The sequence below is a fragment of the Eumetopias jubatus genome, unplaced genomic scaffold (assembly GCF_037043125.1).
Source record: "Eumetopias jubatus isolate StellerSeaLion01/CBP00866 unplaced genomic scaffold, mEumJub1_p1.0 scaffold_8, whole genome shotgun sequence".
Taxonomy (NCBI): Eukaryota; Metazoa; Chordata; class Mammalia; order Carnivora; family Otariidae; genus Eumetopias; species Eumetopias jubatus.
In genome coordinates, this window is record NW_028274814.1 from 42,286,083 (window position 1) to 42,348,315 (window position 62,233).

The window sequence follows — 62,233 nt, forward strand, 5'->3', positions numbered from 1 at the left end:
ACCCCAGCTGAAGTCAGACGCTTAACAACTGAGCCACCCAGGCATCCCGGCTCCAATCTATTTGTATAACAACCTTAATTTCTCCCATGATTACAAAAGAAGAAAATGCTCCTGTCTAGAGTTTAGAAGATTCAGGAAAAAATAGAGAGCAAAATCATTGATAATCTCATACTCCAGAGATTATGACAAATGTTAACATTATGGAATGCTTCCTTCCTACAGTTTTCCACACATATACAAATGCTATTATATTATATATTTAGTATTGTGCCATGCTTTTTCTTTAATAGTATATTGTGTTTCCCCATGTCATTAAAAGTTTTTCAAGATCATAGTTATTTTTATCTGTATTATTTTTATGATCACCAAAGTAACACATGTTTGTAAAACATTCATGTTTATGAGTATTCCCACCTCAAAACCACCACAAACAGCCAGCAGCTTTATCAGAATTTACTTAAGTATTCCCATTTTGTTGGACATTCAGGTTGTTTCCATTATTAAAGATAACATTTTGATGACTATCCTTGCACATAGACTCCATGCACATTTCTGATCATTTCCTTTGTGTAGATTCCTACTGGATTAAAGGGTATAAACACTTTCAAAGCTCCTGATGCATATTGCCAAATCGCTCTCTGGAAAGGCCGCACCATTTATACAGGGCATTTTATGAGCATGACCAACTTGCTCTAAACTCACCAGGATTTCTCAACCTCTTACTGCCCTATTACAAGAAAGCAACATGGCTTAGCAGAAAGCATCACATTCAGAGGTCCGGCTAATTCTGACTCGTGGTCAGAAGTCCTGGTTTTATGTTTGGACTCTAGCAGAACTAGTGTATGACCTTGGGGGAGCCATTGGTCTTGTCAGTTTAGTTCAAAAATCTTGTGTGCTGTAGTGGATACTGTTGGTTACCTGCCGAGCAATTATTTCCCCCTTACTTCTTTCTGAATTTGTTCCAATTTGCACCCTTCTTTGTGTAGCCCTGGAGCTTCAGGGAACACTGACCCCATTCCAGCCTCAGTGAATGCTGGTTCTTAAACTTTTTGGTCTCAGGACTCCTTTCTGCTCTTAAAAAGTTACTGAGGAACCCAGGAAGTTTTTATCTATGTGGGTTTATTTATTGATATTTATTGTTTTTGACACTAAAACTGAGGAATTTAAAAACCATTTTGAATTAAAGATAATAATAAGCCCATTATATGTTAACATGATTAGCATATTTTAATGAAAATAACTATATTTTCCAAAACTAAAAAAAAATTTCATAAATTGAGCGGCATTATTTCACATTTTTGCAACTCTCTTTTTAATGTCTGACTTAATAAAAGACAGCTGGATATCTGCTTCTGTATTCAGTCCATCAAGTTATCCTATAGCACAGAGTCTAAAACTCCACTGTGAGGGACTGAGACAGAAAAAGGCAATGCTGTTGTGAAAACAGTTTTGGCCTCATGGACCCCCCCCAGAAGGATCTGAGGGACCCTTGGAGACCCCAGCCACACTCTGAAAGCTGCCATCGTGATCCTAATTGTCCTTACCAGTAACAGAGCCCAGTTTGACCAATGAAGCATTAGAATTCAGGAAAATTCTTGATCCCAAAGAAAAGGAGAGGAAAGATGTAATCCTGTCTGCATGTGGCATTAGGAAATGCTACAACTGTTTTTCTTTTTTTTAAGATTGTATTTATTTGTCAGAGAGAGAGCGAGCGTGCACACAAGCAGGGGGAGCAGCAGGGAGAGGGAGAAACAGGCTCCCACTGAGCAAGGAACCCAATGTGGGACTCGATCCCAGGACCCTGGGATCATGACCTGAGCCGAAGGCAGACACTTAACCGGCTGAGCCACCCAGGTGTCCTATTATAATTGCTTTTCTACCAGCCTGAGGAGGACGCTGGTACATGTTAGATGGTGTAGCCAAGGGACACCATGCAGACAAAGCTGGTGTCTCATGGGCCAAGAGCCAAGTTTGCCCTCATTGTGGGAGATAAGCATTGAGTTAGAGATGGCGTATCAACAGAATTTGGCATGAGGAAGTGGTGAGTTGAGGAGGTGTGGCCACAGGCAGTGAGAATCCATTCTTGCTGTTTCATCCTGGGAAGCTGGAGACCCTATGTGGCTGGGAATTAACTGACACTCTTTTCAGTAAGTAAATGCCCCCTGAGGGTATAGTTATGGGGAAAATTCAGAATACTGGTGTATCAGCTATTTTTTTGTGGCCTTTAGTAAATCCTATAAGAAAGAGACAAGTTTACTGCTTATTCCCATCTGAAAGCAGAGGAGGCAAGGACCTTATCTTCAGGAGATAATGAGGCCCAGAAAAACCTTCCTGGCTGGTCCTCTCCCAAGCACCTTCCTCTGAGCCATCTAACACTCTGGACAGGGGATGGGCAAGTTCAGCTTTGTGGTAAGACATCCTGCCTGAGACTATGAATTAGATTGCTTTCAGGCAGAGTTCTCTACACTAGGTGCAGGGTGATGGGCAGAGCACAGAGGCCCTTGATCAGGAGTCTCAAAGACCAGAGAAATTCTTTGACCCATATTTAATAAGGCATGGAACTGACCAGAAGCAAATTGATGGGAGTCTACTAAATGTTAAGGGAACTGTATTGCCAGAGAAATCCTAGTCTTGGCCAAGAAGAGCCATGGATATTTTTAATCCCTAGGGCAATGCCCACCCCTCTGAACCTGTGGTTGCTGAAAGCTGGGCACCTGCTCCGGTGGCCATCTTAGATGTGGCCTTTGAAAATTCATTTTTTTCATACCAAGGATCCATCTCCAGAAGACCTCTATGGACATGCAAATACCTGCCCACATATAGCAATAATACTACTAGTTACTTCCTATGTACCAGATATTTTGCTTTTATTATCACATTGAATTCTTACAATAACTATACAAAATTGAGATCATGATTCCTGCCTTGCTGGTGAGGAAACTGAAGCTTAGTTAGTTTAAGAAACTTCCTGAATTATTTCTGACTTTAGAACCTCCACCAAGCCGCTAACTGCTAGCTAGTTCCAGTGAGCAGACAGGACTGCCGATGACTCTGGGGGCAATAGGGGTAAAAATGAGGTCCTCTGATCCCACAGAACCTGGACATGAGCTTATTAAGAGGTAAGTTAAATCCAATACATAGTGACACAAAACCTTGATTCAGATTTTCTTAAACACAAATGCAATTATTGTCTTGTAACAGGAGGTCCACAGGGAGTGTGGTTTTCAAGAAGGTTGGCAAGAGGGGTACCTTTTTATCGGAGGAGGGGAGCCCAGAATAATTTCCAACCCACCCTGGGTCACATCACGTAAGTTGCTGCATATGCTGGTTATTCCTAGGAGGTGCTGGTACTCATTGGCTTCAGCCAGTGACCTGAATGACTGTTGGGCACATGTTACTAGTCTGAATTTTCATCACCTGGCTCACCTTCCAAAAGTCAGAGAGGATTCATCCCAAAGATGACCCCCCCCGAGCCTCCCCCCTCCCCTGATCAACCTGGGTCCCTCCGACCACTCACAAACTCCATAATCTCTCAGGGCTTGTATATGTAAAAACAATTATGAGCGAGCATACAGAAACCCAAACAGAGATAACAGATAAAAGCTGAATTTGTTAAAAAGGAATTTACCATAGGTGTCTTTTCAGTATGCCAGAATTACCCTGTTGCAGCCGACCCATGGGCATTCAGTCCTGTGTCCTGTTTTCTTCAGCAGCTCCAAAAGACGGTTTCTCAGAATAGTGGAGAAGGAAGGGACTTGGAGAACATCCAGAACATCCATCATTTTTCAGGTGGGCACAGAGGGGAAATGACTTCAGAGCTGATTAGTGTCACAGCAAAGAAGTGGAACCCAGGCCGGGATATATTATTCCTTTGGGTGTTAGCCTCAAATGTCAGGAACCTCAAATATGCCCGTATGGTAATTCATGAATTAATTTATCTAAATTTCTTTCCCAACCTTAACCAGAATATCAGTCTATATTAACATTTTGCAATAATAAGTTCTATAACTTTATCATCTGCATAAAACATGATGGCACTTTTTTATTTTACAATTTTCTAGAATTTTTGTAACTTTTGAGAATGGAGTTCACATTTTTAATATTTTGAGGTTTGCTGTATAGAGTCTGTATTTGCCCCAATGACACGGAATTATTTTGCAGGCTTTGATCTTATCATAGCCCTCCCTTTTTCTTCATGTTCATTTTTTTTTAAGTCTTTAAACTTAGGGCAAGATTTCAAGTGACTTCAAAGAATCATGGAATTTTAAAGCCTGAAAAGACTTTCAGAATTTGAAACATGTCCTTCCTCATAAACTTTAAAAAATAAAGTTTACTTAGTGTGCTTATAACACATCTTTTTGTACAAAAATTATTTTGGATGCACTTTTCATGAAGATAGCTACTACATAGGGTGACACTGGTTTGCACTAAGTCGTCTTCTGGAAATGGTCCCCTTATATCTCCCCATTTGTGTTGTCTTCCTGGCTGAGGCTGATCACCATTAGAGGATGGGTCATATTTCTGTTAATTCTCAATCTATGGTAACTATATCCCCTCCACAGTATGACACTGGTCTGAGCAGACAGAAGGCATGTAATGAATGTTTACTAAATGAATGGATGCAGTCTAATGAGTGAGACTTGCCCTTCTTTATGGTAAGGAGAGGACAAGTCATCAACAACATGTGACTTCCAGAAACAGCAACAAGGATACCATTCCAGTAAAGAATAGAAAAGACTCATTTCCGGCTAGCATCTGCCAAAGTTGGTCCAGGAAGGAGGACAGCAGTGATGATCATTTCTCAGAAAATGTTTTTGTCCAGGCAGAGATACAATTTTCCTGGGAAGTGGAACCATGCAAAGGTACAGAGGCCAGGTGGCCTGCTGAATACCCTTGCTTTCCCTTACCCCAGATTTCTCCTTCTCATCCCACCCCTACTTGTCAGCAGTGTACCTCAGGGTATGGCTCAGATTCCAAGAATGTTTGGAACTCCGGAGGGGCCTAAATCATGAGGATAGAAGCAAAGAGAGACAATATCTGGAGGCCTTGAGTGTCACACTGAGAGGCTTGACTAGTTATAAATTCTCTATTTCTGTGCTAATGAGGAGAGGCTAATATGGGTCATATGGAAAAGTAGAAACTTGAAGAATCTTGTGTGAAAAATTTGGGAATGCTTTAAGAAAATCCTAGCAGGTACTCTTTGGAGCACACATCTACTGATGTGAAGAGGTTTTCTACAGAAATGAACATGATGGAGGCTGAATACATGAGGCCAACAAAGAGAACCAGTTTATTTAATTTAGTGAGGTCTGAATGAGAGAGAATCATGTTGTTAGAGTTTGGTTAACATGGGCTGTTGGGTTTAGTTTTGATTGTTCAAGAAGTTGTCTTCTGTGCATAAGCCATCCATTTAACCATTTTCTGAGAGATTTGGTCATCCTGGTCATCTTAAGGAGAATAGTCAAGTGTAAATATCAGATAACCATCTGGACTGACTCTTAAGAAAGCCTCAAATGTTGAACTAAACTATGGTAGACCACACTTCGCTGCAACCTTTGGCACTTGGGATGGAATTTATTGTACCAGTTAAGATGGAAAATGTTGAAGGCTTGCAATTTATTTGCATTTATAAAATTATGACTGGTACTAATTCTTTCCTCCCCTCCACTTGTAGAGGGCTTGAGAAAATTAAGGGTAGTATTTAGCCTGAGGCTGCATGGAGGGGAAAATAGTGGAAGGGAAGGAGGGTGCCAGCACTGCTTTAAGTTCAAAGAGGAAATTTAAGCTCATTATGAGAATTATAGGGAATATTGGGGGCAGCACCAGGACACTGCCTCAGACGGAAACCAGATGTATTTTTTTATGAGGTCTAAAAAACAGTGCTGTCCCCATAGAGTTAGTTAGAAGTGACCACAAATTATATATCCCCTCTGGGCCTCAGTTTTGTCATCTGTAAAAGGAGGGGGCCGGCAGAGATTGTTTATCTTCTGCCCAGGTGTACATATATCCCCCGGCAGTTGTAGACTAGAACCGCTCGGCCTGTACCCCAGACAAATGATTCAGAAGGGATTCTGGATGCAGAATCCAGAAATGACTCATGTGGAACCTAAGCATCTTGTAAAAGCCCCACATGATCTCAAGGGCTGCCCCGTTGATAACCACAGACCCAGATGACCTCTGTGGTCTCATAGAGCAATACCTTTCAGATTTTAGTGCCCTGACCAATGGATAGCTGACTATGTTTGCAATTATGCCTTCTAGTTTGTAAGGAACTCTGAAGGGATAGTGTAGAAATGTTTTAGAACTGAGGATGGACAAGGATGCTCTTTTTAAAAGATTTGGAGGGCCTCAATTTAAACTTGGGCCATCTGGTACATAAGTTCTTTTTATACATGGGGGATGTACACATGAATATGCTTCTTGTGAGTTTGGGGAGTGGCATGGGCAGAAAAGTATACTCAGTTTAAAAAAGGTTTGGTAATTCACTTGTTAGCCAAGCAAACAGGGAACCTTCAGGAATAATTCTCTAGTCCATCCAATCATGTATCCACCCAACAATCTTTACTGGATGCCTGCTTTTTACAAAAGTACTGTGCCAGGTCACAGGTTTTTTTTTTTTAAGATTTTACTTATTTATTGAGAGAGAGAGACATGCAGAAAGAGCATGAGCGGGATGGAAGAGCAGAGGGAGAGGGAGAGGTAGACTCTCCGCTGAGCAAGGAGACTGATGCGGGGTTTGATCCCAGGATCCTGAGATCATGACCTGAGCTGAAGGCAGACGAACCACCAACTGAACCACTCGGGCAGCCCGCCACTGTTTTAGTTTTTTTTTTTTTTTTTTTAATTTCAAGTTTTTATTTAAATTCTAGTTAACACATATAGTAAAATTGGTTTCAGATGTAGAATTTAGTGATTCATCACTTACATATAACACCAGTGCTCATCACAAGTGCCCTCCTTAATACCCATCACCCATTAAGCCCATCCCCCACCCACCTCCCTCCATCAATCCTCAGTTTGTTCTCTACAGTTAAGAGTCTCCCTTAAAAAAAAAAAAAAAAGGATGCCTGGGATCGAGCCCCACATCAGGCTCCCTGCTCAGTGAGGAGCCTGCTTCTCTCTCTGCCTGCTGCTTCCCCTGCTTGTCTCTCACTTCTCTCTGACAAATAAATAAATAAATAAAATCTTTAAAAAACAAATTATACTTTGTTTTCTCTTATACTTTGCTTCTTTCCTCTCTTTTTTTTCCATCCCTTATGTTAATCTGTTTTGTTTCTTAAATTCCACATATGAATGAAATCATAATGCCCATGTCAGTACAGAAGGTGGACCCATGCTCTCTTCACTGGGACAACAATGACAATATCAGAGCAGGAGAAAAGCTACCCTGGCAGTCCTTGAGGGTTTGGATTCAACTTTGTACTTCCCCCTACTGTGCCCAGCTCAGAGCTAGACCCTTTAAAAAAAAAGATTTATTTATTTATTTGGGGGGGAGGGGAGGAGGGAGAGTGAGAAAGAGTCCTAAGCAGACTCATGCCGAGCTCTGAGCTTGGAGTCTGACATGGGGCTTGACCTCACAACATGGAGATTATGACCGTGAGATCACTACCTGAGCCGAAACCAAGAGTTGGACACTTAACTTGCCGTACCACCCAAGGTGCCCCAGAGCTAGACCTTTGTGAAGACACAACATATGAGCTTTGACTGATGAAAAAGTGAGTAGATTGATAAATATTCTAGGCTCCTGATTCCAGAGAAAGAATCAATCATGGGGCACCTGGCTGGCTCTGTCAGTGGAGCATGTGACTCTGATCTTGGAGTTGTGAGTTCAGGCCCCACATTGAGTGTAGATATTGTTTAAAAAACCCTCCTACACTGCTGGTGGGAATGCAAGCTGGTGCAGCCACCCTGAAAAACAGTATGGAGGTTCCTCAAAAAGTTGAAAATAGAGCTACCCTACGATCCAGCAATTGCACTACTGGGTATTTAACCCAAGGATACAAATGTAGTGATCCGAAGGGGTAGGTGCACCCCAATGTTTATAGCAGCAATGTCCACAATAGCCAAACTATGGAAAGAGCCCAGATGTCCATCAACAGATGAATGGATAAAGATGTGTATACACACACACACACACACACACACACACACACACACAGGAATATTATGCAACCTTCAAAAGGAACGAAATCTTGCCATTTACAATGACGCAGATGGAACTAGAGTGTATTATGCTGAGCGAAATAAGTCAATCAGAGAAAGATATGTATCATATGACCTCACTGATATGAGGAATTCTTAATCTCAGGAAACAAACTGAGGGTTGCTGGAGTGGTGGGGGGTGGGAGGGATGGTGTGGCTGGGTGATAGACACTGGGGAGGGTATGTGCTATGGTGAACGCTGTGAACTGTGTGAGACTGTTGAATCACAGACCTGTACCTCTGAAACAAATAATACATCATATGTTAAAAAAAAAAAGAAGAAGAAGAAGATAGTAGGAAGGGAAAAATGAAGGGGGGGAAATCGGAGGGGGAGACGAACCATGAGAGACTATGGACTCTGAAACAAACTGAAGGTTCTAAAGGAGAGGGGGTGGGGGGATGGGTTAGCCTGGTGATGGGTATTAAAGAGGGCATGTACTGAATGGAGAACTGGGTGTTATACGCAAACAATCATGGAACACTATATCAAAAACTAATGATGTAATGTATGGTGATTAACATAACATAATAAAATAAAATTAAAAAAAGAAAAAATCTTAAAAAAGAAAAGAAAAGAAAAGAAAGAATCAACCACAACACTGAATAGTCCCTCCTGGTTAATTAATTTTTCAAGTTCATTGAACACTTACACCCAGATGAGAACTCTCCAAGCACTCTCTCTAAGCATTTCAGCCTTGACTTTTTTTTTAATTTTAAGAATTAATTTCAGCAAAAATCAATTCGAATAGAGCAGTACCAAAACCAGACTTGTGAACTTTGCTGGTTTTCCACCTGACTTACCTTGTCTCCCCAGCCCTGGACCACCTCATCCTGTGTTTCTACCCCCACCAAGGAAAGAACAAGCAGACAGATTTCTCCCAATGGAATTTCCTCATCTTTTCATCTCTGCTGTGGTTGAGTATATATGCTAATGATGTAGGAGAATGGACATTACATGGGGAAGTTAGGAGACCAAGGATCTAGTTCCATCTTTTGCTCCTTGCTGAGAGGTATAGTGTGGGCAAGTTACTTCAACATCTTTTTTCTTCTCTGCAAAACTGTGCATCTGTATTAGATTGATTCTAAGGTTACTCTCAGCTCCAAGCACTTAATTCTAGCAGCAAATAATTGCCTCGATCACCTCTTATTCTATTTGTTGTTTTAGTGAATGAGGTAAAGTGTAAAAAGCATGCCATAATATAGAACATATCTGAAAGGAAATCATTATGCTGCTTCTATTAGTAATGACTTGTGGTGCATGTCTGAGTCCTTCAAAGTGCTGTAAATGTAGCTGACATGTATGGACTCGTTACTCCATACCAGGCTGTGGTAAGCACTTGGGGTGTATTTACTAGTTTAATTCATAGAACAGACCTATGAGGAAGGTACTAATGATCACATTCATTTTACAGATAGGGAAACTGAGCCTCAGAGCGGTTAAGTGAGTTGCCCAAGATCCTGTAGGTAGGGAAGTGGTGAAGCCAGAATTTGGCTCCAGGTGGACCATTTCTGGAGGCTATGTCTTAACCCCTGCACTCCCCACTTCTCCTAGGGGCAGGGGGCAGTGCATTACCTGTCCTGGTGACCTCTCTTGGGGCCTGAGCACCACGTTGAGTACAGAGTAACACACAGTCAGAAAATGACCTGGTGGAGATGGAGCTGAATGTGAAAAGATACTGGCTGTGGGTAAAGTCCCTCACTTGGGAAACTTCCAGAACAGGTGTCCTTAGGCAGCTATGAGTAATGTCCTGAAGACATTTAAGAACCGAGCAAGTACTTGGGGCATGCTCAGTCTCAAGGGAAGATATAGGCTTGTTGGCCTCTGTAGGTTCCTTTCAGCCTGAGGATTCAGTGTTCGCCTGATTCCTAGAACTGTTGGCTGAAAGAGAAATGCTTACGATAAGTCACAGCATGGGACTAAAGGTGACAGGAAACATGCACTTGGCCTGATGTTCATCTTGTGGGCTGTCTTGCCATATGCGGCCATTTACTAGCATTTCATTGGCTGTGTAGGGCTTTCCCCATAAGCTTCCTTTCCAATTACTCACAGCCCCTGTGAGAGAGGGAGGAAATGGGGGAAGGGATCTCTCTGCTGAGTGCCATCACGGCAGGAAGCCAAAGGGACCTCAGAACTATGGGCTGCTTGCTGGCTGGACTAGAAAACCTGGTGGCCCTCTTACCCATGGTCCAGAACCCAGAGCTTGGTTAATAACACATGCCATTCATCTGCCTCGTACATGATTGTTTTACTCTCTCAACAATGAAGAAAAGGCTCGCTCTGGGCACTTGACAATACCACTGATTTTCTAATGACTTTTCTAGCCTGGATGCGGTTGGAGTATACTAGGGTATACTCAAAGCACACTCATGTGTTCATTTATTCTTTCAATGCAACTTTTTTAGTGAACACTGAGACCCCCAGCAGGGACAGGTTGGGGTTGGGATACAGAGATGACTCATGAGTCTCTCTCTGCCATCAAGGAGCAACCAGCAAGTGGGGAAGTTGGCAAGGTCTGACATAAGAATGGTGCAGCACGAGAAATGTGTGCAAGGAACGAAGGGAGTGAACTAGGGTCTTTGAGGAGAGAAGGCTTCCACTGGGGATGATGCTTGAACTGGGTCATGAAAATTGCATTGGATGGGAAAAGGCATTCTAGGAGGAGGATCAGCTCTTGCAATAGGTAGAGACTCAGAAGGAGCAGGCATGGGAGACAGTGAGTTCCTTGTGACACTGGAAGAGGTGAATGGGGGAGGGTATGGAAAGTCTGCGAAGGTTAGAGAGTGAAGGGCTTGCAAAGGGAGTCTAGATCCTTGTCTACAGATATGAGCCAAGAAATCATTCTAGTGGCAACATGAAGGTGAATTGGAGAGGGAGAACAGAGATGGCTGAAAGACAAGCTGGATAATAATTGCCACCATCCCCAACACCCCAATTTACCAGTTTAGACAAAGCAGTAGGGCACACTAAGTAAGAGCCTGGGCTCTGAGTCAGACATTCCTGGGTTTGCATCCTGGTTCTGCTCCTTTACCTGTGTGAACATAGGCCAGTTCCCCCACATCTGTCCCCTTGAACACTCATCAGTCGATGGGGAATGATCTTAGTGCCCACCTTAAAGAGATGTTATAAGAATTAAATATGCACAATGCCCGACACACAGTGGGTGCTCTGCCATGATGACTCTTATTACAATGAGAGGAATGAGAGGAATCACAGATTACTGGCTTCAGCAACCAGGGGGCAGTGCTATCACTAGCCAGAAGAGACCATATTCAAGAGGAGGGGCAGGTTTAAGGGAAGGATATAAAGAAGGGGAGAGATATTGGGTTGGGTATAGGACTTGAGGGGACTGGCTCTTTATATCTAAAAAGGCCAAAATTAAGCACATCACCTTGTGTTATTCCCACTGTAGTCACTTTCCTGCCACAGGACCTTTGTATTTGTTGTTCCCACTTATTCTAGTAACTACTGCTGCACAAAGAAAAAAAAAAATCATCCTCAAACTTAATGGCTTAAAAAGCACAGTCATTTTATTAATACATCTCACAGTTCTGGGGTTGACTGGATCCCGCTAGGTGGCTCTTGTTCTAGGTGTCTCATGTGGTTGCAGTCAGACAATGATGGCATGGGAGACATCTCAAACACATCCTTGCTTCCTTGCAGATAACCCCACAGTTAGAGCAAAGAAATAAATAACACGTGTAAGGAAATTCACATATGCTGTATTCTTAAACCCACACTGTGCAGCTGGGGTTGCTGTCTTCATTTCAGACGAGGCAAATCAACTCAGTAAGACCAACTGATTTCGTACCAGCTGGGTGTGGACCTGAGATTCAGATGAGGTCTTCCAAGTACAAATGTCATGTTCCTTTCACTTAGATTCATACTGCTTGCATCTGTAAGTATAGATGACTGATACGGGGAAGGAAGAGTAGGAAGGCAAGGGGTTTCCCACGGACATGGAGGGGTGTGAGGACTGGGTTGCCAGGTAAGATACAAGATGCTCAGTTAAATTTGAATTGCAGATAAAGAACAAATTAATTTTAAGTATAACTATGACCCAAATATTGCATGGTGGCATGCTTATACTATAACATTATTGTTTATCTGAAAGTCAATGTCAGTGTTAACTGACATCTGTGCTTCTATTTGCCAAATATGGGAATTTTACATTCAGAGTAGGGTGAAAAGATGCACAGTGATGGAAACTGGGTATCTGAAAATAAACCTTATACAACTTAAAGTACGGTGTCAAGCTAAGTCTGCATCCTCAGCCCCAATGGGAGTGTGAGAAGAGGCATTGGTCCTGGATGTGGATAAGTTGCGGGAAGAGGAAGCTTGGAGGGAGAGAGGGAGAAGCTTAAGAATGCAGTCTGGTGCCACAACACAGATGAACCTTGATGACATTATGACGAATGAAATATGCCAGACGCAAAGGACAAGTATTATGACTCCACTTATGTGAGGTGTACTGGAAGAGATAAGTTCATGGAGACATAAAGTATAGACTAGTGGCTACCAGGGGCTGGTGGGGAGGGAGGGATGAGGAGTTAGTGTTCAGTGGGTACAAAGGTTCCATTTGAGAAGACGCAGAAGATGACAATCTGGGGATGGTTGGTGGTGGCGGCTGCACAACATGAGTGTACTTCATGCAACTAAAATGTAGAGTTAAAACTGGTTAAAATAGTAAATTCTATGTTATGTCTATTTTACCACAATTAAAGAAATAATCCAGCCAGAGATCCTGCCGTGTCCAGAAAAGAGCTCTGGAGGGCATACTTATACTATAACATTATTCATTGTTTATCTGAAATCCAATTTTAACTGGCATCTGTGCTTCTGTTTCAGCTCGCTCATGTCAGGGTTGCTTGGGACATGAAAAATCAAGGAGAAGCTCCAGCTTCTTGCTGCTCAACATCCAGGCCACAGGGGCCGGGAGAGCGGTGCTGGCCACCAGGGGGAGGTTTACTTGACCCAGTTAAGGTCTCAGTGGACAGGGGCTCAGGGAGCCTGTAAAGTGGGGCTCATTCCTCTGCCTTAACGGGAGAGAAGAACACAGCGTCCAGCTCTCTCTCTCCTCCCTCTACCCCTGCTGCAATGAGCTAACGTCCCAAAAGAGGCTGGAGCTCTTCTGAGAAGGATGCTCTATAAATACGGCATCTTTCTGCTACTTGGAACTCTCAGGGTGAAGGACAGATCCCCAGAGGGATCCAGATGGGGGAGGGTCCCTGAGGGACTTAAATTTAGCCCAGACGACTCAGCTCAAGTCACTGACTGCAACAGCCCTATGCTGGTAATGCCATCAGAAGGGCACTGTTCGTTCTTTGTAATTTGGGGGCTTTTCCTGCCCCCAATCACATCCTAGGAGCATAATGGCTTAGTGTGGGGTTTTGGACACTGTGAATTCTTATGGGCAACTCTGAGGACATCCCCACCCTGGTCCTTGCTGTAGGGTGCTCAAGCCTGCTAAAATCAGACCAGACAGAGTAGCTGTCCCTACAGACCTTACAAGGAAGCCACAAGGCCAGGGAGGCAAGGGGTAAATAGAGAGAGTTCTCAATCTGCCCTAGTGACAGGTCACCAGGAGATTCCAGGAGCTTTATCTTTACCTGCTCTTGTTAAATGAGCCAACACAGCAGCTCTTTACCCTGTCACACAAAGCAGCACATTTCATAGCAAATATTTTATAACACCATGTTTACTATCTTATTTGAAAAAATTGTTTTTAGATTTTATTTATTTGTCAGAGAGAGAGCAAGAGCACAAGCAGGGGGAGCGGCAGGCAAAGGGAGAAGCAGGCTCCCCACTGAGCAGGGAGCCCGGACGGACGCGGGACTCAACCAGGACCAGCTGAGCCGCCTAGGCATCCCGCCTGTTTACTATCTTGAAGTGAAATTCATAGTTAATATAATTTATACACACCACTTTAAGAACACCACTAGAATGCCTTAACTGCAGGAGAAATGAAAGGAAAGTAACTTAAAATACTCTGTATTTCAATATTTAAGTGTTCAAGCACAGCTACATTAACAGGCCACATAAAGAATTCAGTTGCTCATACGTAGTTACAGTGGATAGATTGGACTTCAGAGCAGCAAAAATTGTTTAATTAAAAATGATGTGCGTTTTTGACATTTGAAGTAAGGGTTAAATAAGTATATCTGTGTAAATACAGAGAGAGAGAGAGAGAGAGAGAACGACTGTGAATGTGGGAGCCACACACGTACTGATAACTCAGTACCGCCAACAGCACCAATCATGAGAAGATTTTCCAAAATGGTGAACTGCTCTTGGAAATTTCCCAGCAAAACAAAATGCCATCTTTCCTGGACTCACACCTTTGCTGGAGAGTTCGTTGTGTATGAAACTGATGGGAAAACACTTTCTGCTTTATGTAAAATAGAGTTTGATTCCAGGCTCAGATTTATAAACAGGTGTTTCTCTTGTATGACATTTTACAGTTGAGCAGAGTGCAGGACAATTCTTTACAATGGGGGACTGTCCCCCATGAATGCCAGGAGCATCCCCAATCATTGGGACAACCAAACACCCTCCCAGGTTGTCCAGGTGCTCCCATTGGTAACCACTGATATAACAGGTCTGGCACTTAGCAGGAATATTTCCTCCCTCCCATCCTTCCTTTCCTCCCCTTGCCTGCCTTTGTCTCTCCATATGGTCCTAAGAAGCAGGAGCAAGGACACGGGAGAGGAGAACCAGACCTATCTTGCGTGTGGAATGGCTAAAGAGGAATAACCGCAGGGGACCCTGGGGCGTAGGTCTCAAAGATCTCACCAAGAACCTGTCATCAGCAGGGTAAGAACTAGCACATCGTCTTTCTGAGTGATTTATACTTCATGAAACTCCCTCCAGCCCATCACCTCATGTGAATCTATACGGACTGCACAGTAGGCAGAGCATTGTTATTGATGACATTTAAGGGATGAAGAAACTGAGGCACGGAACACTTAGGAGACCCAGGTCCCCGAGGTTCTTCTCCATTTTAGCCCCGCGTGTGTTTCCTTGCCAGCCCCCCCTCCCCACGATGTGTAATATTGCTGTGCTGATTTAGCAGATGGTCTAGTCTCCCCTGAAAAGAAAGCTCCCAGGAGATAGGAGCCCACCGTCTCCATCTTACTGATCTTCACAAGTACCAGCATGGTTATTTAAAGTGAGTAGGTTTTAAATAAATATTTGTTTAATAAATGAATTAGTACCTTCCTTGCTTCCAATCTTTTATTCTTGTCCCAGAAATCTCCTCTTAAAATAGTATCTCATCACACCACTTCCCTTATAAAAACCTGCAGCGGGACAACCACTGTCTACAAAATAATTTTGAGCTCCTTGGCTTGGCAATCAAGATCTGGTTCCAGCTTACATTCCCCTCTACGCCCATCCATGCCACCCACACTCCAAAGCACCCTAACTACTTGCCTCTAGCAGCTAACATTTACTGAACCCTGACAGAGGCCAAGCACTGTACAAAGTGCTATACGTACATGATTCTATTTAATTTTGACAAGGACTGTATGAGATAGGCACTGTTATTGTCCCCATTGCCATAGAGGAGGAAACTGAGGCTTCAATAACTCACCTAAGATCATGCAGCTCTTGAATGGCACGTCCAAGATCTGACCCCTCCGCCCCGCCATCTGCCTCCCAACTCCATATTCTAACCGCATACTAAGCTGAACTTAGCTTGTGTTTTATATCTTGACAGTGGCCTGTGCCCAGGGTCTTCTTAGCCTAGAATATCCCTTCCTTTTCTCCACGTGCCTTTCATCCATGCAGCCCCAGCCCCAGTGGCCCCTCCTCCATGCAGCTTCCCACGCTGTCCGCTCTGGTGAGTCACTTATGCCTCTGCGACATCACCTAAGTATTCTGACTTAGAACAGCATTAACTGGGCAGGTGATTGTCCTCCACTCAGCACTATGAGCTCTTTCTAGGCAAAACTATGATCCATTCATTTCTAAAATTAGCATCCAAGTCTCATATCGCAACTGGCATTCAGAGGATCTTTCTTGAACATCTAAGGGATGATGAGATCTAGGGATGAAATAATAATTATTAAGAAAGCAACCACAAGGGGGCAGTACCAAGGGGTCTAATAATGGTTGCCCTGACTTCCTTCCGGGAGACAGGTGTTCTGCCTGAGAGACCCCGAGGGACAAAGGAACCAAAGTATGTGATAATTGAAATGTGCTTAGCCAAAAAAGTAAACAACAATGTGAACTGTGGGAGGAAAACCAGAAAAAGTTAGAAAACACATTTTTGGAAGTTTTAACTTTTCAAGTTTTTCAGCAATTTGGAAAACAAAGAAATGGCTTTTTCTGCTGAATATTTTTTGTTCTTCTTTATAAAATAATTACATCTTTAGTTTCCCAAAGTTTTATTAACATGTCAAGAAACACATAACACAGTCTATAAAGGGAAACATACATTTAGATCGGTAAAGAGGTAAAACATGATTAGTGTTATTTCCTATTATTCTCTTCCAAATTTTGCTACCTCTCTCCCTCCACCCTCCTAATTTTTGTCTATGGATTTAAAATATTTTTAATCAAGAGTTATGCGTTACTTATTTTTAAATTTACTTATAATTGTTGTTTTGCTGGTTGTTCCCAATTACAAATGAATAGAAAACCGTAAAAACTTTGAGATGTGGTATTTTCCTGTTGGAGATCAGCAGGAACCCACAGCTGACCCTGGAGAAGGATGAGGCAGAGTTGGATGAAGAAGAATGGAGAAGGGCCAAAGAATATTGGGGGACCATAAGCTCAAGAATTCGTGGGATTCATCCATATCAAGGGTCAGAAAATAAGGTTTTGAGAAGTGGATTTTTAGGAGGAGACTTTTTAGAGGACTCTTTAGGAGGGCCTGGAGAGCCTTAGCCAGTTGGTGAGATCCCACAGAAGGCTGGACATGTGTCCCCAAAGTTGAGGGACACAATGGATGCTGTATGATTCTGCCTGGAAAATCTCCAAGGCAGGAGAAAGGAGGGTTCAGTGCTGCTCTTGTGGTAAGGGTGAAGGGCAGGTTGCCTCTGCTCTGGAGTTTATAAGGGCCAGGATTGTCTCTGTATTTCCCAAGGACTGGGTGTGGGTCACATATGGGAGGGGGGTTGACTCAGAGATTGTTTAATACAGCCTCCTAGATAGGTAATGGATTATAGCAGAAAGAAGCTGCAGGTGGATTGCTTGCCTTCTAAGGGGATGAAAACGAAGTAGGCAAATTCCCCACTCCTCCCCGCAAAAGATGAACTCCCTGAGTCGTGAATGTTATAGGCAAGAATTTCCAGAGATGGATGGTCCCTGAAAAATCTAAAGCAGTCCCTAATGAGAGAAAGAGATAGGTATTGAGAGCGAATGATCTTGAGAAAGAGTTTGAGAGAGAGAGAGAGAGTTTTAGGTATTTACCAGGCCCACAGAACACAAAGCCAATTTATAATAGGGCCACTCAGGTGAGAATGTTGCTGCTCACCTTGCCGTTCCTCCTCCTGGCCTCCCTTCTGCACCCCAAAAGTGTCATTCACAACGCTAGTAAGTCTCTGAGGAGGTGCCTAAGGAAGTGAGAAGAAACTGGGCATGACCATACCTTCTTGCATACCTGCAGCAGCCCCAGCTGGGGTTAGGGGAAGAAGTCTTACCTTTGAATGAAGACCAAAGTGCAGATTATTCTGGTATTATAATTTCTGAATTGTGGTTCTGTTTTGCAACTTAAATGAAAAAGAAAACTCGAAAAAAAAAGTTGCTTTTGCAACTTGAAATGCCTATGGCTTTGTATTAGCCCCGAGTGGTCAGAAAAGCCTTGCGAGTACCTGAGTTTTCCTCCAAGGATGCTAGCTCCATGGAACAAACTTAAAGAGCCAGGGAGAGACAGAAATAAAATTGTTTGCAGCAGCATCCCATAATGTGTGTGTCCCACATACTACATTTGTTTTACATACGAAAGCCTGAAGGGGAATACAACAAAATCTTAACAGCAGTGGTCTTTGGGGAGTGAGATTATGACTGATGAAGTAATTTTTTAATTTCCTGAGTTTTCTACATTTTTTTTTACCATGAATGTGGTTTTAATTGTATAACCTTGAGGAAATGAAAATCAGCTGTGATCTTTGAAAAAAAAATGAAGAAATTAAGATCACATACATAAAAACAATTTATGGCTAAATTTCTGAAGAAAAGTTCTGCTTGGCCGTCATGAGGCTGGGGCCTGGAGGTAGAGCCCTGGTCCAGGTGTGAGAGGATGCAGGACAATGGTGAGAAAGAAGAGTAAGGGCCTGTTGAGTTCCTTCCCCTTGATCCTAGTGACCTGTCCCTCATGCCACTCTGCTGACCCAGAAATGCAAACCTGTCCCTAAGTGTAAGCTTTCTCACTGTCTATCTGCCAACCCTACTCTCTGGACAAGTAGTGAAAAATCACATTCTCCTTCTCCTCCTCCTCCTTCTAAAGATTTTATTTGTTTATTTGAGAGAGATAGAGAGACAGAGAGAGAGAACACATGTGCTGGGGGAGGGGACAGATGAAGAAGGAGAGAATCTCAAGCAGACTCCACGCTGAGCATGGAGCCCGACATGGGACTCAATCCCATGACCCTGTGATCATGACCTGAACCAAAATCAAAAGTCAGACATTTAACCGACTGAGCCACCTAGATACTCCCCTGATTACATCCTTACAAGGACCTCCTGGAGATTGGGTCTGGGTGTAAGGGTTGATAATGGCATCCAAAGCTTTCCTTCCTAACCTGGGTCTTTGATGAGGGTTAATTTAAGAATATCAGGACAAATGAGAGGTGTGCTACACTTCAGAGCACGTTTCTCAACCTCAGCACTATTGATATTTGGGACTGGATCATTCTTTGTGTTAGGAGGCTGTCCTGTATATTGCCCGATGTTCAGCAGCATCCCTGGCCACTACCCATGAAATGTCAGTAGTTCTACACACTCCGCACCCCCCATTGTGACAATCAACACTGTCTCCTCATAGTGTCAAGTGTCCCCTACATGTCCCCCCCTACATGTCAAAATTATCCCCAGTTGTGAATCATTACCTTAGAGGTAACTGCCTAGTTCACCTACTCAAAAGAATAGGGCCCCCACAAGAAGGCTACTTGTGATTATAACAGACCCCCTGGGAGTCTGGTAAATGGACTGACTGACAATTTCCTTCCTGGAATGCTGTTAGAATGACATCATGTCTGAGGCCAGACTTCCCCAGATGGCAGTGGGGCACTGTTATGGACTGAATGTCTGCATACCCCCCAAATTCACGTGTGTGAGCCCTAATCCCTAATGTGAGTGTAATTGGAGATAGAGCCTTTTAGGGAGGTGATTCGAGTTAAATGAGGTGATAAGGGCAGACCATAATCCTATAGGGGTGGTGTCCTTATAAAGAGAGGGAGAGACACCAGAGTGCTCTCTCTCTCCATGTCCACACACAGAGGAAGGGCCACATGAGGACACAAAAAGAAGGTGGCTGTCTACAGACTAGAAAGAGAGGCCTCAGCAGAACTGACTTTGCTGATCCTTAATCTTGGACTTCCAGACTCCAGAACGGTGAGAAGGTAAGTATCTGTTGTTTAATCCCCCAGTCTGTGGTATCTGTGAAGGCAGCCTGAACTGACTGAGATAAGCATTCTGTGCACTTCTCCAAGAGGGAGAACACCCCTGTGGTCCCCTGGAACCACAAGTAGCCTTGTCTCATGGCAACATATACTGGCCTGCTAGATGGAGAGTGGTCCACCAAGCCAGATGGGAGGGCTCTAGTGCTCCTTATAGAAATAAGTAATGATTAATCACTGATATTTATAATAAACACTACAACTGGCCAGTCAAGTGACTCTTCAGCTTTCCAAAGGGCCACAGTGAATAGGCTCCCTTCTCCCTCTCAGGGCAACCTTAGAAAGAATGCTCAAGGAGTGGAATATTTTGGTTGGCTGATTTTTTAAAACTGAACTTTAAACTCTTTCAGAGGAGTACCCTCAGTTTTATGTTGAAATCTTTTAAAAATATGCATTTATTTCTTAATAAATACATTTGTCAACTGAGGATTTTGCAGATCTAGAAGTTTTCACTCTGAGCATCATTTCTTGTTGTATGAAACAGGAGGAGATTATGGTATAGAAGTTTTGACTGGGTGTGGAAAATTCCAGAGTACTCCCGGGATATTGTTTTCACAACAAAAGTTCAGTAGTTGGCAATTAGCTTTTCTTGCATTTTTGGCACTCTCTCTTAAAACCTGAGGAAAGGAGAGGAAACAGCCATCTTGGTCAAGCATTATTTGTAAAATGAGGTTGTAACATCCCTTTGCCTATGTTCAGAATCATTGCTCTGGACCTCAAGGCCTTGATGATGGACACAGATACCAGCAGAGGAACTTCTTGGCTGGTCCATCTAGGAATGAGAGTGCTCACCAAACAGACAATATTAAATCTCTTGAGATTCACCTCGGAAAATGGTGGAGGCTGGTTCCCATTTTTTAGAAGAATGAGGTTCAGCCTATGAGGAGCTCCCTGGGGTCAGGACTGCTGTGTGAAATGACCAGCCTTCTTTTCATCTGCTGTCACCACTCTATTCTGTCACCATGTCCTCAGCCTGAAGCACTCCAACAGCCTCCAGTTGCCCTCCCTGCAGAGGGCTTGCCTCCTCCATGCCACTCTACACGTGACAGTTGCAGCTATCTTTCTAACCCCTGTCTGGTCCTGTTACTTCTTAAAATCAGCAAGGGTGGACCTCACATTTTTTTAAATGAAAATTCAAGCTCCTTAGTGAAAGAAGCCAAATACAAGAAGCCACATATTGTGTGATTTCTTTATATGAAATACCCAGAAAAGGCAAAATTATGGAGACAGAAAGTAGATTAATGGTTGCCTGCAGTGGAAATGGTGAAGTGGAGATTAAGAGTAAATGTGCACAGAGAATCTCATTGGAGTAATGAAAATGTTCTAAAGCTGATGTATGGTGATGGTTGCACAAGTTGGTAACTTAAAAATCATTGAATTGTACATTTGAAAAGGGTGAATTATATACAAAAAATTAAAAAATATTCAAGCACCTTATTATACTTGCCAGGTGCTCCATGATACAGTTCCTAATGAATGTCCTGGGTTGAGCCCCATCTCCCTCCCTCCCTCTCTCTGTATATCTGACACACTGGTCCTGGTTCAGTTCCTCCAAGGTGTCTTGTTCTTCCTCTGGGCTCCCATCTGCACCTCCAAACACCTGCTGTGCCCTCCCTCCCCTCTACCTGCCCCAAATCTGGCTGATACCCCTCAAAGCTCACCTTTCTCTGGGATGGATGCCCTTGTCCACCCAGATGAGCTCAGGATGCTGTTCTGTGCCCCCATAGTACACCTGGACTTTGTCTCTCATGCCACTCATCACATTTTGCTGTGATTATTTGTTTAATGTCTGTCTTCCTTGCCAGTATATAAGCCCACATATAATTTGTCTCAGTGATATTCCAAGGCACATAGTAGGATTTTAGAAATAGTAATTGTGTGAATAAATATAAGAATGATGCGCAGAGGCCACAGGACCAGGCAGCTCTTCCAAGAGTACATGGATTTATTCAGAACCCAGCATTGCTCGACTGAAGGCACATTTTAGTCTCTTCCAGAGACTACATGAGGAATAGAAGAGGTATATGGGAGGGAGTGGCATGATGAGGAACATGGTCAGGAGATTACAGGTGTGATGTTGGAGGGGTGCAGGAAGGGGTACCTGGAACATGAGAGAATAAGCTTGGGAGTCATGGGTTCTCGTCTGGCTTTGTGATCTTGGGTGAGAAACTTAAGCTTCTGGTCTTTTTCTTTTAACCTATGAAAAGATTTTTTATAATATATACAGTCTCTCTTAACTCAAATATTCTATAATTCCAGTCATTCTACTAGACTAGGGCTTCTCAATGTCAGAATCACCTGGGGTGTGTTTTACAAAGATAGACTCCTAAGCCCCATCCAGGCCTCTGGATCAGTATCTCTGCAAGTGTGGCTAGGGAATCTACCTTTTAACATACTCTTGGGTGATTTTTTTTTTTAATGCAAATTTGTAAAATGCAAGTTTAACGCATGTTGTGTGCGTCTATCTCATTCACTCACATATCCCAAAACTCCACCTAATGCAGCACAGAGGGTGCTCAATAACTATTTCTTGATGGGTGAATAAGTAAATAGTATAGTCACGGAAATGTGGATATCTTGCTTTAACTAAGGCAGAAGAAGAGGGTTGCTGCCTCACTATGGTCTATGGTAGCTTCCTTCCTCTTTGGGGCTGAATTCTCCATTTATAAAATATGGTGTTTGGACTAAGTGACTCACATGATTTCTCCCTGCCTTAATAATCCACAGCACCATGAATCTATAATATGGACAGCACCATGAATCAATGCTTTCTCTTTCCCTTCGCCTTCCTCCTTGACATAGGAGAAAGAATCAGCCACAACCCAGAGATTCATTGTGAGTTTTAATAGGAGGGGTGGAGTCAAACAGTTTAGAGGAACGTATAAAAAGACCTTTTACTTTTTGCTGGAACACGATATGGTTTGTGCATAGCACATACATATTAAAAAATAGAAGCATCACATTTTATAAGCACATGACTGAACAAATTCTGAGTTTTTCTACTCACTTGACCCAAACTTGAGGACAGCTCTGAACTGGGACCCAGCCTGAGGTACTTATTGATTTATAGAAAGGGGAAACCACATGAGGACACAGCTGTCTGAGTGCTGGAATTTCGGTAGTTCAATGAGGTATACAAACACGGTTCTGTGTTGGCTCTCGGCATGATGGACTAGATTCAGGATCTGTTTGGGGCATAATCACTCTCTCCTCCCATTCTGGGAAGAGGAAACATCAACTCAGGTGTAAGCACAGAATGGAGTATTTCTATCTACCCTTCTGGCTTTGTCTCAAACATTCTGGGAGGTAGCAGAATGAGTAGCCATTCCTGGCCTAGTGGAGGGGTGGGAGGCAGCTTTGAGAGACCCACTTCCTAGACGCGAAAGTGGCAAGGGGACTTTCTAGTCCCTCCTCAGTGACATCTGACCCAGAGCCTTTGGGGACAGAAAGTTATAGGAGCTTTCTAGCTTCTTTCCACATGAAAAGCAGCAGAAGTGGATAGACAGGAGAGAGAATATCCCCAAGTCTTAGGGGCCAGCAGCCACTTTTGGCAGATATGTTTGCACCAGTGGCTGTGGCACATAATGGGCAAGGGCAGTAGACCTACAATGTTGGGAGGAAGGAGAACTACAGCTTGTGGACTTTTACACATCTTTCTCTCTTAAAATTCTACAGAATGATAACTTGGAGGCTCTGACGTCTAGGACAAGAAAGGGGCCCAGAGCCATCATGAGGGGAATTCCAAGCTTCCCAGCATAGGACTAGGTCAGGAGAGAATTTCGGCCTGGGCCACTGGCCTGGGAAGATCTTATATGTCTGAAAAGGAGAGAGGTTTGTAGCCTGGATCAGAAGACAGGAGAAAATATTCTCTCTCCTGAGCCATAGAATGGCCCTAGCCAGGGGCTTGGAGTGCGTCCGCTGGACGTGTTGTGGGACATGGCGGCAGAGGGGGAAGGCTGTGAAGAATAATGATAGGGTATTAATTACAACATTATACTCTGCCTTCCAAAGGAGGTTCAAAAGTGCAGGCAAGTAGGAAGGGAAGGGGTGTCAGAAGGCAGCAAATGATGGAGTGAACACAATCAAAAGCTTCAATGGGGCAGTTGGGGTTTTCTGATTTCCTCTGAGGTCCACGCATTGTCCTTAGGAGAGTGCAGGTTTTACAGGGGGCCTGGAGTTTCCCTATGGTTTCTGAGCTCACCTCTCCCCAGCTGAGACGTTCATCTCCAAGGATGTGCTCATATGTTGCTCTCATTTTTATCGTTTGCTCTTGAAGAAGGAATAAGGCAGCATCTGGGTTCTTGAGCCCCAAGTTGACATGGCTACAGAGAAGGTTCAGGATAGGAGAGAAGCAAATGACTGCAAAAATCTATAAACCAGGGTCACAGCTCAGGATCTGCAGGAGAGAGGACCCAAGTTGTTCGTAGTACATGGCAGCCTATGCAATGTCTGCTGCAGCCTTTTGGATCCAACGGGGCTGAGAACTCAGTCCAGAACTCAGTAGACATGGTGATCAGACAGGAGACAACTCTGAACACCTGTGCACAGACACAGTAGCAGCAGAAGTAGCTGACTGTCTTCTGTTCCTGTCCCTGAACCCACTTCTGTGGTTGGAGAGTGACTTGTCATAAGCCTAAGCCACTTACAGGTCAAAGAGAAAGCTCTTGGGAGAGAACTCCTCTGGGTAGGAGGCATTTTAAAGAGTCAACAGTGCATCACCACATCCAGGAATATATTCAGAATGTTCAACAACTGGTAGCATAGGTCCTGGTACCAGTTAGAAAAGATGCCCTGGTGCTAGGAACTGATTCCAGTCATAAGCAATGGGTGTGCTGGTGCCTCGGCATAGTGACTGCATAGCAAGTCTGCCTGCCCTAGGCATGTCATAGCTTCTCCTTCTCACTCTTAGCATGATATATGGAAGTAGACATTTGGAGGGACCCCTTGTCAGCATTTGAGCACTTTTATGAGCCTCCAGAGAGATGCAGGAAAGGTCTAGCAGTCTGAGGCCTTGAGACTCTCTTTAGAAATGTGTCCCCTCTCGTGCCAAGTTGGCACAGATTGAGGAAGAAAGGAACTAATGCTTTGGGACCTAAAACTTTTCTCCCCACCAGATCACTGTCCATCCATCCTCCCAGGCTTTCTGCACCCCTGGCACATTCCACTGGGTACGGATACGTGCCTCAGGTTTTGAGTGCATCAGTTTCTGATGTACCCTGTCAAAGAGACCAGTAAATTGTTCTGGACAAGATAATCAGCCTTGTCCTCTGCCTCTAAGCAGACCTGCACTTCAAATATTCCAAATGGTCAAGATGGACCAATTTTCTCCCCCTTCCACTTGACCCAAGACCCCAGCTCCTTCCAGTTTCTTCCAAGGCTTGGTCATGTCCACTCTTGCTCCTGAGTTCTTACTGTCTGCCCAATCTTTGCTCACATTGGTGTGGCCTTTCCCTCCTCATCCAGCACATGTCCTCCCTGATGTGTGCCTGACAGAGAGGTAGCCAGGATGATGCCTCAGTTGGGTGGCCATAGCCAGTATGATGCCTCCATTGAGTAGCCAACCCCCATGTCCAGCTCACAGTAGCTCAGCTCAGATCTATCTATAGATGGCTGCATCTGCAAATAGAGAGGTATGTTGAAGATGAAGGTATTTGCAGCAGATGAGGGGTTGTCTTGCAGGCATGGGCCCCTGAGAGTAGCAGAGGGTGTCAGGTCATTTTGTAACTTGATGGTTCACGTATGCCGAAAATATTTGCACTCTGATATGGCTCTCTCTGGTTTCAGATTTAGGAACATTCCAATGGTTCAGGAATCTGAAGGCTCCAGGCAGACAACATTTATAGTCACTTGGGGGAACCTCTGCTTTAAATACTCTCAAAGGACAGGAGGCAAGAAGGCATTGTACAGCAAGGAGCTGTTTCAGCTTGGCTGCTTGATTTCACAGGATTATCACTCTTCTCTTACTGTAGGGGGGCCAGAGGGGCAAAGTCTGGAGGTCATGGTGCCCATTCTACTGCATCCAGGCACCAGTGTGTATGTGAGATGAAGATGACCAAGAAGGAAATGAGAGTATCAGATGAGGACTTGGGTGAGTTTCCCGGATGTAGCTGGAGAGGAATTATCATCTGCAGTCCAAAGCCTCTCTACTTCCTTCATGCCCTATTTTGCATCCCCTCACCCCTCGCCAAAGAGGTTGCCATTATTAGGATCCTTGTCATCTGAGGTTAAAATAAGACCCAGTTCAAAGTGAGGAAAAGTTATGGGCAGGGAGCCTGGCCCGGCTTGTTCTTGGAGTCGCACACAGCACTGAATCCTCCAGGCCGAATGGCACTCCATAGAACATCCAGTCCCTTCCGCTGCTTCCAGCAGGCCTTCCCCAACTGCCCGAGACACAGCTCTACCCCATTTCTTCAAGAAGAGGATCCCTTCTCCCCCAACTCCCCCAACTCCACTGGCAGCCCAGTGTCCCCAGAGCCCCCATAGGCAGGAAGTTTGGAGCCTGCTCACTTTCTTTCTGGTTTGCAGATAAACCCTACTGCCTCCCACCCTGCCCTCTATGCTTAGAAGACAGCTGCTCCCACTGCCTGTGCAAGCCATGCATGCACTCAAGTAGCCTCTGAACGGAAGGATGATTGGAAAGAGGCAGAATGGGAGTACACATCAATCCTGCTGGTCTGACAAATGATACTCTTGCAGGCAGATTCCTGCTGCAGTGATACCCGAGAAAGAAACCTGATGCTCTGCAATGCCTTCGCTCAGACCACCTACACAAGGATGTATAAGTATACATCAGCACACACACACACCGCCACCCTGACCTTTCCCTGTGCACATGGTCATATGCCACGTGTACCTTCTTTTCTCAGTTGAGGCCAGAGCATGTATCCATTGCCATTCTAGGATGTTGGTTGCAACACCTCTCTTGGGTTGGTTACATACCATAGGGTCTGGTGTGCCTTCTCCCCAAGCACAGGAGAAGCCTGACTCAGGAGTCATGGGGGGCAAGAGGAATTGTTCATTTGTGCAAAATTCCAATACAAAAGATGTTGCTTTCAATCTGCAAGCCTCCTTTCAGGGTCCTTATATCCTGGGAAGGAAGTGAGTGACAGTCATGATTGGGGACACCTTGCTGCCCCGCTTTACCCGTCCGTATTTGCTCAGTGCGATGTAGGTCCCTCGGTACAGGTCTGACTCGTAGGCATTGTAATTGTTGGGCAGAAGGGTTTCTCTGAACTTGCATTCCTCTTGGAAGCTGGGCTGTCAAAGAAATGGACAAACAACAGAGGCTTAATTATAAATGAATCGTAGCAGGCCCCCTGAGGGGTGCACCTCCCCTGCCCTCTGTAAGACAACCAGCAGGGAATCTGAGCCATCCTAGGTGAAGCGAGTCACAGAAGGTAAGAAAGGAAGAGACTTCTAGCTCTGTTGGACCCCTCTCATGTTCCCTCCTTTAGGATGAGGAAATCAAGGTTCAGGGACATGGGTAGATGGTCTGTGTCACATGGCGTGGGTCTCCTGACTTTCAGTTCAGGGCGCTCTCCACTAAGCACCTAGCTGATAATTTATTCTCTTCAGAAAAGGATACAATAGGCTGTTTGCTCAAGTCCACTGTGAGAGGTGGTCTAGCGGAGCAGGATTGGGAGCCCAGCTCCACTCAGTGGCTTCTCTGCGTCCTAGTTATGTGACCTTGGGCAGTCTCCTCCCTTTCAGCCTTTGTTCCCTTTCATGCAAGCTGTGTGCTGGGGGAGCAGATGAGGAGCAATTAGCAGAAGGTTGGAGACAGATGACTTTCTAAGTCCTTTCCAAAGCTGTCTGTTGACTAATGTGAACCCTTTCTTCTTTTCGTGGGTGTCCCCTCACTCTGTCTTTCCCCGTTTACGCCCTAGGTTTTCTACCCCTTAAAGAGGTTCATTCTTCGTTTTGACTTTGAGCTCAGTAGATGCCCGGTGCCTCCTAGACATTCATAGCTCTCCAGGGAAGTTCGGGAACAGAGATGGTGAGGAGCAGCCATTTTTATGGGGAAGAGAACCTGGTTCTCTCCGTGGTAGGTGGTGCCGTGGAGTCTGGGGCCAGTGGTAAATCAGCCCCTTCAGTGCTAATTTGGTAGAGAAGCGCGTGTGGACCATCTGTTCAGAAAATGAATACTGAACTTCCTGTCGCACATGAACAAGTTCATTCCTGCTACCTCACCCATGTCCTCCTTTATTCCTAGAAAAGAGGGCCCTTCCTACCCAGGCTTTTGGGGCCACTGCTGAGGGAGGCTGGGGAGGTTTCTGTGCTTTGGACAGGGAACGGCTCTGTGGGGTCTAGAGGAAGAGAGAGCAAGGTGAGAGCCAGGGTATCTGGGATTCAGTCTCAAAAGAAATACAGAATGAAACAAAAAGAGAGAGGTGGGATGTAATTTCTGACTCCTTCCTGCTGACTGAGGCCATTGGCTATAAAAAGTCCAGTCAGTGGCTGGCTGGCTGTGCCAGAGGTGTCGTCTGACCTTCTCTGAAGGAATCATACTATGAGCACCCTGGGCTGGCCAGACGCGGGGGATGTACCAGAGCCTCTTCCTGTTAGGAATGGAGGGTGATGAGCTAGCTCACTGGGCTTCCAGACTCCCACAGCATGTACAAGAGTGTGTGATCCCCAGGGACACCTTCTTCTTTCCCAGTAGACTCCAAGTTGCCCAAGACAAGGGTTGTGTCTTGTCAGGTACGTGATGCTGAACGGTTGATGACTTAACAGGAACAACAGCAGGAGAGGTGGACAGCCCCCCTCCCCCCTTAACTTGCCCTTTCGATGCAGCATGAGAGGGAGCAAGGGGCAGTGCAGTGTAAGGAGGGAACAGCACACTCTCTTCTTGCCCTTTGTCCCTTCCTCCTTTCCCCACTCAGCCCTACCCCCCCCCATTTATTGCTTATAAGACACTTGCACAAGTGTTAATTTACCTGAGATGAATGTGAAAGCTTTAGCCAGCCACACCAGCTGGCTTCCTAGCACCACACTAGGGAGCTTGCATTTTCACAAGCTAGCCTTGTTATGAATGCTCAGTAAGTATTTGTGGAAGGAATATCCCAAAGATAGAATAAACTAATCAAAGTAGGTACAGAGCATATGTGGGCAGGAGCTTTGAGGTTACATCGATGATGATTCACCTCTTACTTAGCTCTGTGAACTTGGGCAAGTGATTTAACCTTCCCTCCTCTGATTTAACCTCAGTTATCTCTTCTGTAAAGTGGGGGGCAGTAAGAATTATGTCATAGAATTGGAGTGAGCATTAATTGAAATAACATACAGAAAATCGTTGGCATAACATCTGGCACATAGTAAGTAAAAAATATTGTTAATACTATAATTCCCCTCTATCATTAACTACTTTATATTAAAAGCCCTGAGAGACTGTCTTACCCTGGATCGCCATTCCTGCAAAACCTGCTGTGGACGTGTTTGCTTTTAAGCTCAGCAATTATTGACTGAATGACTCGGAGACCTTGAACTTGTATGAGAAGAGCACAGAACTAAGATACAGAGAGGCTGATGCTCTGGCACTGCTCTTTGGGCCCTCTCTGGACCATGGTTTCTTCACGTGTGCATGGGGTGTAGAGTCAGCCACGGGAGCTAAGATTGTCAGTGAGCAAAGCTCTGGAGCAACAACACTAGGAGAAAGCACACTCAGGACTGATTATGAATTTGAGAAATAAAACTACACTGATTAAAAGTCTGGTGTAAGGGCACCTGGGTGGCTCAGTTGGTTAAGCTTTGGACTGTCGATTTCGGCTCAGGTCATGATCTCAGGGTCCTGGGATCGAGCCCCACGTGGGGCTCCACGCTGAGCATGGAGACCGCTTGGGGTTCTCTCTCTCTCTCTCTTTCCCTCTGCCACCGAACCCCTACCCATGCACACATGTGCATCATGTGTTCTCTCTCTCTTTCTTAGGAAAAAAAAAGATCTGGTGCAGATCGATGAACAAAATACAGAGTCCAGAAGTAGATCCAAATATATGTCAATATAAAATAAAAATGGATCTGAAATTAATATAAAATAAAAGTAGCATTTCAAATCACTAGAGAAAACATGGTGTTGGAACAACTGGATAATATCTAACAATAATAATAGTAATAGAATTTGATTTCTTATTTCTTTCCTTACATTACAATAAATTCTACAATTAGCAAAGATTTAAATGTGGGAAAGAGAGTCTTAAAAGTCCAGAAAAAAATTGTTTAAATAATCTTGAGTTCGGAGGATCTTTTTGAGCAGGGCACAAAAAACTGGACACCATAAAAAAAAGCAAAACCAATAAATTTGACTTCTGCCTGGAAAAAATTGCCTTAAAACAAAAATATAAATAGCAAACTCAGTTAAAAAATGGTTGCATAAATAAAAAAAAACAATTGCAATGTTGGGGCACCTGGGTGGTTCAGACAGTTGAGTGTCCAGGTCTAGCTCAGGTCTTGATCTCAGGGTCATGAGTTCAAGTCCCATGTTGGGCTCCATGCTGGGTGTGAGCTTACTTAAAAAAAATAATAGTAATAAAAACAATAAAATAAAAAAATGGTTACAATGTATATGTGTCAGAGAGTACATTTGGTTATATTCAGAACCCTTAACTGAGAAATGGAAAGTGTTTATGAACAGACCGTTCACAGAAAAGGAAATACAATTAACATTTGAACATGAGAAAGTATACCTAATAAGAGAAATCTAAGTCATAATGGTGAGATAACATTTTTAATTGTTTGATTAAAAGAAGTCAGATGTTTGATAATTTTTTTTTCAAGAGAACGTGTGAGCAGGGTGGGGAGGGGCAGAGGGAGAGAGAGAAAATATCAAGCAGGCTGTGTGCTAAGCTTGGAGCCTAATTCAGGGGTCCATCTCACGACCCTGAGACCATGACCCAAGCCAAAATCAAGATCCCCAACGTTTAACCGACTGAGCCGCCCAGGCTCCCCTTGATGATATTCTTTCTTTGGTGAGGGCATGAAGACTAGGAATTCTCATTTAACATCTGTGAGTGTATATATTGTTATAAGCTCTATACAGAGCAATTTGACAATATCTACTAGAATAAAAAAGGACTAATAATTCTGTTTCTAGGAATTTATCTTATCGGCACACTCCCACGCATGTACAAGAGTTACTCACTGCAACATTATCTTTAATAGTAAAAGACCAAAAACAACGAATTGGCTATTAGGTTGGAAGCAGTTAATTCAGTTCCGACAGATTCACACAATTGAATAAGTCATGAAAAAATACGGAACCTCCATGTGCACGGACTTGAAATGGTTTCAAAGACATATTGGTAAGTGAAGAGGCAAGCTTCAAAACGGTGTGTGGTGTGCTCTTATTTGTGTGACTTTATAAGATAACAGCGAGGGCACACTCACAGGGACACATGTTCTTCCTGGAGCAACACACAAGGACCTGTCGTATCTTTCTCTGGGGAGGCAGATAATAGCAGCTTCAAGACCACAATGAGAAGGGACTAAGTTTCCATGGCATATTCTTTTGCACCTTTCTCCCCGCCCCTTATACCATGTTCACGTATTACCTAATCATGTAAGTAGATTATTAAAAGCAAGAAAGGAGTTCAGGATACAAGATGGGCCAGGAAATGGAGCAAGGAAACATTTGTATCAGAAACTGGTGGTCCCCCCTTGTCCCGTCCATCCCCTACCGCCCACTGTTTTCCCCTCTAGTCTAATTTATACATCCCTGGAGAGTAACCTGCCATCAGTTTCCAGAAGAATTCATTTCTGATCTGGATGGTGCTTACTGGACAGGTTTCAAGTGTGGTTTGCAAACTCTAGAGAGGAAATCAAACCCTGGTGCCAGTGTCCAGGGGAGGCGGAGGGGAGGAAGGGAAGGGAGACGAACTGAGTGATTCAGGCAAGAACTCTGAGGGCATCTGCCCAAAACCTCCATTCTAGAATGTGTCCAGTTTAAGAATCCAGCATTTCCCAGCATCTGGGGCTCCTGAAACATTGTTTAAATTTGCGCAACGGTGGTTGTACACACTGTGCTTTGTTCTCTGCTCATCCCATTTTGATTATTCCAATTCTCTCTCCTTTAAAAAATGTTTTCCTACTTTTGTTTCTTTCCATTTGTTTCTTTTTCTCTAGCCTTGCTCAGATTCCCCACCTTCTCCAGAACTGTGTACAAATCTAAAGTGAAACAAGACAAGTTTTCTTTCAGAGCCCCTTCTTTCCCTTGCCCGTCCCTTTCTGCACCCTTCTGCCTCGTCTTTAGGGTTAGGGTGGCAGGAGGCCAAGACCGTTTCCCTGAACTCTTTGAAGCGGCCAATGCTTCAAGCCCATGGGATTTTCCCGCTGCCCAGACTGATGCCCAACCTGGTATCCAGACCCAGCCCCTTAATCTATGTCTCTTGCATCCTGAGCCTGGTTCTCATGGCCCCGGAGTGCTGGCTGCTTGGATCTGGTGACAAAAGCACTCATGCCAAGTGAACGCCATGTTAATAAAAGCAGCTACCATATATTATTACTTGAACAAATGAAAATAATTCCACCAGATCACATTTCCCGGGCTGGCTGGGCCACAGGCCCCAGCGTGACAACGTCTTAAATTCCATGTAGGTCTAATCAGACTTATGTGGAACCATACTCCAAAGCAATCAGCTCTTACCATGGAGAAGGGCATTTTGGAGAGGGGGTTTTGCAGAGGGCTGGTTCAGCGTGTCACCTCTGGCGGAAATGCCCCTTATAGCCTGGGGTGGACGAGACATCCATCCTCTTGTCTTCAGGTAGAGCTAAGTCACCCGGACTGCTGGGGGTGGATGCTTGTCTTTAAAGTTCTTCCTCCCAGGGCTGCCCTTGGCCACCTGCCCCTATTACTCCTGGTTGTGAGTGTGCAAGGGAAGGGTGGGGGGAGGAGGTATTTAAAGAGGTGGGACATGAGAAAAAAAAGGGGGGCTCTTTTTCCTAAGACCCTTCCTTCTGCAGCCCCAGACTACTTCTTTTTCTGTCCTTAGCTGAAATGGAGAAATAACAACTCCCAGCTCTGAAGAGGTCTGTTTATTGCAACTCCCTTTCCTAACACACAATTGCATTGTCAATTTAGAGTGTTTGAAAAGGTTTTCAGCAACCATATCATTCTTCTCATTCCGGTGTAGCTCTTTGTAGCAGGCAGGCAGTGAGTTGGGGAGAGTTGTCTGCAGGGCTCTCGGGTTCCACCCCCACCCCCCACCCCCGTCCTTCCCCTTGGAGCTAACACGTCTCCTCAGGAATCTGTTCTCTGAACTTTGCTGCTGAGTGAGGGCATGGCTTGGTCCTCCCCTCTCCCAAAGTAATGCCCAAGAGAATATTCAAGGCCCTGATGGATGAAACAAATACTGTGTTTTGCACCTTGTTATATACCACTATTGATGAAAAGGATGTAGACACAGTTACGATGAGTAAAACTAAAATCACTTCAAAACACAACTCAATTCCTACTAGCTTGTCAGTATACATTTTTCTCGGCCAAAGGATTCTCATAGAACATTGTCAGGTGGAGATCTTGATTTTTTTCAATTTTACTGTTAAAAGGATGAAGGAGATTGGAATTTACTGATTTCTGCCTCTGGCTACACCCAGAAAGGAGAGGTCCAGGCCCAGAGAAGTCAGTGATTTTGCCCCAAATAAGAGAGTAGTGGAGGGTAGGTGGGGAGGGGCTAGAACTCGGGTTCCAGTCTACAGTCCACGCGCTTCCCCTGTGGGCTTTCTGTGTATTACCTGCAGAGCCCTGGGGCGGGTCTGCACATAGCTGTCATTGTGCTAACTTAAAGACCCCATGTCCCGGAGGATAAAGATCACACACACCTCCCAGGGATGCTGGGGGTAATGCTTTGAAAGCACTCCACAGGGTGCCTGACAAACAGTAGGTGCTCAATATGGGCTGGCTATTTATATTGTCTAAGCCAGGAAGGGGCATCCTGCCATGAGGCTCTGCACCCCTCTTTCCTGGAGGTGAGACATGTAGGAGGCCACTTTTCCTGGGTGGCTTTTCTGGGCTTTTATTATCTGACCATAAGCTGTCCCTTGTCCCCAACCCCAGCATGGGTCCCCTTCCCCCCTCCATGAGAAATCTCATTTAGCTGCAGGCTGTAGCAGCTGAGCCCAGGGAGATGAGGCAGCTTTAGGGGCTTAAGGGAAATAGTGTGAATGAAATCATCACCCAGCGGGAGTCTTCCTGGCTCCGGGGATCAGTTGGCAATTGTTTTTTTAGACTGTGATAACAGGCCCCTGAGGGGCAGCAGGAGGGGATAGAGGTGGTTCAGCAGAATCTGGTGCACAGCCACACAAAGCATCAGTGTCCAAGCTTGGGGCACAGTTCAGCGGGACACCCTCCTCCAGCCCCGCGCTCTGTATCCTGGCCCTGGGCTCCAAGGAGGACAAGCTCCCACTTCAGACAAGGTGCTCCTGGACATAATGCTTCTAGGGTATGGGAGGGGGAGGGTGGAGTGTGCGTACCTAGTGAACAGGTCGTTCCTCAGGACAATCCCCCCCACTTCTCCTGGACTTGTTCATTTAGTGAACCCTCCCTCTCATGGGCCCACTTGACCCCTTTTGAAGTAACGGGCCCTGGGGGCAGAGCCAGGGGTGTCTCCTACATCAGGAGGCAGTCCACACTTCAGGGGTGGCTCCTTCCCTTTCGCTACTCAATGCTTTACCCCTTTGCAGTGCTTTCTAAATGTTTTCTTTCTTTCCTTTCTTTTTCTTTTTTCTTTTCAGTGTGGGGCTTGAACTCATGACCCTGAGATCAAGACCTGAGCTGAGATCAAGAGTTGGACACTAAGCCACCCAGGCTCCCCTGCAGTGCTTTCTCTGATGGTGATTAAAGCTCTGAGTTTGGAATCTCATATAGGTTCTCTTACCAGGGCCACACATTTCAAGTGGGACGTGGATCAATGTTCCTGTATTTATGCCCTTTCCCTGCCTCAGAGTTGAACATCCTTCTGGGTAAGGAGAAAGCAATACTATAGAAGGGTTTCTGTCATCTGGGCTTCCTTCCTGGAGCTCTACCTGCTAAGTGGTCCCTTGCAGACAGTCACAGCCAACAACCCCTGTTCCTGGCTCTCCAATCAGTGGGTCCCAGGTACTGTGCAGACTGGTGAGAAAGGGCTTTTTGGGATGACTGACTCCACAGGAAGGGGCCCTGCTGCACCCAAAAGTATGCAGAAGGTCCTCTTACATGCCTCACCTCTAGGAAAGAGGGGTGCAGAACCTCATGGCAGGGTGCCTTGTCCTCCTTAGATAATATAATAGCCACCCCATATTGAACACCTAGTGTTTGTCGGGCACCCTGCGGAGTGTTTTCTAAGCATTAACCCCCCTGCAACCCCTGGGAGGTGTGTGTGATCTTCATCCTCCATTTATAGAGGCGACATGGGGTTTCCAAGTTCTCATATCCAGTCAGGGCTGTGTGTGGACCTTCCTCTGGGCTCCGCAGGTTTACAGACTTTGCAGACTTTACTGTACGCTTGGTGTACAGACCGGGGCCCGAGTTCTGGCTCCTGGCACCACCTACCCTCCAGCTATTCCTCTTACTTCAGATGCCCATTTCTAATCCATGCCTTATCTCCATGCAAACCAACCCAGACTTAGTATCAGCACTAAAGAATACGGGGGAAGAGGCCACCTGAGCACCCCCTTTGGGTATGTAGCAGACCGCCTCTGTAGGGATAGCCTCCCCGGAGCCCGGCACCCATCCCAGATCTCTCTGCTCACTTCCTGATGCTCACTCTGTCTCCAAGGAGAGGTAGAACAGCACTCCATGCCCTTCCCATAAATAACTCTGGTATTCCTTGACAATTGCTCAGAGATCTACCTTTTTAGCCTTCTTATTTCTGTCAAAAGAACTCCCAGTTTCTTCAACTTCACAGGGATGTTTTCCCAGCCCATATTTTGGAATAAGCTGAATCATAGGAGGAGAGCCCCAGGACAGAGAGGGTCAAAGAGAGCAGAGATTTTGGTAAATATGCTTGGAAGTTGGCTAGGTTAACCAAAGGGCTCATATTCGCCCTCCCAGGGGTGATCTGTGGGGGGAGGGCACTCGAGGTGGGGTGTCAACCCAAAGGGTGGATTAGGAGGATGCTTTGCCAGCCTTTGGGATCAGGGGTCAGAGGACTTAAAACCTTAATGTCAAATTTCAACACCCTGATGAAGGTATGCTGCACTCTAGGTGGTACCTCTTGGGGTGGGGGGGTCATAGGGAATAGCCCCCCAAGCTGAAAGACAGGCTTGCTTCTCTGGGCCTCTCCAGTTCAGGGGATCAAACCCGACTGTAAGCCTGGATGACAGCTTTATGCCAGGGTCCAGGTCTCCCTGCAGAACCACTAGCCTCCTGAGCTATGATTCCTATTTAATTACAAAGGACGGAAGGGTCAGGAAAAACATGGTCCAGAGCAGAAGCAAAATAACCGTGAAGCAAGCAAAGCGTGAACTTCCAGGCCTGTTCCTGGCACGGGCAATTCCTGTTCTAGACAGATATGCACTTCTCTACTCAAGCTTTTATAGTATTTTCTTCAACTATGTAAGTAGCAGCCCTCACACAACCTGGAGCTCCCCCGGCCCAACGGACTCACCGTTGTGTATAATCTCCCTTTACTGTTCATGGCAACGAAGAGGGCACTTTTCACTCCAAAGAGACTCACCACACCCCGCTCCACTGTGGAAATCTCCAGGAGGCCTGACAAAGAAATGGGGGGGGCACGTTACCCAAGGCTTGTGCAGAGCAGAGTGGGACATCGATCTAGAGGTGATGCCACGAGGGCATCTAAGCCCATCCCCTGCTCCTAGAAAGCCAGACCCTTGTCACCTCTATCCCTGATCTCACTCTGGACTCGGCCAGTCCTGCCACTATACTGTCAAAGATCCAGTTCCGCAAGGGGCGTTCTGACACCAGAGCCAAAGCTACAGATTAGCTTTCACTGACTTAATCACATGAGGTCTTTGCCTGGGGTAGAAAATGAATGCTGATTAGTTTTTTAATAAAGGAGCTACTCCACATGTTTCAACAAATCTCAGCGCATCTGAACTTGCCAACATTGCAGCCACACGGAAGCTGATGGCTTGCCTGGATCCTGCAGCCCCTGTCCTCTCTTGGATGGGGGAGTCTATCTATGCAGCAACCCATCGACTTGTAGGACAAGGAGCCTGGGGACAGAGAGGGCAGGTTGGAATAAAAAAGAAAGATGTGCTTCAGCAGGAAATTTTGCAAATCACTTGCCTTTCCTTCTCAAAGAGGGAAGCTAAGTAAAAATCAGCTTGGGTCTAATCTGGTCCTAGTCCGTTCACTTACTCTCACCACCTTTGCCTTATGGCTTCCCGGCTGATGGTTCCGGTGGTCTTAAATGGCCACGGATGTGCCTGTAATGCTGAAGTAATCAGTGCCACCGGGACTCTGTGGGGTGATGGCAAAGGACACCAGAATGCTTGGACCTCAGCATAGTAAACCTGCAACTAGGCACGGTCCAAGTGAGTCTGGGGGAGGTGGCCATGTGCTTATGAGCATCCAGGTAGGGAATAACACTTCTCTCCCCTTTATAATAGGACCCCATGCACCAGAGCAAGTCCCCATTGTCTTTTAGCCCTGCTTGAGCCCAAGCCCCCAGCTTCCCAACTGCTGCCACTGGCACTCACTGTAGGGGTTCTCCTCGTGGGTCCCGCTGATCTGGCCGTCGGGGGGCACCTGGAGGTGAAAGCCGATGCCCACGTTGCAGTAGAGCCTCCTCTGCCGCTTGATCCCCACCAAATAGCCACTCTCCCAATTCACCCCAGCAATCTCTCCAGCTAGCCCAGCTCGAGACCTTGACAGCAGGGTGCCCCAGCCCCTGGAGTCCAGCAGCGTGCTGTTGGCGCGGGTGCCTGCAGGTGAGGGCACCACCATGCCCACTAGGACGCCTAGGAAGACGAGAGCCCACAGCGTGCCCTGAAGACGTCCTCCTCCCCGGGACATAGTGATGAACAGCCTCTGTCCCAGGGCCATCCACCTTGCCTCTCAGGCACGTGGTCAGAATTAATGGCCCTAAAAATACCGCCCTTCTTGTTTTTCTCCCCTCAGCATGGCGGCAGGGGCTTATTTTTGGAAGGCAGATGAAGGCTGCTGACATGAAACCAAAGCCTGCTTTGGGCACTCGGGTTGGGAGCAGAGGGACCCAGGCTGAGCCGTGGCTGGTAGGGACCATGGCTTGGGGACGGTGTCTAGCTCGTCCGCTTGCTCTGTCCCAAGTTGATTATATTTGATTTGACCTATCTTTATAGTTCAGCAGCCTGGCCCTCCCCTCCACCCATCATCACCCTGACGTCAACTGGACCAGCTCACTTATCCAGGGCTGTAACATTAACCTGCTCCTGGGCCTGGCTGCCTCCCCAGACCCCCATCACCCTCCTCAAGCCCCAGGGATTCTGAGAGCCACTGTCATTCCAGCTATGAGGCAGGAATGAAGTGAGCAGGGAGCATCTCTGAGGGAGGGAGGATTTGGCTGGGGGCCCAGGGGAAGAGGGAGGCAAGAGGCCACCCAGAACCCAAACTGGGCAAAAGTTCTTGGCCTGGCAGTGCTGCTGGCTTCCTTATTTAGAGGGCAAAGGGTAAAGACAGTGATAGGGAAAGCTTGGTGGCAGGTGATGACTGTGGCCTTTGAGCTACCCTAGAGACTTTTTCATGGAAAGAGCTCATGGTAGCTCATGACAAGGTAAGCTTGGGGGACACTGTAAGACTGAGCCCTTTTAACAGGGGAGAACAGAGATTTGGTGGTTGGGGGTGGGGAGGTGGTCCAAGGAGCTTTAGGATTGTCGAGGAAGAGAGGGCTAGGGTCAGGCTTCTGCTTGCTGTTCTGGCCATGGCATTCACCCAACCAATGAGGGGGGAGTCGTGCTGGCCCTTGACGTATCCCACTGACCATTTTCCTACTTGGGCTCATCCTTAGCATCTGACTGATAGTATTCCTATTTTATAGATACAAAAGCTAAGGTATAGAAAACTTAAGTGACTGGTCTGAGTTACCATAGCTAACAAGTGGCCTAAATCCAAAGCCTGTGCTTTTACCCAAGCCCCCCCACCCCCACCCCCGCCACATGATTGCCTATAGTAGAAAATAGATGACCAGGCTGGCCCACAGATCTATTGAGCTCATTCATCATGGGATTATTTCAAAAGCACAAAATGACTCACCTCCCCACACAGGCTGGAGGTTACAGGCAGCCTTGGAGAAAGCTCCTGGACGAGTCCCTCTGCTTAGGGACTCTTCTGAGACATCATTCCCTCCCCTCTGCTTCCAAGCCTCCTGCCCCGGTCTGGGTCAAGACTTTGGTCTGTACTTCTACCTGCCTTCTGCCTTTCTGCCCTGTTCATTTGGACTGATGCTTTGGTTAGAATTTCTGTGAGGCCATGCATCTCAGTTTTGCCCTCTATATGTTCTCTCAGATCCCCTGAAGCCCTGACATCTTCTGCCATTATCCTGTGCTGGTAAAATGAATGGGGAGGGGTACATGTACTTCTGCTTAGGATCCCCTCATCATCAGCCCCCGCCCTGCTTCCCGGCCATCTTGCCCCTCCCTGGCACTTCCACTGCCTGATGTCCAGCCTTACCATCACCAGCTCCCTGGTTTCCCAAAACAATGAGTGGCACCTGTGAGCACAGATTGAGTCTACTGTGTAGGCCTCTGTTGGAAAATCATACAACAAAAATCTCTGCAAAGTAGGAGAATCATGAATAATCTAAAGACACAAAAATGACCTTCACCTGATTTCATATATTTAAGTTTTCATGTACTCAAGAGCAGTGGAGAAGCCCTTTGGATTATGTTCAGTTTGGAATATTGTATTAATTATGCTTGTTGTGCTGACATAGGGAAGAGGCATCCCAGAAGCATGCTGGATGGTAAGAAGTCAGTCTGAAATGAACACTTGCCTTGGATACTTGGAGAGGTGCTCATCATCATCACTGTGGGATGATTCTTGGGACTCATCCACTTTGGGACTGCCTCAGAGGAGAGATTGAGCTATAACAAGATCCATACGAGACATCAGTAAAAGTGGTAAATCTATTTATATTCACCTCATCCCAGATTCTTTTGTGTGCAGAGATTGTGGGTGGTATCTTATAAGGCAATGGGCTTTTGAATGGAGGACACCTGAATTTGAATCCCGACTCCACTACTTATGAACTGTGTGACCTTGCAAAAATTTTGAACCTCTCTGAGCCTCATTATTTTTATCTGCAAAATGAGATCATTACTTCATAAGACTGTGGTAGAGATTAACAATAATATATGCAAACAGCCCTGTGCAAAGCACACCATAGCTCTCTCCTGGTCCTTTATCTTAAACACTTTGAAAACCTCTCACCCAATTAAGGGAGAACAAGCCTAAAGTGAGAAGGACCCTCTCCCATCTCAAGGGGTGGGAGAGAGACATGTGGGCTTCCAGTTCTTAATTCCTGGCCACCAGAGCATATGTTGTGATGGCTGCTAACATATGCCGAAGCAGGCAGTCTAGATTCCTAAAATATTCTGAAAACCAGTAATAGCCCTGGTATCGTCCCTGTTAAATATAAAACTTAAGTAATTCATTCTATTAAAAAGCCTGAGTCTTATTTTTATCGGGTGATGTGATGAGGCCCTGTTCTAAATGCGCCTCCTGGGTCTGTCTCCATAGCAACTCCACTGTGCTCATATATCCATATATTTCTCCCGAAGGCTAATTAAGTTGACAACTGCTAGGGCTTCTTGGTTTACCAGATTTGCACTTGACCCTTCTCTTGGGGCTTAGGGACCCCTATGGATGTGAAGTGATAGAGAAAAGAGTAACAGGTGGAGGAGGCCTCTCTATGGACCCCTCTTTCAAATAGTTGCCCAGCAGCCTTTGGAGTTGTCAATCACTCTCTTTGGATGAGCCAAGAGTTGGTGGAGGTGAGTGGGAAACAGTGTGAATGTCTGTCTCCTTCTATGACAGGGTCTTTGTCCCTGAGTGGGGTACCACCCAGTATAGATCGGTCAAATTTGGCACATCACCTACACAGTGGAACTACTTCTGTAATACCAAGCAGCTGGCTTTCTAGGACTCATTTATTACATAATAAAGCTCAAGCACCTCAGAGTGACCGTAAAGGAAAGCACATAAAACTCATCTTGACTGTGAAAAGCTGTGTTCATTTGTATTTTTCACATTGGTTTTAAAAAAGTAGTACTTGCCTTTTTCTATAATTTGGAAAATACAGAAAATTGTAAGGTAGAAAATAAAATAACCATTTGTGTTTAGTGTCTTTATATCTTCTGTCTCAGGCTTTCTTTGAGCTCCTTTGGCACAGGAGCCTGGCCGCCTCCCTTTGCCTCCCCCTCCCTCTTGCTCAGACAAGCACCTGTGTGCCTACGCCCGGTGTTTCAGGGTCGGGTTTGCTCGGCAGATTTGATGGGTATGACATGGGCATGTGCAGAGGGGAGGGATTAAGAAGAACCCCTGCCCTTGAGCTGAGCAAAAGAGGTACTTAGGGCTCATAAAACTTGCTACAAGTGGGAGGATTCAAGAGAGAAACTTTGACCAGAACAAAGATTCTGCCGGGAGAAGTCAGGTGCTGTCTTGCTAGCTGGTCCTTGGAGGAATCCATACTTTGTTCTTTCCTAGCGGAACTCAACTTTTCCAGGTCTCACCCATGTAAGTGGGACTCCATTAGCGTCATGATCCAAATTTCCCAAGATTTTGCCTCTACCAGCTCATGCAGAGGGACCTCACCCCACTATAAATTGTCCCCAAGTTATTTGTAGAGTTCCCAGAGTGTGTCTCACACATGTTTGTGAGTACGTGACTGCTCCTGCCTGGGATCACTTCAAGGGCATCTGTGTGGACCATCCTGTCCATCAGCCTGCCGGCCTCCCCCTGGCAGCCATGCATATGACATTTCTCACCAGAGCTCATGACCTGAAGCCCTCAAGGGTTGAAAGCTGCTTTGTGTTCTGTTTCAAAGAAGGAATGCGTATCTCAGGCCCTTCCTCATAGTTATACTTGTTAAAGGAATGTCTGACCGGTACCACTTGTCCCCTGGTGATTTATTCATTTGGATTTTATTTTCAGATTCCCTGCCTGTAGCATATTCAGTCTTTGTTCATGGGACAAGCTCATCAGGTTCGGTTCCCTTTCCTTCAGGATGGAGGCTCCTCAGCCCTCAAGCAAATAGACTTCTGCTGGGGCCAGCCCACTGGTTGTCCACATGTGTCTGAAGCCCAACCTAAGTTCACATGGAACACCGTGCTCCACTCCCTGCATCCCCTCCTTGGGGAGGGAAGGTGGCCTGGGCACTCAGCTTTGTGGCCTGGTTGTTAAGGATTGGCAGAGTGTGCTGGGAGGAGAGCATGTCCTCCCCTCCACCCCAGAAATCATCTTCTGGATCTGTCCTTCATTCTGAGCCCCCATCTTGCTGTGGCTGTGTGTCTTCCTGCCTCCTGGCTCTGTCATTCTTCTCTGTCTCCCCTGCTCTCTCCCCCTACTCTCTCCTCGCCCTCTCCCCTTACTGTCCTCTACCATATGCACAAGCCTAGAGGGCTAGCCAACTGCCAAGGAGGCAGCACCTCAGGGTTGGCTGACCACCACGGCAGCACATCTCAGCTGAATTTGCAAAGGGGCAGAGGAGTCAGATAACTTTCTGGAGCCTCAGAACGTAAGGGATATTGGCTCTGCTCAGACTTTTGCGGTTTCTCAGATTTGCCTTTCATGATCATCATCTAATAATACCTACTGCGTGCTGAGGAGGGCATGCACCCTGCCAGCCACCATGCAGAGTTATGTAAAAGACTCAGCCCTCAGTGGCAGGCTCCCCAGTGTGGCATGACAGGCCCATGGTGTCCTGACCTCTGTTGGCCTCTCCAGCTCTGGGGATTTTTGCTTCAGGAACCCCACATGGCCTGGTGTTCTTAGGCACACTTTGTGTTGCTTCTGCCTCCCTGTCTTTGCTCTAACTGTCCTCTCTTTTCCTGGCAAATTGTTTCCCATCTTTAAGTACTCAGCTTAAATGTCACCTCCGGAAGCAATCCCCAACAACCTTCCACCTGTCTCTAAGTCTCTAAGCTGGACTTGGTGCCCCCGTCTCCACTGCCTGCCCCATCCTCACCTCATTAGTGCTTTGCACATATCTCTATCACTGCCCCTACCAGGTTATATTATAATAACTTGACTAGGTATCACTCTGAGAGTGGGATCCTTGAGGCAAGCAATGCTGTCTTACTGATCTCTGTATATTCAGAACCCAGCACAGTGTCTGCCACATAATAAAGCTGATAAAATGTCTGAACAGCTGTTGTTGAATTAAAGGCTTTGAATCTATGGATTTCACTAGGCAAGGGATTCTCAGACAAGGGCCCAACCCTCTCTGGAGGAGTGATCAGAATTTTGGTGGGGGTGGGGCATATTCATTAAAAAAATACACACAACATTTTTAATTTTCTGATTTTCATTTTGTCATGAAAAAAATTTTTCTATTTGGAGACTTCTGCTTCCACCATGATGGGGAAACTTGCACTGGATTTGCTGCCTCCACTGCAGACAGCAAGAACACTGACAGATGGAACAATTGTTTTTAGACATTGTTAATGGGCAGCACAGGACTGTGATCTCTGGAAGAAAGGAGACAAATGAGATGGATTCTAGCATCACCTTTTCCTTCTGCCTGGAGACACTCTCCAGACCACAAAGCAGGAGAGCAGAACCCAAGCACAGCCCGGAGGTCACAGTGAGATGATGCAGAGACCAGTGTTTGAAGGAGACTGAGAAAGCAAGAACTTGCAGGGTAGGACACCAAAGAAGAAGGAGTATGTAGAGAAAGAGCTCCAGAAATCTGGATGTACTTGCCCTTAAGTCTGTTGCTCAATACCCAGCCACACCAATATAGGGTGAACTCCATGAGAACAGGATAAGCACTATCAGAACACTGGAAGGTGGGCAATTTCCAGAGCTCACAGGGCTGTTTGTGTTCAGACCAGCCAGAGTGGTGAGAACTAGATTTTCTCAATAGAGAGCATTCAGCAGACACCCCAGAAGAGGCATACCTTAGTTAATAGTGATAATTAGGCCTTGGACTAAGGCTCTGGACCCTCTCCTCAACATTTTCAAGACTTCCACTTCTGGCTCAGGTGCAATAACAGGAACTGGATTTACTCACCTCTTCAAAACAACTAAAAAACTGGAAAAGATGTATCACACAACAGTTTTTCAGACATTAGATATCAGGACACAAAGGGCAATGATCCCTGAGAAATGAGAAATTAACAAAGTGAATGAGACTGTTGTCCAGTTGACTGTCTTAAGATAATTCTCAAGCACAGCTCAGGGAGAAGAAACGTAGGTGGAACCTGGGAAACACTTTGAATTGAGGAAACGAAGTTGACTGAGGGAGAAGAAGGCAGAGTTTTCAGGGCAGAGTACCAGACGGGAGACAGCTACATAAGAGAGAACTCAGAGATGTGCAGAGGGGCAACCCCCTGGAGTGGTCAGCGGGGTACAGATTAGCACATGTGTAAGCATCCTGAATCTGGAGAGAGAGCTACCCAAAAGGATTAGAGAGAATAGTACTTGGAGCTCACGCAGCGCTGGAGACAGTGCTTGTTACCACCAGACAGATGGAAAAATATAGTAATTCATGGGACATTAGTTTAAGTATTTACAAGGGTCTTCCCTTAATAGTGGGGTGTAATTATCCTCAGACCAAATGCTGCTCTGGTGCCCCCTAACAAATACTAAAAGAAAAACTCAAAAGAATCAATCTATTTTCAAGTAACTTAAATTCACTCCAGGAATTTTCATAGAAATAAAAAAAACATGCAGACTCCAACAAGGTAAACTTCAAATGTCTGGCATGCAATAAAACATGACCAGTCACACAGAGAAGCAGGATGATATGAGTCATAAGGAGGAGAAAGTCTTAAAAAGTAGAAACCAACCCATGACTGACCCAAATGTTAGCATTATTAGACAAGGACATTAACATAGTTATTATCATTGTATTTTATGTGCTCAAAAAGCTAGAGGAAAGATTAAACATGGTAAGTAGAATCACAGATGATATAAAAATGACCCAAATGGAACTTCTAGAGATGAAAACCATAGTGCCTGAAATGGAAAACAGACTTGAGGGGATTAATGACAGATTAGACACTGCAGAAGAACACATTAGTAAAATCAAAGACATAACAATAGAAACGATCCAAACTGATCACGGAGAGAAAAAGTAATTTAAAAAGTGAACAGAGCATCATTCAAGTGGAGTCTCTGATGTAAGGGAAGAGACAAAAAAATTTTGAGGTAATATGGCTGAAAAATGTCCCACTTTGAGAACTATAAAGTCACAGATTCAAGAAGGTCAATAAACCACAAGCACAAGAAATATAAAGAAAACTCTAAGGCAATCATAATCAAATTATAAAAAACAGTGGCAAACAAAAAGTTTTAAAAGCAACCAGAGAAAAAAACACTTATTATGTACAGAGAAACAAAAGTAAGGATAACAGCAGATTTTTTTTTTTTTGCAGGAAATATTGCAAATGAGAAGGTGGTGAACGAACATCTTTAAAATACTGAAAGAAAACTCTTATCAATGTAGTATCCTATATTCAGCAAAATATTTATTTATTTATTTATTGTTAAAATTTTAGAGTTTAAATACTTAGGGTATGTGTGCATGTGAGCAGGGGAGGGACAGAGGAAGAGGGAAATGGAATCTTTTTTTTAAAAGATTTTATTTATTTATTTGAGAGAGAGAATGAGAGAGAAAGAGAGCATGAGAGGGGGGAGGGTCAGAGGGAGAACAGACTCCCCGCTGAGCAGGAAGCCCGATGCGGGACTCGATCCTGGGACTCCAGGATCACGACCTGAGCCAAAGGCAGTCACTTAACCAACTGAGCCACCCAGGCGCCCGAGGGAGATGGAATCTTAAGCACACTCTGAGCTGAGCAGAAACCCTGCTTCAGGGCTCAATCTCACAACCCTGAGATCATTACCTGAGCTGAAATCAAGAGTTGGATGCTTAACTGACTGAACCACCCAGGTGCCCCAAAATCTTTTTTAAAGGGCAAAATAATGCCATTTTCAGCCAACAAAAGCTGAAAGAATTTATCGCTAGCAGGCTCATACTGCAAGAAATGTTAAAGGAAGTCCTTTCAGGAGAGTAAAAATGATACTAGATGGAAGTATGGATCTACCTAAAGGAAGGAAGAGCATCAGAAATGGTAAATATGTTGGTAAATATAGAAAATTCTAAAACTTAACATTTAAATCTCTTTAAAGATAACTGATGGATTAAAATAATAATAACAATATAGTGTAGAGTTTACAATATATGTAGAAATAAAATATATGACAATAGCAGAAAGTCTAGGAGGAAATGCTATAGATTCATATGTTATACACAAAGTAGTATAATATCACTTTAAGGTAGAGTGTATTACATCAAAAATGTACTCTATAAACCCTAAACCAACCACTAAAAAAATAACAAGAGTTATAGCTAGTAAGTTAACAAATGAGTTAAAATAGAATTCCCTACAACACATAGCTAACCCAAAGGAAGACGGAAAAAAGAACAAAAGAGCAATGAAAATAAATAGCAAGATGCTAGATTTAAAACCCAATTGTGTCAATAATTACTATACATTACAATACAAATAGTCTAAAAATATAGATTAGCAAGGAAAGTGTGTCACATTGGACAAAAAAAATGACCCAATGTATGCTGCCTAGAATAAAACCATTATAAATATACAGATGTAAATATATTAAAAATAAAGTAAAGCTGAAGTGTCTATATTAACATTAGTCAAAATAGATTTATCAAAGAATAGTATAAAAATTATTAAAAGTTCATTTCATAATGAAGGGACAATTAAGCCATAAATTATAGTCATAAATAAGTATACATTTGATATTAGAATTTCAGAAAACATGAAGAAAAAACTGATATAACTACAAAGAGGAATAGATAAATCCACAATTACAGTCAGAGATTTCAATACCTTCTGTCAACAATTCATAGAACAAGGAGACTGAAAATAAGTAAGGATAGAAAACCTGAGCAACACTATCAACCAACCTGACTTAGCTGACATTTATAAAAGTCTCCATTCAAAAATAGTAAAATACCTATTATTTTCAAGGGCACATGGTACATTTATCAAGACAGATTATACTATGGGCCAAAAACAAATATTGATTGCATTCAAGTCATATAAAGTATGTTTTGTTGACAATAGAATTAGAAACCAATAACAGAAAATACCTGGAAAATCTTCAAATGTTTGAAAACTAAATAACCTACTTCTAAATAATCCACAGGTAACAGAAGAAATCTAAAGGGAAATTAAAAAGTATTTTGAACTAAATGAAAATGATAATACAACTTAAAAAACTTTGTGGACTGCCACTAAAGTGGTATTCAGAGGAAAATTTATAGCACTAAATGTCTATATTAGCAAAAGAAGAAAGATCTCAAATCAATGACCTCAGCTTTGACTTTAAGAAACTAGAAAAAAAAGAGTAAATTAAATCTAAAGTAAGAATAAAGGAAATAATAAAGATTAGAGAGATCAATAAAATAAAAAATGGGAAAAAAGAGAAAATTAATACAACTAAGAGCTGAATTTTTTAAAAAGATTTTATTTATTTGAGAGACAGTGTGTGCACAAGTGGGGGGAGGGGAGAGGGAGAGGGAGAGGGACAATCAGACTCCCCACTGAGCATGGGACCTGATATGGAGATAGATCCCATGACCTTGAGATCATGACCTGAACCAAAATCAAGAGTCAGATGCTCAACCAACTGAGCCACCCAGGCGCCCCTAAAAATTGAATTTTTAAAGATCAATAAAATTAATGACCTGGAAAAAATAGAGACTGATCAGGAAAAAAATAGAGAAGATGAAAATTATCAATATTAGGAATGAGAGAAGTGACATTCCTTCAGATTCTACAGGTATCGAAAAAATAAAAAAGAAGTATGACCAACTTTATGACAATAAATTTGGTAACTTCACTGAAATGGATCTATTCCTTAGAAGATCCAGGTTACTAAAGCTCACTCAAGTAGAAATAAATAATCCCCTGCCCAAATAAATAATAATCTGAATAGTCCTAAAAATATAACTTGAAATTTATAGTTAAAAATTTCCCAAGAAGAAATTTTCAGACCCGGAGGGCTTCACTGGTAAATTCTATTAAATATTTAAAGAAGATATAATATCCATGTTACAGAACCTGGACTGGATTGCCCAACGGAAGAACCAAGTGGCACTAGGAGATCTTGAAGGATAGGAGGTTTACTTAACACTGGCGTGCTCAGAGGAGAGTGGTCTCCAAAGGTCTGTGCCCTGAGCACAAACAAAGGGGAAAATTTATACACTTCTACTTCCACATACTTGGCACTTTTGGCATGTGTGCAAAGCAGGGGCAGGGAGAAGAACACGGAAGAGCCCTGGGGCAAGGACTGGGACTCTCTCCCTGGCTCAGTCAGCCATCTTAGAAAACAGATTTTCCTTATCCTGCATTCTCCACAAATTCTTGCAGAAAATTGATGAAAAGGAAACTCATTCTATGAGGCCCACATTACCACTTACCAAAACCAGATAAAGACATTACAATAAAAAAAAGGACTGTAGATCAATATCTCCATGAACATAGATGCAAACATTGTTAAGAAATTTTAGCAAATCAATTACAAAAATATAGAAAAATCATAACTCATTATGACAATGTGGAATTTATCCCAAGAATGCAATCTTGGTTTACCATCAAGGTAGGATGTGCGGAGAAGTGAATCCGAGGTGATATTTGGAAAGATAGACAGTGGGGGAAGGGAGCCTCTGTTGGCTGCTTCTGGCAAGTGATAGAGCAGTGGAGCACAAAATTGGAACTTTTAGAAGTCAGCTCTGCTGAGGGACGTGGCTCCAGTGGCTAAGCGGGGGGTGGAACCCTCGCTGGGACAGTGTGGTCTCAGAACCCTCGGGGTCACAGAAAGACTGGGGGTGCCTGAGTGCAGCAGAGCTCCTGGGTATCAGAGCGGGGAAGCTGGCTGCAGAGACGGAGCCGAAGAGTGGGCTCTCAGCTCGGGTTTGCCATAAACTGTGATCAGCGACACAGTCGGGCCACTGCTCCTCCGGCAGGGACCCAACAAGCAGCAGCTCCAGGGAGACTCCCCTTCCTCCCCTGGGAGGAGCGGCGCGGGAGCGCACCGCAGGGATCTGCTGGGTTTGGAGACTCCACACAGGGCCAGGTGCCAGAGATAGAAACGCTCGGTCACAGGCTGGGTGAGCACGGATTGCGGCTGGAGACCAGGGAGATGGGAGTGACTGACTGCTTTTCTCTGGGGGTGCACTGAGGAGGAGTGGGGCCTCGAGTTCTCGGCTCCTCCAGGGTGGAGATTGGGAGACTGCCATTTTCACTCTCATCCTCCAAAGCCGAATGGAAAGCTTGCAGGGAACAAAACTTCACGAGTGCAAACCCCGAGTGGATTACTTAGCCCGGACCGGCAAGGGCAGGGCAATTCCGCCTCCCGCAAAGACATTTGGGAACCACAGCAACAGGCCCCTCCCCCAGAAGATCAGCAGGAACAGCCAGCCAAGACCAAGTTTACCGATCAATGAGAACAGCAGAACTCCAGCGCTAGGGGAATACTGTACATAGAATTCACGGCTTTTTTCCCATGATACTTTAATCTTTCAAAGTTAATTTTTTAAATTTCTTTTTTCTTTTTTTTAATTTTTCTTTTTCCCTTTTTCAACCAACATCTTATCAATCTCTTTTTAAAAAATCTTTTTTATTTTTCATTTTTAGAGTCATATTCTATCCCTTCATAGTAGTTAACCTTATTTTTGGTATATATATAAGTTGTTCTCTCTTTAAAATTTTGGGATACAGTTTCTTCTAACAGACCAAAATATACCCTAAATCTCTAGTGTATGGCTTTGTTCTGGTCTCCTGCCTGATCACATTCTCTCCCTTTTTATTTTTTTTAATTTCTCTTCTTTCTTTTTTCAACCAACTTATTATCTTATCAACTCCTTTTATAAAATCCTTTATAATTTTCATCTTTACACTCATATTATGTCCCTTCAACGTATTTACCCTTATTTTTCTACATATATAAGCTTTTCTTTCTTTAAAATTTTGGGAGGCACTTTCTTCTAACAGACCAAAATACTCCCAAAATCTAGTGTGTGGCACTGATCTATTCGCCAGCCTGATCATATTTGATCATATTCTTTTCTTTTTTTAATCTTTTTCTTTTTTCTTTCTTTCCCTTTCTTTTCTCCCGGTTTCAGGTCTCTTCTGATTTGTTTAGCATATATGTTTCTGGGGTCGTTGTTACCCTGTTAACATTTTGTTCTCTCATTCATCTATTCTCCTCTGGGCAAAATGACAAGATGGAAAAAAATCACCTCAACAAAAAAAAAAGAACAAGAGGCAGTACCAACTGCCAGGGACCTAATCAATACAACATTAATAAGATGTTGGAACTAGAGTTCAGAATGACAATTTTAAAGATAATAGCTGGGCTTGAATAAAGCATGGAAGTTATTAGAGAAACCCTTTCTGGAGAAATAAAAGAACTAAAATCTAACCAAGTCGAAACCAAAAAGGCTATTAATGAGGTGCAATCAAAAAAGGAGGCTCTAACTGCTAGGATAAATGAGGCAGAAGAGAGAATTAGTGATCTAGAAGACCAAATGATGGAAAATAAAGAAGCTGAGAAAAAGAGAGATAAACAACTACTGGATCACGAGGGCAGAATTCAAGAGATAGGTGATATCATAAGACAAAACACTATTAGAATAATTGGGATCCCAGAAGAAGAAGAAAGAGAGAGAGGGACAGAAGGTATATTGGAGCAAATAATAGCAGAGAACTTCCTGAATTTGGGGAAGGAAACAGGCATCAAAATCCAAGAGGCACAGAGAACTCCCCTCAAAATCAATAAAAAGAGGTCAACACCCCAACATCTAATAGTAAAACTTATGAGTCTCAGAGACAAAGAGAAAATCCTGAAAGCAGCTCGGGAGAAGAGATCTGTAACCTACAATGGTAGAAACATTAGATTGGCAACAGACCTATCCACAGAGACCTGGCAGGCCAGAAAGGACTGGCATGATATAGTCAGAGCACTAAAAGAGAAAAATATGCAGTCAAGAATACTATATCCGGCTAGGCTGTCATTGAAAATAGAAAGAGATAAAAAGCTTCCAGGATAGACACAAACTAAAGCAATTTGCAAACACGAAACTAGCCCTACAAAAATATTGAAAGGGGTCCTCTAAACAAAGAGAGAGCCTAAAAGTAACATAGACCAGAAAGGAACACAGACAATATACAGTTACAGTCACCTTACAGGCAACACAATGGCACTAAATTCATATCTTCAATAGTTACCCTGAATGTAAATGGGCCAAGTGCCCCTTTCAAAAGACACAAGCTATCAGATTGGATTAAAAAACAAGACCCATCGATATGCTGTCTGCAAGAGACTCATTTTAGACCCAAAGACACCCCCGCATTGAAAGTCAGGGGGTGGGAAACAATTTACCATGCTAATGGACAACAAAAGAAAGCTGGGGTGGCAATTCTTATATCAGACAAATTAGATTTTAAACCAAAGACTATAATAAGAGATGAGGAAGGACACTATATCCTACTTAAAGGGTCTATCCAACATGAAGATCTAACAATTGTCAATATCTATGCCACTAACATGGGAGCAGCCAATTATATAAGGCAATTAATAACAAAAGCAAAGAAACACATTGACAACAATACAATAATAGTGGGGGACTTTAACACCCCCCTCACTGAAATGGACAGATCATCTAAGCAAAAGATCAACAAGGAAGTAAAGACTTTAAATGACACACTGGACCAAATGGACTTCACAGATATATTCAGAACATTCCACCCGAAAGCAACAGAATACACATTCTTCTATAGTGCCCATGGAACACTCTCCAGAATTGATCACATCCTAGGTCTCTAATCAGGTCTCAACCGGTACCAAAACTGGGATAATTCCCTGCATATTTTCGGATCACAATGCTTTGAAACTAGAACTCAATCACAAGAGGAAAGTCGGAAAGAACTCAAATACATGGAGGCTAAAGAGCATCTTACTAAAGAACGAATGGGTCAACCAGGAAATTAAAGAATTAAAAAAATTCATGGAAACCAATGAAAATGAAAACACAACTGTTCAAAATCTTTGGGATGCAGCAAGGGCAGTCCTAAGAGGAAAGTATATAGCAATACAAGCCTTTCTCAAGAAACAAGAAAGGTCTCAAATACACAACCTAACCCTACACCTAAAGGAGCTGGAGAAAGAACAGCAAAGAAAGCCTAAACCCAGCAGGAGAAGAGAAATAATCAAGATCAGAGCAGAAATCAATGAAATAGAAACCAAAAGAACAGTAGAACAGTTCAACGAAACTAGGAGCTGGTTCTTTGAAAAAATTAACAAGATTGATAAATCCCTGGCCAGACTTATCAAAAAGAAAAGAGAAATGACCAAAATTAATAAAATCATGAATGAAAGAGGAGAGATCACAACCAGCACCAAAGAAATACAATTATAAGAACATATGATGAGCAACTCTATGCCAGCAAATTAGATAATCTGGAAGAAATGGATGCATTCCTAGAGATGTATAAACTACCAAAACTGAACCAGGAAGAAATAGAAAACCTGAACAGACCTATAACCACTAAGGAAATTAAAGCAGTCATCAAAAATCTCCCAACAAACAAGAGCCCAGGGCCAGATGGCTTCCCAGGGGAATTCTACCAAACATTTAAAGAAGAATTAATACCTATCCTTCTGAAACTGTTCCAAAAAATAGAAATGGAAGGAAAACTTCCAAACTCGTTTTATGAGGCCACCATTACCTTGATCCCCCAAACCAGACAAGGACCCCATCAAAAAGGAGAATTACAGACCAATATCCTTGATGAACATGGATGCAAAAATTCTCACCAAAATACTAGCGAATAGGATCCAACAGTACATTAAAAGGATTATTCACCACGACCAAGTGGGATTTATCCCTGGGCTGCAAGGTTGGTTCAAAATCCACAAATCAATCAACGTGATACAATACATTAACAAAAGAAAGAACAAGAATCATATGATCCTCTCTATAGATGCAGAAAAAGCATTTGACAAAGTACAGCATCCTTTCTTGATCAAAACTCTTCAGAGTATAGGGATAGAGGGTACATACCTCAATATCATAAATGCCATCTATGAAAAACCCAAAGCAAATATCATTCTCAATGGGGAAAAACTGAGATCTTTTCCCCTAAGGTCAGGAACACAGCAGGGATGTCCACTATCACCACTGCTATTCAACATAGTACTAGAAGTCCTAGCAACAGCAAGCAGACAACAAAAAGAAATAAAAGGCATCTGAATTGGCAAAGAAGAAGTCAAACTCTCTCTTTGCAGATGATATGATACTGTATGTGGAAAACCCAAAAGACTCCACTCCAAAACTGCTAGATCTGATACAGGAATTCAGTAAAGTAACAGGATATAAAATCAATGCACAGAAGTCTGTGGCATTCCTATACACCAACACACGACAGAAAAAAGAGAAATTAAGGAGTCGATCCCATTTCCATTTGCCCCAAAACCATAAGATACCTAGGAATAAATCTGACCAAAGAGGCAAAGGATCTGTACTCAGAAAACAATAAAATACTCAGGGAAGAAATTGAGGAAGACACAAAGAAATGGAAAAACATTCCATGCTCATGGATTGGAAGAACAAACATTGTGAAGATGTCAGTGCTACCTAGAGCAATCTACACATTCAATGCAAACCCATCAAAATACCATCCACTTTTTTCAAAGAAATGGAACAAATAATCTTAAAATTTGTATGGAACCAGAAAAGACCCTGAATAGTCAGAGGATTGTTGAAAAAGAAAAGCAAAGCTGGTGGCATCACAGCTCTGGACTTCAAGCTCTATTACAAAGCTGTCATCACCAAGACAGTATGGTACTGACACAAAAACAGACACATAGATCAATGGAACAGAATAGAGAGCCCAGAAATGGACCCTCAACTCTGTGGTCAACTAATCTTTGACAAAGCAGGAAAGAATGTCCAATGGAAAAAAGACAGTCTCTTCAACAAATGGTGTTGGGAACATTGGACAGCCACATGCAGAAGAATGAAACTGGACCATTTCCTTACACCACACACAAAAATAGACTCAAAATGGTTGAAATACCTAAATGTGAGGCAGGAGTCCATCAAAATCCTAAAGGAGAACACAGGCAGCAACCTCTTCGACCTCAGCCGCAGCAACTTCTTCCTAGAAACATCGCCAAAGGCAAGGGAAGCAGGGGCAAAAATGAACTATTGGGACTTCATCAAGATTAAAAGCTTTTGCACAGTAAAAGAAACAGTCAACAAAACCAAAAGACAACTGACAGAATAGCAGAAGATATTTGCAAATGACATATCAGATAAAGGGCTAGTATCCAAAATCTATAAAGAACTTCTTAAACTCAACACCCAAAGAACAAATAATCCAATCAAGAAATCAGAAGAGATGAACAGACATTTTTCCAAAGAAGACATCCGAATGGCCAACAGACACATGAAAAAGTGCTCAACATCGCTCGGCATCAGGGAAATCCAAATCAAAACCTCAATGAGAATCCACCTCACACCAGTCAGAATGGCTAGAATTAACAAGTCAGGAAATGACAGATGTTGGCGGGGATGCAGAGAAAGAGGAACCCTCTTACACTGTTGGTGGGAATGCAAGCTGGTGCAACCCCTCTGGAAAACAGTATGGAGGTTCCTCAAACAGTTGAAAATAGAGCTACCATATGATCCAGCAATTGTACTACTGGGTATTTACCACAAAGATACAAACGTAGGCATCCGAAGGGGTGCGTGCACCCCAATGTTTGTAGCAGCAATGTCCACAATAGCCAAACTGTGGAATGAGCCAAGATGTCCATTGATGGATGAATGGATAAAGAAGATGTCTTATATATATATAATGGAATATTATGCAGCCATCAAAAAGAATGAAATCTTGCCATTTGCAACAATGTGGATGGAACTGGCGGATATTATGCTGAATGAAATAAGTCAATCAGAGAAAGACATGTATCATATGACCTCACTGATATGAGGAATTCTTAATCTCAGGAAACAAACTGAGGGTTGCTGGAGTGGTGGGGGTGGGAGGGATGGGGCGGCTGGGTGATAGACATTGTGGAGGGTATGTGCTATGGTGAGCGCTGTGAATTGTGCAAGACTGTTGAATCACAGATCTGTACCTCTGAAGCAAATAATACATTATATGTTAAAAAAGAAGAAGAAGATGAAGGTAGTGGGAGGGGAAGAATGAAGGGGGGGAAATCGGAGGGCGAGATGAATCATGAGAGACTATGGACTCTGAAAAACAAATTGAGGGTTCTAGAGGGTAATAGGGTGGGAGGATGGGTTAGCCTGGTGATGGATATTAAAGAGGGCATGTTCTGCATGGAGCACTGGGTGTTATATGCAAACAATGAATCATGGAACACTACATCAAAAACTAATGATGTAATGTATGGTGATTTACATAACATAATAAAAAAAACTAAAAAAAAAAAACAAAAACAAATGTAGTGATCCGAAGGGGTACGTGCATGCACCCTGATGTTTATAGCAGCAATGTGCACAATGGCCAAACTATGGAAAGAGCCAAGATGTTCATTGACAGATGAATGGAAAAAGAAGATGTGGTATATATATACCATGGAATATTATGCAGCCATCAAAAGGAATGAAATCTTGCCATTTGCAACAACGTGGATGGAACAGGAGTTTATTATGCTGAGCAAAATAAGTCAATCAGAGAAAGACATGTATCATATGATCTCACTGATATGAGGAATTCTTAATCTCAGGAAACAAACTGAGGTTTGCTGGAGTGGTGGGGGGTCGGAGGGATGGGGTGGCTGGGTGATAGACATTGGGGAGGGTATGTGCTATGGTGAGCGCTGTGAATTGTGTAGGGATGTTGAATCACAGACCTGTACCTCTGAAACAAATTATACATTATATGTTAAAAAAAAAAAAAAAAGAAGATATTGGGAAGGGAAAAATGAAGGGGGTAGGGAATTGGAGGGGGAGATGAGCCATGAGAGACGATGGACTCTGAGAAACAAACTGAGGTTCTAGAGGGGAGGGAGGTGGGGGGATGGGTTAGCCTGGTGATGGGTATTAAAGAGGGTATGTATTGAATGGAGCACTGGATGTTATATTCAAAGAATGAATCATGGACCACTACATCAAAAACTAATGATGTGGGCGCCTGGGTGGCTCAGTTGGTTAAGCGACTGCCTTCAGCTCGGGTCATGATCCTGGAGTCCCGGGATCGAGTCCCATGTCGGGCTCCCTGCTCTGCGGGGAGTCTGCTTCTCCCTCTGACCCTCTTCCCTCTCGTGCTCTCTATCTCTCATTCTCTCTCTCAAATAAATAAATAAAATCTTTAAAAAAAAAACTAATGATGTAATGTAGGGTGAATAACATAACATAATAAAATAAAATAAAAAATGAAAAAAATCAATCAGTGGAATTCACCATTTAACAAACTGAAAAAGATTATAAATATCTCAACAGAAGCAGAAAAAATATTTCTCAAATTCAATACCCATTTCTGATAAAAACTCAGAAAATCAAGGATAAACTGGAACTTCTTCAACTTGACAAGGGACATCTATGAAAAATCTATGCTAACCTTATATTTAATAGCAAAGGCTAAATGCTTTCTCCCTAAATTATTGAACAAGGGAAAGATGTTTCTTTTCTCACTTCTATTCAAAATTGTAGTGGAGGTTCTAACCAGTGCAATTAGACAAGAGAAAGTAGAAGGCAACCAAGTGGAAAGGAAGAGGTAAAATAGTCCTTATTTGCAGATGACATTATATTGTAGATAGAAATTTCCAAGAAGTTAACAACAAAAACATTATTAAAACTAACAAATGAGTTTGATAAGGTCATTGACTGCAACACCAATGTATTAAAATCAATTTTATTTCTATGTACTAACAAGAAACAACCTGAAAATGAAATCAAGAAAATAATTCCACTTATAATAACACCAAAAATAATACAGTACTGGAATAATAAATCTACATTATCCATTTTTTGAGAAAGAACAAAATGGAGGGTTTCTTGATTTTAAAACTTACCATTTTGATTATTAAAATTAACTTTCCAGTAAGTTTTTTATAAATCTTTTGCATAAGGATAGAAATACAGATCAATAGAACAGATTGAGAGTCTAGAAATAACCTTGCACATTTATAGTAAGTTGATTTAGGCAAAACTGCCAAGGTATTCAATGGGGCAAAGAGCTACATTTTCAACAAATGGTTTTGAAGAGAACGGGATGTCCATACATAAGAACATGGATTTAAGTCTTTACCTCCACACCATACACAATAATTGACTTAAAAAATTGATAAATTGGCTCTTTCCCATCTTGAAAGATGGCAGGTGAAAAATCAGAAGCTGGATACTAAAGAGAAAAAACCGGAAGTCAAAAAGTGTGATGCTGGGGGCATCTGGGTGGCTCAGTTGGTTAAATGACCGACTCTTGATTTTGGCTCAGGGTTGTGGGATGGAGCCCTGCAGAGGGCTCCGCACTCAGCGGGGTGTCTGCCTAAGGATTCCCATGCTCCCTTTCCCTATGCCCTTCCCTGCTCTCTCAAATAAATAGATAAATCTTAAAAAAAAAAAAAAAAAAGAGGAGCCTGATGCTGGTGGCAAAGTTAAGAACAGTAAACTCCAGGCTAAAACGCCAAAGAAGCAGAAGCCCCACCGCAGCCAAAGCCCTGCCCTAGTCAGAGGAATTGGCAGATATTCCTGGTTAGCTATGTATTCCAGAAAGGCCATGTACAAGAGGAAGTATTCAGCAGCTCAATCCATGGTTGATAAGAAAAAGAAGGAGAAGGTTATTGCTACTGTCACAAAACCAGTTGGTGGTGACAAGAATGGTGGTACCCGAGTGGTTAAACTTATCAAAATGCCTAGGTATTATCCTACTGAAGATGTGCCTCAAAAGCTATTGAGTCATGGCAAAAAACCTTTCAGTCAGGGTGCTTGGGTGGCTCAGTCAGTTAAGCATCTGCCTTTGGCTCTGGTCGTGATCCCAGGGTCATGGGATTAAGTCCTGTGTCGGGCTTCCTGCTCAGCCTGCTTCTCCCTCTCCCTCTGTGCTCTCTCTCAAATAAATAAATAAAATCTTAAAAAAACAAAAAGCAAAAATCCTTTCAGTTAGCTTGTGAGAAGACTGCGAGCTAGCATCACTCCTGGCACCATTTTGATCATCCTCACTGGGCACCACAGAGGCAAGATGGTGGTTTTCCTGAAGCAACTGAGCAGTCACTTGCTGCTTGTGACTGGACCGCTGGCCCTCAGTTGAGTTTCTCTGCGTAGAACACACCAGAAATTTGTCATTGCCACCTCCACCAAAACAGTTATCAACTGTGTGAAAATCCCAAAACATCTTACTGATGCTTACTTCAGGAAGAAGAAACTGTGTAAAGGTGAGATCTTCCACACAGAAAAAGAGAAATATGGGACTACAGAGCAGCTCAAGGTTGATCAGAAAGCTGTGGACTTATAAATGCTGCCAAAAATCAAAGCTCTTTCTTAGCTTTAGGGCTACCTCCGCTGTGTGTTTTGTCTCAAAAATGGAGTTTATCCTCACAAATTGGTGTTCTAAATTTCTTACAAAGAACCTAATTAAATGATTCATTTCAAAAAAGTAAATAAAATAAAAAATTTAAAAACGGATAAATTGGACTTCATCAAAATTAAAAGTGTGCTTTATTTTACAGAAAGTAAAAGAAACCACAAACTGGGAAAAATATTTGCAAATCATATATCTGATAAAGAACTTATATCCAGAATATATAAAGACCTCTTACAACTCAATTATAAGAAGGCAGATAACCCAACTAAAAAATGGGCAAAATATTTTAATAGACATATTGCCAAAGAAGATACATGAATAGCCAATAAACAAATGAAAAGATGCTCAAAATCATTAGTATTAGGGAAATGCAAATTAAAACTACAAAGAAATACCCTTTCACACCCACCAGGATGACTCTGTAATAATAAAGAGACAAAAACAAGGGTTTGTAAGATTATGGAAAAACTGGTTCCCTCATATACTACTGGTGGGAATGTAAAATGATGCAGCCCCCAAAAACAGCTTTGAGCAAAAATGCTCAAAAAGATAAAGAGAAATAAAAATATAGGTCTATACAAAGATTTATACATGAATGTTCATAACTCATTCATAGTTACCCCAAACTGGAAACCATCAAATGTCCATCAAACTGGTGAATGCATAAACAAAATGCATATATTCTTTTTTTTTTTTTTTAGGGAAGTTAGAAAAGTCTCTTTTAAGTTTTTAAACTAAAATTTCACCCTGGTGAGATGATTGATTTGGGAAGTAAACCCAAGGCAAGCTCTCCACTCTGTCGGGTGGGACACCCAGTGGGAGAGGCAGGGTGGCCGAGGAGGATCAGGACCCCTGCTAGGCAGAGCCTGAGTCTCTGGCCCAAGCCGGCTCTTTAGTTCTGCACAAGCCCCGCACATCTGGCTGGCGACGGGTGACACCAGAAGAGACCCGGAGCTTCAGGGCCCCTGAGGAGCCAGCCACGGAAGTCCGGTTAGGGAGAGCTCGTGATGGCAAGGGGCCTCCACACCTTCGGCCGACGGGCGCTTCAGGGAGCCCCTGCTGTGAAACTCCTTGATGGATCCCACGGTGGTCCTCTTGATTCCCGAAGGCATGACCTCCGAGAGGCAGCTAGCAGACCCCTAATGACTACAGGATCACCCCACCTGGCTTCCAAGCACCTGCTCTGGAACGAGGGGTGGAGGGAAGGTGTGCTGGCCCAAGGGGACGCTCTGGCCCTTCCCTGCTGACCCCAACACCTTGGTCAGCCAGCCCCATTCTCACATACATTAGTTATATTTATATTTTCATATATATTATATTTATATATTAAAAAGAGAAAAAAACTTGTCTGAAGAGAAACTCCTGAAGGACCCAAGTGGCTCAGGAAGTTTACTATCCCCCCCAACCCACAAAAATTATTTTATAAAATCTTCCAGTGTGATCTTCAGGAAACCCCCACCCGCCCCGACTCCCCCCACCCCCGCCCTCCTGTGTCCCCACGACCCTGGACTGCCCCCCCGCCCCCAGCTCCAGCCCAGTGCCCGGCAGCATCCAGTCTCATCTCTGGCCATCCATGACAGCCATGGCTTTCTGCTGAGGTCCACGTGGGCTGTGGGTGGTGGAGGTGGTGGAAGCTGTGGGCCGTGGGGGAGGAGGGCGGGATCCAGGCGGCCTGGCGGCTGGGTGGGGACGAGACCCAGAAGGGGCTGAAGCTTGCAGGGGGGGAGCAGGCCATGGCCGTCATGGGACTATTGTTGCCCTGCAAGCCCTCGGAGGCACGAAGCTTGGAGAACATGGCCAGTGCGTCAGGGAAGTTGGGCGGTGTGGCAGGTGTGTTGCTTGGGGTGCACATATGCATCTGGTCGTGGTGGTGGCTGTTGGGAACGTTGGTTTCTTGGAAAAACGTGCTCAGGGCGGTCTCGAACTGCCAGTGGGCCGCCTGCAGCAGCTGCTTTGCCTGGTCGGCCGCGCAGTCCGCGGCCAGCACGAACTGGTTGATCATGACCTGGTGCCGCAGCTCGTCCATGTTCACCGACATGGCTCTGGCCGCCGTGCGAGCCCTCGGCTCGTGCTCGCAGCTGCCCGCCCACAGCCTCCCGACCCTCGCCGCCCGCCGCCCGCCGCCCGCCTGGTGAGTCCAAAATGCATATATTCTTAAGATGGAATACTTTTTGGCAATAAATTGTTACAGAGTACTGATACATGGTATAAGATAGAAGAACCTCAAAAACATGCTACATGAAAGAAGCCAGATGAAAAAAGATTACATATTGTATGATTCTATTTACCAGAAATGTCCCTAAAAGGCAAATCCATAGAGACAGAAGCAGATTAGTCATTTTCTGAGGCTAGGGGTGGAAAAAGAGAGTTAGCAAATGGACAAGAGATCCTTTTGGGATGATGGAAATGTTCTAAAATTGAGTTGTGGTGTTGGTTGTATAACTCTGCAAATTACTGAAACTCTTGGAGTTTTATATTACAATGAATAAATTTTTATGGTATGCAAATTATACCTCAATAAAACTGTTCAAAAAAACAAAAACCAGGAGGGCTTTTTAATAGAAATTGATGATTTGCTTCCAAAATTTAGAGGAAATATTAAAGTCATAGAATGGCCAAACATTTTTTTGGAAAGAGAACAAAGTTGGAAAACTTACGCTATCTGATTTCAAGATTTCTATTAAGCTGCAGAAATCAAAAAATTATGGTATGGCTTAAGACAGATATAGAGATCAGTGGAACTGAATAGAGTCCAGAAATAGATTCACACATGTGTAAAAACTGACTTCAGCAAAGATGCTAAGGTAATTCAACAAATGGTACTGGAACAATTCATAAGTGTAGTAGGCAGAATAATAACCCTCACCCCAAAGATGTCCATGCTCTAATCCCTAGAACCTGGGAATATGTTATCTTCCATGGCAAAAGGGACTGAGTGAAAGATTTGAGGAGTTGGGGGAGATTATCCTAGGTTATTCAGGTTGGCCCAATGTAATGACAAGTGTCCTTAAACATGGAAAGAGAGGCAGAACAGAGTCAGAGGGTGATGTGACCACAAAAGGAAGACACAGTGCAATGCAACGTTGCTGGCTTTAAAGATGGAGAGAGTAGATCACAAACTAAGGAATGTGGGTGGCCTTTTGAAGTTAGAGAGGCAAGGAAATAGATTCTTCTGTAGATCCTCCAGAAAAGAATGCAGCCCTGCTGACATCTTGATTTTAGCCCAGTGAGACCCTTGTTGGGCTTTGAATCTACAGAACTGTAAGATAGTAAGTTTGTGTTGTTTTAAGCTACTAAATATATAGTAATTTGTTATTGCAACTACTTTGATCCACACCTCATACCATATATAAAAACTACCTCAAAATAGACCTAAATGTAAAATTTAACACTATAAAACTTTTAGAAGAAAACATATGAAAAAACATTTGTGACTTTGGTTTTCTTAATCATAACACCAAAAGCAGTATCAATAAAAGAAAATACGTTTAAACTATACTTCACTTAAATTAAAAACTTCTATCTTCAAAACAGTGTTAAGAAAATGAAAAGCTAAGCCACACCAATGGGAGAAAATATTTGCAATACATACATCTGAGAAAGGACTAGTATTCAAAATATATAAGGAATTCTCATGGATCAATATAAGATAAACAACCTAAATGAGCAAAAGATTTGAACAGACTCTTCATAAAAG

General features: G+C 43.7%; 1 protein-coding gene and 2 pseudogenes across 1 annotated transcript; 1 reads left to right on the forward strand and 2 right to left on the reverse strand.

The window, feature by feature from the left end:
- Positions 1-26,901: 26,901 nt before the first annotated feature.
- FGF6 (fibroblast growth factor 6) lies at positions 26,902-37,798 on the reverse strand. The gene is made up of 3 exons (XM_028120981.1): positions 37,453-37,798; positions 36,396-36,499; positions 26,902-27,078 (listed from the first exon to the last, which is right to left on the reverse strand). Exons 1-3 carry the CDS (start codon positions 37,796-37,798, stop codon positions 26,902-26,904), a joined length of 627 nt encoding a protein of 208 aa, XP_027976782.1.
- A 20,066-nt stretch (positions 37,799-57,864) lies between these two features.
- LOC114222513 (large ribosomal subunit protein eL6-like) lies at positions 57,865-58,566 on the forward strand (annotated as a pseudogene).
- Positions 58,567-59,980: 1,414 nt separating this feature from the next.
- LOC114222514 (UBA-like domain-containing protein 2 pseudogene) lies at positions 59,981-60,574 on the reverse strand (annotated as a pseudogene).
- Between the last annotated feature and the right edge of the window lie 1,659 nt (positions 60,575-62,233).

Coding starts and splice junctions, on each gene's coding strand:
- FGF6 (XM_028120981.1), bottom strand. CDS start 37,798: ATGGCCCTGGGACAGAGGCTGTTCATCACTATGTCCCGGGGAGGAGGA. Junction 36,500..37,452: donor CCACGAGGAGAACCCCTACA/GTGAGTGCCAGT, acceptor TTTCTTTGTCAG/GCCTCCTGGAGATTTCCACA. Junction 27,079..36,395: donor AAGGGAGATTATACACAACG/GTGAGTCCGTTG, acceptor TTTCTTTGACAG/CCCAGCTTCCAAGAGGAATG.